The sequence below is a fragment of the Neodiprion pinetum genome, chromosome 3 (genome assembly GCF_021155775.2).
Source record: "Neodiprion pinetum isolate iyNeoPine1 chromosome 3, iyNeoPine1.2, whole genome shotgun sequence".
Lineage (NCBI taxonomy): Eukaryota > Metazoa > Arthropoda > Insecta > Hymenoptera > Diprionidae > Neodiprion > Neodiprion pinetum.
The window spans coordinates 15540349-15612437 of NC_060234.1; the positions used below are offsets into that span (position 1 = coordinate 15540349).

General features: G+C 39.4%; 5 protein-coding genes across 5 annotated transcripts; 1 reads left to right on the forward strand and 4 right to left on the reverse strand.

Moving 5' to 3' along the window:
- The first annotated feature begins 9456 nt into the window (after positions 1-9456).
- LOC138190607 (uncharacterized) lies at positions 9457-11738 on the forward strand. The gene is made up of 3 exons (XM_069134360.1): positions 9457-9566; positions 9866-10923; positions 10981-11738. Exons 1-3 carry the CDS (start codon positions 9457-9459, stop codon positions 11736-11738), a joined length of 1926 nt encoding a protein of 641 aa, XP_068990461.1.
- Positions 11739-38863: 27125 nt separating this feature from the next.
- Positions 38864-39835, reverse strand: LOC124214356 (ATP-dependent DNA helicase PIF1-like). Its single transcript, XM_046616622.1, has 2 exons — positions 39751-39835; positions 38864-39663 (listed from the first exon to the last, which is right to left on the reverse strand). Exons 1-2 carry the CDS (start codon positions 39833-39835, stop codon positions 38864-38866), a joined length of 885 nt encoding a protein of 294 aa, XP_046472578.1.
- A 202-nt stretch (positions 39836-40037) lies between these two features.
- On the reverse strand, positions 40038-41243 carry LOC124214357 (uncharacterized). The gene has a single exon (XM_046616623.1). The coding sequence runs from the start codon at positions 41241-41243 to the stop codon at positions 40038-40040; it is 1206 nt and encodes a 401-aa protein (XP_046472579.1).
- Positions 41244-57820: 16577 nt separating this feature from the next.
- LOC138190608 (uncharacterized) lies at positions 57821-59518 on the reverse strand. The gene has a single exon (XM_069134361.1). It carries the CDS (start codon positions 59516-59518, stop codon positions 57821-57823), a length of 1698 nt encoding a protein of 565 aa, XP_068990462.1.
- Positions 59519-65209: 5691 nt separating this feature from the next.
- LOC124214359 (myb-like protein X) lies at positions 65210-66196 on the reverse strand. Its single transcript, XM_046616626.1, has one exon. It carries the CDS (start codon positions 66194-66196, stop codon positions 65210-65212), a length of 987 nt encoding a protein of 328 aa, XP_046472582.1.
- Positions 66197-72089: the final 5893 nt, after the last annotated feature.

The following is a 72089-nucleotide window of genomic DNA, read 5'->3' on the forward strand; positions in this document are numbered from 1 at the left end:
TTTGAGTTGACGGTGTCATCTGGCTAGCTAGTTGCACGATAACTTCAAACCAAATTCAATTTTACACTCTTTATAGGGTCCTACGCTAAGACTGAAAGCTTGTGAATCTCCATTTAGCGCAATTATTTCTGCATTTCATATTAGCATTGTCTGGAGCAAAAAAAATCTCATTTTGAGATTGGAAATGGAACCTGAAACACAGAGTTATTCAGTAGCACAAATTAAAAACCAAGAATTTTATAATGGTTTCTGCAACAAAGGGACTCTTTTCAAATATCCTTGTTAGAAGGTGACGTTCGGAGGACTAAGAACAAGATATTGTATCGGATTACATTATTTGGAAAAAAGTCTTCATAAACTTCGTTCAAAATTGAATGTTTATTTATTTTGATGGAACATGGGACACAATCTTGAATCCGGCAAATCAAGATCCTCGTAATAATGTTCTGACATAACTCTAAAACATGATTGTCCTTGAAGCTAATTGTGACATTGAGGCGCATTTTGAGAAACTTGATTTTCAACTTGTGTCACAGGATGTGATTTACGTTCCTGAGTTTTACGCTTCCTATTAGATTTTCTTTATTTCGAACCGCACTGACATGAAATACAGAAATCATTTTAATAAATCTAATATAACTTGAATTTTCAATTTGAGTATTAGGTTCCCTTCATTTATTTAATCGAACATCACTGAAAATTTGCGAAATAAATTCTGACAATCATTCGGAAATTTTGAATAGTAGTAGCAATAATTTATTGATCGGAAAAAATACATTGACTATCGACTATTTGTGAATTTTGTTGAACTATTTTCAAGAAAAAAAAGATTCACAGTACCGTTACACAAAGTGAGATATTTACATTTCTTAAACGCTCGGTTTAATGTCTCATTTTCGAAAGTGATAAAATTCAATATGACCGCCCGAAATCACAATAAAGTGAGAAAGTTGCTTGGTTGCTTAAAAGTGGCGATGATCTTTGTACGTCTAATGAATTTGAAGGGCAGGTAACAGTGAATATCAGAGATGTAATTATTTGGCTGTATCACTTGTGGATAGAAAAAAATTCCATTGTTATTTCTAATGTACGAAATAATAAAAATGATTGAATAAAGTGTTCGCACCTACCTGCTGCGTTTCTTTCAAGCACCCAACATTTGAACAGATTTCTCATTTTAGTGGAATGAAGCCAATTTTCAAAGAGCATTAGCATCAACTTTCCGAGTCACTACCTCGACTGTTTGAGATTCTATCCTCAAAAATTCGTATGAACTACATCGCCGCCAGAAACAGAGTTTTGTTGAAGATATAAATTTGAAAAACTGGTAAATTCGAAAAATTAACGACGGAGCCAGGAATCGAACCTGGTATCTAGCGATGCTTTACCGGAGCCTTACTCCACTAGACCACCTAGCCGCCCTGACTCTGATGTCGTTAATTCCTCTCATCACCAGTAAGTTCAAATTTGTTTTCTTGTGCTGTTGTATGTGTGAATATAAAGTGTTCTTCCTCTTCGAGCACAACTGTAAGAATGTCTGTTAGTGTGTTTACATTTTGGAATCTTACGCTTCTGATGCGAAGCCCGTAAGACAGTCAATGACCGTCTAATAATTGAAATGCGGATATGCATTATCAATATTAACATTATTCACGAGGCCTTTTCATTGTTGAAGATATAAATTTGAAAAACTGGTAAATTCGAAAAATTAACGAAGGAGCGATTCAAATTTTTCGAATTTACCAGTTTTTCAAATTCATATCTTCAACAATCATAAGGCCTCGTGATTAGAGTTAATATTGATAATGCATATCCGCATTTCAATTATTAGACGGTCATTGACTGTCTTACGGGCTTCGCATCAGAAGCGTAAGATTCCAAAATGTAAACACACTTACAGACATTCTTACAGTTGTGCTCGAAGAGGAAGAACACTTTATATTTACAGAAACAGAGTTTAACAGCTGAAACTCGGAGTGGCCAGCCTGCCTGAGCAGCCGATAAAACTTGCGCATGCGCATTGTATGTATAGTTTCAAGAGATTGTCCCAGTATAAATTAATAAATTTTATTTGAAATTATTTTTATTGAATAGGAGGAGGGAAAATAAATTCATTATTCATGTTTTATTTCGACATATATATATATTATGATTTTGCATTAAATTGAAAAAAAAAAATTGAAAACAAAAAATTTTACGTCAATTAAATTTTTTGAGAATAAATATCATTATTAAAAAAATCCTATACATTTTTTGATTATTTGCTCATTTATTGATCAAAATAAAAATATTATTCATTGAAAAAATGCAATTTAATGTGCTTTTTGTATTATCCTATGGAACATTTATGCAATGTATTAGAACTTATTGAGAAATTCGAAGAAAACATACAGATAGATAAATGAATAATTATACAAGTTCATATTTTCAATTTCCAAAAATTAGTTATCCAATAATTGAAAAAAAATAATTAATTTGAATGAATTATTTTTTTTTATTATCGAATTAATTAATTAACTCACCTCCATTTATATCCAATTATATCAATGTATAATTTATATATATATATTTATAAATTATAATTAAAATCATTTTTATTAAATAGGAGGATGATGAATAAATTCATTATTTATGTTTTATTTTGATATATATATATATATATATATATATATATATATATATATATATTAATTTTTGATTAACTTTCGAAAAAGGAAAATTTAAAAAAAAAAATATTTTACATCAATTAAATTTTTTTAAAACTAAATATGATTATAAAAGAAATCTCATATATTATTTAATTATTTGCTCACATAATAATCAAAATAAAAATAATGTTCATTAAAAAAATGCCATATAATGTGCTTTATGTATTGTAATTTCGAACATTTATACAATGGATTAGAACTTATTGAAAAGTTTAAAGAAAACATACAGATAGATAATCAATTATTCATTTATTTCATATTTTCAATTTTTAAAAATCAGATATCCATCAATTTAAGAAAAATCATTCATTCGACTGAATTATTTTTTTTATTGATAAATTATTTGATTTAATTACCAACATTTGTATTCAATTATATTGACGTATAATTTATATATATTTTTTGAAATTATAGTTGAAATTATTCTTATAGAATACGAGGATGATGAATGAATTTATTATTTATGTTTTATTTTGATGTATATATGTATATATATATATATTATGATTTTTAATCAACTTTTAAAAAAAGAAAAATTAAAAGAAAAAAAAATATTTTACATCGATTAAATTTTTTGAGAATAAATATAATTATTCAAAAAATACTATATATTTTTAAATTATTTGCTCACATAATATTCAAAATAGATATATCATTCATTAAAAAATGCCATTTGATGTGCTTTATGTATTGTAATTTGGAACATTAATACAATGAACTGGAACTCATTGGAACGTTTGAAGAAAACATACAGGTAGATAAAAAATTAATCATTTAATTTCATATTTTAAATTTTTGAAAATCAATTATCCATCACTCTGAGAAAAATCATTAATTCAATTGAAATTTTTTTTTTCAATTAGAAATCGTTCAAATTCATCAACTCCATTTATATCCAATTATATTATTGTATAATTCATATATATCTATTCATGAATTATAATGCAAATTATTTTTATTGGATAGGACGATGATAAATAAATTCATTATTTATGTTTTATTTTCACATACGTATATATATATATTGTGACGTGGATTTATCCCGCTCCTCGGTCACTCGGAGAAAATGACCGAGAACTTACCGCGTGCACAATAATTTGGCGTCCAGGACGTACCCTGGATCTGAAACAATATCGCAAAGTTTTGTTGGGCGCCTGGCGTGATTAACACGCCTCGAAATCATTATTGCGTTATTCCTCGGGCATATGCTCGATAGCTCAGTACCGCGGAGAGGGGAGGGGTAATTTTTGGAGAGAGTGAGAGAGACACTCGAAATATACATGCTATTTAACAAAAGTAAAATAAAATTTTATATTTCACAATAGCGGTGATACAGAACAAAAAAATATAATCCAAAAATCGCTCATCGCGAGTCTAAAACTAAACAGAAAATTACACGTAACCTACTCTATTTCTTACTCTAATGAGCTCGCGGCTCCCTAACTAAAACGTCACTCAACTATCACAAAATCCTCATACGCAATTCTAAATTTGCAAATTCGCCATTTGTTCTCCATGGCGATTATTGCTCGAAACGAAACTAAAACTAATTATTCGACGGTGCGCCGTCGGGCTACCGAAAAGACGGCGTCCTCAATCTCACTCGAGATCTCACCCGACTCGGAGCTTCGACGCTACCGCGAGCTGCCCTAAATCTAAACGAATCCGCAAACGTTACTATATTTTAAACGCAACTAAAACTCAATGCTCAAACTTCTCGTCTCAACTGCTGCTCAACGCAACGGCAATTTTGACTATACATCACCTCAACTCGACTAAACACTATCTTAACTAAACGTAAACTTAACTAAGCGCAAGCACCACTACATTTAACTTCAACTAAACACAAGCTCAAGGTCATGCAACTCAATCTACATTATCTTGAATAACGGGTACGGAACTCAATGCAGGCGCAAATAAACGTAACCTCAACTATACGCAATCGCAACGCATCCGAAATCAAATCTTTTTGAAATCCTCCAAAACGTTACCCGCTAATCCGAGCACTCCAATTCGGCACTTCCCGACCTACTCGAGATGTGACACCAAAAAAAAACGATAACGCGGCTCGACCCGGTACAGCGAAATTCGGCTATACTTGATTTCACTAACGAGAAAGACTCAACTAAAACCCGTGACTCTACTCAACTTTCTCAGGAACTCAAAATTTACTCTACTCTAACACGCGGACTCAGGCTACGGTCATCAAGCAAAAGAATCGGCAAAAGAATTTCGAGTACTTCTCTACAACGCAAATCCAAAACGGCTATCCGTTACTCGGCAAGCCTTTTCGCAATTATGCTCGAAATTCAATCGGGGGGATAGAAGCAGCGCTTACCTTCTACATCGTTGCAACCCCCTTTCCATTCCCCTCGCGATTTTTGGGCGACTCCATGACTTCGCGAAACTCCCCAAAACTAATCACGACCGCCAGAACTAGAGTGGTTTCAAAAACCTACTACCTGCCGCAACACGGATCTCGATACGCCATCCCACGCGTGACGTCATACCCACAAGAATACGCAATAATCGATCCTTCATCGATTTCGTCGATCGCGCAACTCGACGCGCACCTTCAATAGCATCGCTGCGCAGAACTTAAGGGGTTAGGTGGGTTTCAAAATTTCAAAAAATCGAATTTTTTTTTTTGCGTATCTTATAATTGAATATGTTGAGGATATTCCTCAAAAATTTTAAAACTATCCGAGTCATATTCTAAGAGATATAGCCTTTGGATGTTTCACCCATCAGGCTATAACCAATCGTGATGCAGGTATATGGAGGTTGTCTGCTGCAAATCAAGAAAAAAAATTAACGTGTGATGAAAATAATGTCGAAGATACGACAGATGTTACCGTGTTAGGTGATGGCACGTGGAAAAAACGTGGGTTTGCATCATTATACGGTGTAAGTACGATTATTTACATATTATTTGAATGTAAATCTTCAATCGCGTTTTTCTCGAAACTACATTTTTGAAATCGGTAGTCACGATTTCTCGAAAACTTATGAACCGATCTCTTTCAAATTTTGCACACTTCTTCAAAATAACATTATCTCGTGCTTGAACGGAGGAATTTTTTTTTTTCTATTCCAAGTAATTTTTCAAGGCCATGAAGGGTGCAAATTTTACTCAAAATAAAGGTTTTTTGTTTTCAACGCCGCCAAAAATGTAATTTTTGTTTTTTTTTTTCCTTCGTCCAAGCACGAGTTTTAAACATCTAAAGGTGTTAGTGTGAGGGACGGGTACTCAACTTTACACACACACTCCGTTTTATTATGAAAGTAATAATGAACTTTTATTTAAACGAAAGAACAACTTGGACTCGTATAACTCTTATTTTACAATGATCACTGCTCGAGTGTGTTAGCGTGGTCGCTGGAGCTGTGGTGTGAAGCGTGTCTCTCTCCAACATGGCGGCGCTCACTCGAGCATGGCGGCGCTCACTCATCCGAGCGCGGCATCAGAGACTGCTTCCTTGGTTTCCGTCAGGACACACTCGACAGGGGGGCCGGAGGCGTGTTACTTGGCGGGACCGGCTGGGGCGCCACACATCTACCAACAGAAAATTTTTGGTTTTTGCATTTCAGATGAATCTGTCATGAGTTATCCTGACTACGCCGAGAGAACTTTTTTTTGAGGGGTTATAGCAGACGACGTGTCCACGCCATAATTTTCAATATTTTTCAATGAAAATTTCACAAACTACTTATAAAATATGTATCTTTTATGTGTTAAATTGATGGAATGAAATATTCTGTTGATTGAATAAAAAAAAATTCATAAAAATGTACCTATTTTGAGCTTTTGAAACCCACCTAACCCCTTAAAGCTAGGTCGCAATCTCATCCTCCGCGCAGCTCCATGACGTCTTGGCGGCGAGCGTGGTTCTCCCTCGTCGCTAATCGGTCCGTCGCAAGTTCGCTGGTCAATTGTTGGCGGGCTAAAGGGGGAGAGGCTGCGGCGCGCCGGCCGCCAGCGGGAATCGCGTCCACCTTGGATTCCCGCGATGCGGGGATCTGCGCCGGCTCCCCCTCCGCAGCCTCGACATCCTTCCTTCGCAATTGTCGCTTGTCCGCCACTTCGCAATTTCCTCGAATTCGGTGTCGACTTCTTGCCTAATGCCGTTGTAGCTCGAAAAGTAAAAAAAAAAAAAAACCTGAAATATCTTACGCTATTCGCTAAGGTGTCCCCTCTCGTAGTTTCGGATGCGTGACTCTAGTCCTGGCGCTCTTTTGCAAAAACTTTGCGACTCAATTTCGGGAATTCCTAAATTTTGGTACCGCCCAGGGTTCAAGGAGCCCCTTGTAACGGGCATCAAAAATGCCACGTTACAATATATATATATACATATTTATATTATAATTTTTAATTAACTTTTAAAAAAAGAAAAATTTGAAAAAAAAATATTTCACTTTGATTGAATTTTTAAAAAATGAATATAATCATTGAAGAAGTTGTTACTTGGGGGTGAGGGTGTACTGAGCGGTGGTAGTTGATGATTAATTGAATAATCAAGCTCCCACGTAACGACAATGAATAATTATTAAAACTAAGAACAGACCTACCTTTCGATAAGCCGGTTATTTGTAGAATCGTGTTGCTATAGTCCTGTACAGGTCTGTGAGGTTTATTTAAATTGTTGAGGCAATTTTATAATAATAAAAATGGGAAAAAGGTCGTTCAACATAAATGGTTTGATATAATTTAACTGGTAAAAGATGAAGTATATTCTGTTTCGATTTGGTGATCTAAATGTCTGGTAACAATCAATGGTGATAATGACATAAGAGCCAAAAGTAACAATTTATAAAGTGTTCGAGTTTATACAAATCGTGTGTTATTCTATTCTAAAGGATATTATTATTTGGTACCAGGAACATCTACTCTGAACGATGGTTATAACTAGCTGGTCGTGATTGTTCGATATTGTATCTCTTTTTTTATATTATTTTAAATCAATTATATATCCTATTATTAAGTCTTGTTGATTAATTCTTGGAATACAATAAGTATGATTTAATTGGGGGTAGTGAAGCTAGCCACCAATTCTAGGCTTGCTTTTGGATGAATATTACTGAAGTAAATTTGGATTATAAAAGTGAAACAAGAATTCGTTCAATTTCGAAGATCAACACTCGGATTGACTGAGCTTCAGGTGAATCGGTCGACGAGATTGAGAGCCGTCGGATCGTGTAGGTCTGCGTCGGTAGAATTCTGGACCAGGGCCTCACCTCAAGTTTGGAAGAGTTGATCAATCGAACGATGTTGAACGTCGGTCACTTAGTCTTTGTAGATTTGGAACGATATCTTATTATCGAAAGCTTGAAAGTGTCTATTTTCTGATTTTGATGTATGTTAAAAATGATTGCAACGATTTATTTATTAAAAATGATAGTGTAATTATTATTATTATCACTTAAAATTACCTGATTCGGTTGAATCAGGGCCGAACTCAATTTAATTATGGAAAATGGAATGGCATAAAAATGTCTATTCTCGAAATGATGAGATTTCGTAAAGCACAGAAAAGATGGAAACGTAGAAGATAGTGAGTCTCTTGCAGCTAACAGAATAACTGAATGCTCGAATTTGTCGAATTAGCGCGAGACTTTAGGTCGGTCACAACTAAGATTTTCCAAACGCTACTCTTGCTTGAGAAGGGCTAATACGGGTTGACGTCCACGCACTTCGCGACTTGACAGACGAAAGACGCGGCTTCTTGGGCCCGAGGGTCCAAGGAGCTGCAGTTGTAATAAGTTACAACGGTAATCAGCCAATGAGGTGCGAGGGCGACCTCCCGGCGCCCAAATCCACATGGTCAGCGTTACTTCTCGCTCTTCGACGGTGTTCCGACGATTCTCAATCTCGTCGGTGACAGATTGAAAATATGAACAAAAGATATTTGCATGCAATGTTCACACATTCATTTATACATTCCAATAAGTAATCTATTTTAATTTGGTGGTTCTAAAGGTAGTGGTTTATCCTAGTTATTGATTATAGTTTTAACTTAAAAAGAGGGATATTTCCAGGCTGAGCGCTACTGATGCTAATTCAGCAGTCTCCTATCTCAGTTCTTGGTACCAGCTAAATAAAAGAAAGTTGAACCTTATACTAGGGATCATTGTTGGTCTCTACGTGACTTTTGCCAGGAGGGGTGGAACTCGCTGTTATTAGAATATGAGATTTTGATGAAATGATATCTGTGCATTGAAGTAATCAAAGAAATAAAATAAAATGGAATTTGAAAAAGGTACGCCAAGGCAGTACGTCGGGGCGCAACAAAGTCCTATATATTTTTTAATTATTTGCTCATATATGAATCAAAATGAGAATATTATTTATTGGAAAAATTGCTATATTGTGATTTGGAACATTTATACAATGGATGAGAATTCATTGAAATATTTGAAAAAAACACACAGATAGATGAATAATCAATTATTTAATTTCATGTTTTTAATTTTCAAAAATTAATCCTCCATTAATTAGAGAAAAATTATTCATTTATAATAATTATTTTTTCTCATCATTGAATTATTCAATTCAATTACCTAAATTAATGTTTAATTCTGATGATGTATAATTTATGTATATATTCACGAATTATAATCAAAATTATTTTCATTGAACACGAGGATAATCAATACATTTATTATTCATGTTTTATTTTGATATGTGTATATATAGAGCCCGGGGCTAAAAGTTCCGGGGGTAAGTTGTTCCGACAGCTGTAGCTCGAAGATGCAAAGAGATATCGATATTTTTCAAGCGCGCCTCGATTCGTCACCAGATCACGCCACTGTGTCAGCCGTTCCAGTAGCGTTCGCGCCGGCCGTCAGTGTGGTTACAAAGTAGGACCAGTCGCGCGCCAAGTAAGTAAATATTTTCGTATTTTTATTTTTTGGTCTATTTCGATTATTCAACGTTGTTGTCTTTGATTGTTTCGTCTTTATGGATCGATACAGATTCAAAAACATTATGTAACAGCGCATTTTCGCCTATTTTCATGTATAAACACAAAATGGTATCAAGATGCCATGTGTGTCGAACGGGGCTAGTTGTTACCGTGATTTGGGGCACGTTGTTACTTTAACAACTTGCCCCATCGCAAATGTACAGCTAGTCTATATCGATTCCTAATTTGTTTTAGGATGCGAACATACAAACGAAAGACGGAGAGGGGTACCACTTCCCTAGAACTTATGCAAAAAGCAGCTGAAACTGTTATTAAGGAAGGCTGTAAGGTAAAAACAGTTGCTAAGGAATTCCAAATATGTCATATGACTTTGTCAAGATTTGTGAGAAAACTAAAAGCTGGAGAAAAGGCCACAGTGGGATATAAGCCAGTGAGGTTGGTTTTTGATGAGCAGCAAGAAAAAAGTTTATCAGACTATCTTTTGAAGTGCTCCTCGATCTTCTTTGGTCTTCAACCGCAAGAAGTAAGAAAATTAGCCTACGAATGTGCGCTGAAATTTGACGTAAAGAACATTCCATCGACTTGGCACAAAAATGGCATGTCTGGTCCTGATTGGCTAAGTGCTTTTTCAAAGAGGAACCCTAAACTGTCAATAAGGGCTCCCGAAGCAACAAGTTTGAGCCGAGCTACTTCATTCAATAAGACGAACATTGATAACTTCTTTCATAAGCTCGGTGATACTGTGCTCAAATATAACTTGCCACCATCCAGAATTTGGAACTTAGATAAAACAGGTGTAACAACGGTTCAAAACCCAAAGAAAATAATCGCTCAAAAAGGCATCAAGCAAGTAGGAGCCGTAGTATCGGCTGAACGCGGCACATTAGTTACCGTTGAAATGGCAGTCAGTGCATCGGGAAACACTATTCCACCGATGTTTGTCTTCCCACGACTCAAATTTAAAGACATATTTATCCGAGACGGTCCACCCGAATCTATTGGAGCGGGCAATAGCTCTGGATGGATGACAGCAACAGAGTTTATGATATATATGGATCACTTTGTAAAACATGTGAAGCCAACTCTATCAGAGCCAGTCCTGTTGTTGCTGGACAATCATTGTTCTCATATTGACATAAACGTTGTTGAAAAAGCAAAAGCTAACGGGGTCATAATGCTTTCGTTCCCCCCTCATTGCACGCATCGCCTTCAACCTTTAGATGTCGGTGTCTATGGGCCGTTTAAAAGTTATTGTGCGACAGCTCAAGATAATTGGATGCGCAATAATCCTGGTAAAACCATGTCCATCTACGAGCTTCCAGGGATCGTTAAACATGCTTGACTTCTAGCAGCAACTCCCAACAACATAGTTAATGCTTTCAAGAAGACTGGAATATGTCCACTCAACAAGAATATATTCAAGGATGAAGACTTTGCGCAATGTTACGTAACTGATCGCCCTTTAATTGAAAGTCGAGAACTACCTAATTCAACGCATCGGACCGTCGAGGAAAACGAACCTCAGCCAGGGCCCTCCAACGTTCATAACGCAGGACAATCGTCTCTAACTGAAGTCGTTGAACATCCCATTGTTGACCTTCACGGAAAGAAAACGGTTGATAATACAGTAATCTTTTCACCTGAAGCAGTCCGACCACTGCCAAAGGCACCACCAAGACAGGGGAATTCCAAGCGTCGTATTAGAAAATCAGCTGTTTTGACTGACACGCCGGAGAAAAATGCTTTAGCCGAAGAGCAGTCGAAAAAAAGAAAAAAAGAGAATGAAAATTCACAGAATAAAATCAACGGAAAAGGAAAAGGAAAGGGTGAAGGTTTAGAAAAACGTAAGGTTCAAGGAAAGGGTAAGGCCCAAGCTAAGCGAAAGGTTCTTCAAAAAAATACTGAGAGTGATAATGAGGAAGACAGCTTGGAATATTATTGTATTGTTTGTTGTGATGCATATTCCAAATCACAGTCCGGAGAAACGTGGATCCAGTGTCTGCTGTGCAAAAACTGGGCTCATTCAAAATGTATTAAAAACATGAGCAAGGCATCATATGTTTGCCCAAACTGTGATTCTGATGAGTCGTGTGATGATTTTTTGTAATTTTGTATGTTTGTCAAAGGCTGATTATTTAAAATAAGTTAAGGATTGATAAAGATTTGTCACTCATCTCATTAATATAAGCATGTGGAAGATAAGGCTGATAAATATAGCTTATTTTTGTTGATCTGGTTCGTAATACAGAGTTTTTATGACTGTTGACTTAGTAATAAACAAAGACAATTATCTACCTATTGAACTGTACTGTTTTTTTTTTTTTTTTTTTTTTTTAATATATTTATAAGTATCACTACCTGAACAAGTACAACTTATAAATAAAATTCATGTGTTTAAATCATCAAAAATTGAAACATTCATTCGAAATTGAATTATTACTTCCTAGTAACAACTTACCCCAATGCAGTAACAACTAGCCCCACGAAGGGGTTAGAAGTTCCTTTCCAACTCACCATAAATAAATAACTTTATATGAAAAACCTATGATAATATATCATATATAAGCTTAAAACCACAAAATACAATACATTTAACGATAAGTTAGTCAACAGTCAAAAGAATTGCAAACACTTTTGCCAGTCATTTTTTATGTTTACCCAAAATCGGAACTTTTAGCCCCGGGCTCCCCTACGTATGATATAATTTTTAATTAACTATCAAAAAAAGGAAAATTTGAAACAAGAAAATATCTCAGAATAATTAAAATTTGGAAAAATATATATAATTAATCAAAAAATCCAATATATTTTTTAATTATTTGCTCAGATATTAATCAAAATAAGAATAATATTTATTGAAAAAATGCCATTTCATGTGCTTTATTTAATGTAATTTGGAACATTTATACAGTGGATTAGAACTCATTGAAAAGTTCAAAGAAGACATGCAGATAGATGAATAATTGATTATTTAATTTCATATTTTTAATTTGTAGAAAATAATTATCCATTAATTTGAGAAAGATAATGAATTCAAATGAATTATTCTTCATTACCATTAAATCATTTCATTCAATTACCTCTATTTATATTCAATTATATTATTGTATAATTTATATATATATATATATTCATAAATTATAAATAAAATTATTTTCATCAAATAGGAGGATGATAAATAAATTTTATGATTTGTGTTTTATCTTAAAACATGTATATATATATATATATAGGAAAAGATGATGATAACAATAGTAAAAAAAAGATTATAATAACAATAATATACGCATGAAGTTGGCGGTGGGGTGAGATCCCGAAAACAAAACAAAAAGCATCTAGCAAACCCTTTGACAGCTGTCATCGGCTGTTTATGACAGTCTTTGACAAATATCTTTATAGGTATCGGTTTCTGACGCGCAGAAAATGAACATGCAAACGAAAATTATCAAGATGATTCCCGACGGGAATTGTCTTTTTCGCGCGTTAGCGTATTGTGTATACGGCACTCAAGATCGACACGCAGAGGTGAGACTGAGTATCGTTTCAAATGTAGTGGATAATTGGTCTACATTTGCGGGTTTTATTACAGGTAATGAGTCAAACGGTGCTGTGATTAGGTCACCTGGTGATTACAAATCACATATGAATAAAAATGGAATATACGGGGAAGAAGCAGAATTAGCTGCAGCTGCGGACATTTTTGAGATATGTTTAATCGTGTATCGCGAAAAACAAATTCATCCAAACCGGATCGGATCACAAAATGAACCACAATTCTCGCTACTCTTCACCAGCGACGGAGACAGTGGACACTTTGATGTCTTGCAGAACCAAAATAAAATTCAGATAGTGAGTAATAAGTATGAGAAGTAACAATCAAATAATAGTAAATCTAAATATATCACCAAACAGTCAAAAGGACAGCCAGGATTTACGATGACAATCGAGAAAGGAAGAGTTTCAAGCAGCAGACAAGGCGATGAAGATGGTGGATGGTCGGAAGTATCACAAAAGAAAGAGGAAAATAAAACTGTAAGTGCGAAGAACCAAATGAGATACAGATTAATATCCATCAAATATTCATATAACCAGGTGAGAGGACGACCAGGATTGATGTTGAACACAAGAGAAAGAGGTGTTTTGCGGAGTGAACAGCAACGCAAATATAGAGAAAAAAATAATATAAAGAAGGTGATTTCGGAGAATAACGGGCAGAGCGATAGCGAAAATAATTCAGCAAGTCAAAGAGATAGATCGATATCAATAGAGAAGGAACACCAATTTTCAACCAACGAATGGAAGCTTAGAGTGATGAAAAAAAGAAAAGTAAGCACAGAAGGAATTGAAGTGGACAGCAAGTGCAGACCTGTCATCAAATCAACATGAAGGAATTCGCCTGTCTACTAAACAATGCGTAAGGAAATAGTGAGGCGCAAAGCGCCGAAAAACGAGGTGCGTAGCGCCGAGATGGGGCTGGCGCGCGAAGCGCGCAGGGGCGAAGCCCCTAGTATATATATATATATATATATTTATGAATCATAATTAAAATTATTTTGATTGGATAGGAGGATGATAAATAAATTTATGATTTATGTTTTATTTTGATATATACATATATATATATACACATGTATATACATTATAATTTGTAATTAACTTTTAAACGAAGAAAAATTTAAAAAACAAACTATTCTACATTTATTGAATTTTTTAAAAATAAATATCATTATTCAAAAAATTCTTCATATCTTTTGATTATTTGCTCACATATTGATTAAAAAAAAAAAAATATTCATTGAAAAAATGCCATTTAACGTGCTTATGTATTGTCATTTGAAACATTCATACAATGGATTAGAAGTTATTGAAAAGTTCATAGAAAACATACAGATAGATAAATAATTAATTATTTAATTTCATATTTTAAATCTTTAGAAATTAATTATTCATTAATTCAAGAAACATACTTAATTCAAATGAATTAATTTTCATCATCATTGAATCATTTAATTCAATCACCTCTATTTATATTAAATAATATTATTGTATAATTTATATGTAAATATATTTATAAATTATGAATGAAATTATTTTCATCAAATAGGAGGATGATGAATAAATTTATTTTTTGTGTTTTATCTTGATATATATATATATGTCGGCGCAAGAAGCCGGCAGCCTCACCGCTTGACGCTCCTAACTGTCGTACCGCTTTTGTTTTGATTTAGACCATACGAGTATTGTTATTAAGTTCCGATCTTCGTAATGTAGCAGGGGTGGGTGAGGTACCTAACTCGAATCCTAAAGCTTACCTTGGGGAAGTCGAGAGACGAGAGAGCAGTGATAGTCAGAGGCTCGAGCGTGAAAGACCGAGAGCGTCTCGAAATCCCCACACACCTACCCGCTGCTACATTAGAGTTAGTTTTTGAAGAAGAATAAAAGCAGAGAGAAAAATTAGAAATTATGAGTGACTCTCCCGATCACCTCTATCCCCCATTAATAACTCCGACATATATATGAATATATTATAATTTTTGATTACCTTTAAAAAAAAGAAAAACTTAAAAAAAAAAAAAATATTTCACATTAATTAAATTTTTTGAACATCAATATAATTATTGAAAAAATCCTATTGATTTTTTAATTATTCGCTCACATGTTGATCAAAGTAAAAATATATCATCTTGAAAAAATGCTATTTGATGTGCTCTATGTATTGTAATTTGGAACATTTACACAATGGATCAGAACTTATTGGAAAGTTTGAAGAAAACATACAGATAGGTGAATTATTATTTATTTAATTTCATATTTTTGATTTTTAAAAATTGATTATTCATCAATTTGAGAAAAATAATTTATTCAAAATATTTATTTTTGTTTATTAATAAATCATTTCATTCAACTACCTTCAGTTAAATTTAATTTCATTATTGTCTAATTTATATATATATATATTTACAAATTATAATTGAAATTATTTTTAATAAATATGAGGCTGATGAATAAATTAATGATTTATGTTTTATTCTGATATGTATATATATACATATATATATTCTATAATTTTTAAATAACTTGTAAACAAAGAAAAATTAAAAAAAAAAATAGTCTACATTTATTAAATTTTTGAAAACAAATTTAATTATGAAAAAATTCTATATATTTTTCAATTATTTGCTCACATATTAATCAAAATAAAAATAATATTCATTGAAAAAATGCCATTGAATGTGCTTTGTGTACTGTAATTTGGAACTTTTATACAATGGATTAGATATATATGTTGTGACGTGGATTTTTCTGCACCTCGGTTACTCGGAGCAAATAACCGGGAACTTACCGCGTGCACAATAACTTGGCGTCCACGATGTACCCTGGATCTAAAACAATATCGCGAAATTTGTTGGGCGCCTGGCGTGGTCAACACGCCTCGAAATCGTTAATACGACACACACCGCGACTATATGCTCGGTAGCTCAGTACCGCGGAGAGGGGAGGGGTAAAGTTTGGGTCGAGAGAATTGCAACACAGGTACGCCAACACGTGATGTGGCTTAATTACTATAAAATCCTAATGATATATTTCTCATCAGCGATACAACAAAAACAAAAGAAATAAAAGTAAATAGTACAAAAAAAAATAAAATAAAAAGAATGATAATGCGACCACGCAAGTCGTCTTTCGCGATCCCAAACACAATGTAGCTAGTATCTAAACTAAATAAGAAAGGTAGAAGTACTCCAAATAAAAATAAAAATAGAAAAATAATAACAACAAAAAAAAGGTGAATAAATCTAAGAGACCTCTACGGCCTACGTGCGCTAGTCGCCGTCTTAACAATATCCTACTTCCTAAAAACCAAAAACAAAATCGGGCTCGACGCGCTGCCCGCGAACGTCCTCTATACAATGGCGCTGATCGCCAACTTAATACTAACTGATAATACAAACAAAAAAAAAGAAGAAAGAAACAAAAAGAATATCAAATAACTAAAAAGAATATTAAATAACTAAAGTGATGCGAGGCTCGTCGCGACACCCGCGATCCTCCTCTAAAAACGCATACGCTTATCCGCACGCACCCGAGCTTCACTTCCTCGGCGACGGCGGGTCGCAGTCGCGAATTCGAATGCTCCCCGTGATTGCTCGCGACCTGTACGATAATCGAAGCTGTGCCGGATGACGTGAATTGACCCCGTGTAACGGACTTCGGTCACACTCAAGCTCGAGACAATAACGTCTCGAGTCAACCCGTGGCTCGACTTGATTTTCTGGATCCCCCGAAATTAACGTTACTCTCTTACGCGCAACTCAGGCTACGGTCACCAAGCAAAAGAATCGGCAAACGAATTTCGAGTACTTTTCGACACGCAAACTAACAAAAGAAAACGGCTACCCTTTTTCGGATCAGCCTTGATTCAATTACCCTCGAAATTCGATCGCGAGAATGTTAACAACGCTTACCGCTCCACATCCACGCGACGAAGGGTCCAACTCCCTCGTGACGATGGCTGTCCATCATTCCTCGCGATCACCACTTCTATACTATAACGCAAACCCAAAGAAAAGCCTGACCTAACGCAACTTCGCCACGTGACTACTGTCTTAGTTGGTCGCCAGAACTCGAGTGATCTCGGATGGTCGCAACGCCGATCTCGTCGCGCTAATTTTTTTTTGTGACGTCATCACCCTAAGAATGCGCAACAATCGATCGGTCATCGATTTTTGGGGATTGCGCAACTTGCCGCGCACCTGTCGTCTCTACGCGGCGCAGAACTTAAGGCTAGATCGCGATGTCGTCTCCCGCGCAGCTCTACGTAGTCTTGGGGTTGGGCGGGGTGGTGCTCCCTCGTCGCTCGCTGGTGCCTCGCGGTTGCCTTGGTTGGGCGTAAGCGGGGTGAGCGGGGAGGCTGCGGCGCGCCGGCCGCCAGCGGGAATCGCGTCCGCCTTGGATTCCCTCGCTGCAGGGATCTGCGTTGCCTCCCCCTCCGCAGCCTCGGTGTCCTTCCCGCAAGATCGTCGTGATTTCGCCTTGCCTCGAAAGATGTTCGGTATTGGAGTTGGTCACTGGAGGGTAGCCGGTGCACTCGAAAAAAAAATTAAAAACAAAAGCCTGAAATATCTGGGTCGCAATGCTCTATTTCGTCCCTTTCGAAGCTCGGGTGCGTGACTCCAGTTCTGGCGCTCTCTGAAATTATTCCGCGACTCGATTTTCTAGACCCTTATCCCGGGATCTCGCCCAGGGTTCAGGGAGTCTTTTGTAACGGGCAGGCCTAACCGAACTGCCACGTTACAACTCCCCCCCCCCTAGACGGATCGTGGGGTGCCAGAGCGCCAGCGCTGCATCCCGCGAGCCGAACTTCGCGAGGTGACCGCAAGCTCGAAGTACTCACACGCTACTGTGCGGTACTCACCGAGAATCCCTTCCCAAGAGGACGATAAAACAACAAAAAAAAACAAAAAAAAGATTTTCTCCCGTGTCCTCTGGGATCCTTCGCGAGCTCCACTGATCCCCTTCCTCACGCCATGGTTGTCTCGGGGAGCTTTCTACTTCGACACTGGATCTGAAACTATTCTCAAAACCCGCCACCTGGGATCTATGAAAGAAAGCGGACGCCATTCATGTTCGGGGCTAAGAATTTATTATAATAAGAAAAAAAAAGAAGAAAGAAAAATTACAAGAAAAAAAGAAAGAGAAAGAGAAGAAAGAAGAAAAAAAAATCTTGGCGGTTGTTGGCTTAGCCGCGCCGCCCCGGCCGGCCTCGATCGCGGCCCCGGCCGGTGGCGGACGCGAGGATCCGCTGACGGAGGGCTTCGATTTCGCTACTCGCAATCGCAATCGGGGGGGGGAGTGCTGGGGCTTCCCTCGCGACAGAGGGGTTCGATGGGGTGACGTCCCTCGCGACAGGGGGGGTCGGCGGGGTGGCTCCCCACGCAAATCCGGGGGGTGGTGGCACCCACCTCGCGAGCAAGGAGGGGATCGCGGCCATCTCCCTCGCTACGGGGGTCGCTGGAACTTCCGCCGGTGGCCAGCAAGGGGGTCCCCTACCGGACCTGCTGGGCTGGTCGTGGCAGTCGGGGCAGGTGGGCTTAATATACCCTGGCCACCCACACCTGCGGCAGAAGACCCCCAACTCCTTGGCGCAGTCCCGGTAGTTGTGGAACTGCCACCAGCAGTTCCAGCACCCCCCTGTTGGCAGCCACTGCCGCCAGGTCTCCGGTGCCGGCCGCTCTGGGTGCCATCCGATAGAGGCGGGTGGTCGCGGGGTCCGTTCCCACGCCAACAGATCTCGGATGGCCCTCACCTCGTCCTCTTGCCTCGCTACCGCTCCGCCAACTAAGGGGAAGAGTTAGTTAGGATCGTAGTTATCGTCTGTTACCCCTTTCCTCTCCCCGAGAAGCCTAATTCCCCCTCACGGTTCCTCCCCGTTTCTATGCGTACTTGCCTCAGACTCCACGTACCGCTTCAAATCCTTTATGTGGTGTCTACCACGACCCCCTCCGTCGCTATCCTCTAATTCGTAGACGACGGGCGAAATTACCTGCGCAACGCGAAATGGACCGGCAAACTTGGGGGCTAGCTTCGCAGCGACCTGTTGGGTGGCCGAGGACAGAACTCGGTTTCGCTTCCATACCCATTCCCCTACTTCGAAACGGATATCCCGATGCCCTTGGTTATAATAGCGTGCCTGTCGCTCGTGGGCCTCCTCGAGATGTTTCGTCACTAGGTCACGCAGCTCACCTAATTTCGCCATTCGGTCCCCCCATACTTCGGGACGGGGAACGGGGATTTCCGCGGGACCTTCCGCGAGTCGTCGCAACTGCATCCGTGGTTTGGGATCGCGACCCAAGTTTAAAAACGCGGGACTGACTCTCAGTGAGCTATGCACAGCGGTATTATACGCAAATCGAAATTCGTGAAGATGCACGTCCCAGTCCCGGTGATCTGCCTCGATGTAGGCCACGATCATGGTTTTTAATACGCGATTCACCCTCTCCACGGGGTTTGCTTGCGCGTGGTACGGCGGTACTTTCGCGTGGGTAATATGGTACGTAGCGCACAGTTCGTCGACGGCCTTATTCGCGAATTCCGTGCCGTTATCCGTCAGGAGCACCTCCGGGGTACCCCATCGGGACAGCACGAGATCTTCTAGCGCGGCAAGGATGTTTTTCGCGTTTGATTTTCGCAACGGCGCTACCTCCACCCACCGGGTAAACAGATCTTCAAAAACCAACAAATACTCGAACCCGGCGCGACTTCGGGGAAAGGGACCCATGACGTCCGCCGCAACCACAGTCCATGGCGTGTCGACGACCCGTCGACCCATAAGGCCCGCTGGTGGCACCTGCTGTACCTTACACTCCTGGCAACGCTCGCACGCTCGGACCATCAAAACTATATCGCGATACATTCCGGGCCAGTAGTAGTCGGCCCTCGCTCGCGCGTAGGTCTTCTCGACGCCAAGATGCCCTGCCTGGGGGTCCTCGTGGACTTCCGCAAAAATCCGCGATCGCTGCTCCCTCGGGAGCACCAATTTCCACGGCGCCAAGTCCGCTAGTATTGGCTCGACTAAGGGGTCCGCCCGGAGATGGTAGAGACGCCCCTCGACCACCGACCAAGTTCGGAACTTGTGAGGGTAGTCCAGGACGTCCTTAACGCGATGTTGGTACCAGGGATCGACTACGACTTCCCAGACGGCCTTACGCTCCGTCCCTGGCTTGCCGTCACCAGCCACGTCGAGGGCGGCTAGCTGTTCCGTCCCCTCGTTTTCGCCCTCGTACATTCGCGATAGCGCATCGGGCACATGGTGCATCGCCCCCTTTCGATGTTTGATCTCGCAATCGTACTCGAGTAAGTCGAGCGCCCACCTAGCCAACCGACCCGTCGGATTTCGCAATTCCCGCAACCACTTTAAACTCGCGTGGTCGGTTATTACCGTGAAGTGATATCCTTCTAGGTATGCTCTAAACTTTTTAACGGCCCAAATCACCGCGAGACATTCCTGCTCGGTTGTGGAATACTTCCGTTCCGCATCCGACATTGTCCGACTCGCGTACGCGATCACACGCTCAATACCGCCAATGGTCTGTGTCAAGACTGCGCCAATGCCAAAGCTACTCGCATCGGTCTGTACTGCGAACTCGTGCTCAAAATCGGGACACGTTAAAACTGGAGCCGACGTTAACGCGGCTTTTATGCGTTTGAACGCCGCTTCCTGCTCGCTACCCCAGTCCCATCTCTTATCCTTACGCAATAGCCGGGTAAGGGGTTCCGCCACGCTCGCGAACTCGGGGATGAATTTTCGATACCACGACGCCATACCCAAAAATCGCCTCAATTGCCGCAGGTTTCTCGGCGCGGGATATTCGAGAATCGGTTCCACCTTGTCGGCATCGACCTGTAGGCCGTCCTGGTTCACCTTGAACCCTAGATACCGAACTTCGCTACGACAAAACTCACACTTTTCCGGGTTGATGGTAAGCCCGGCCAACACTATCCGTTCGATAACGCGGGATAGCCATTTTAAGTGCGAACGAAAATCGGTGGTCACTACAATAATGTCGTCGAGATACGCGAAGGCATGCGGCTCCATCTCGGGAGTAATTAATTTGTCTATTAACCGTTGAAAGGTGGCCGGGGCTCCGGTAAGCCCGTATGGCATCCGCACAAACTGAAATAATCCGCGACCGGGGACCGTAAACGCCGTTATTTCGCGACTCTCGGGTGTCAAGGGAATCTGGTGGTAAGCTTGACTCAAGTCTATAGTCGAGATGTACTTGGCCGACCGCAATTTATCCAAGATACCGTTCATAAACGGGATCGGATACGCATCTTTTTTCGAAACGCTATTGACTTTTCTAAAATCCAAACAAAACCGGTATTTCCCGTTTGGCTTCTTGACCATCACGATTGGCGTCGACCACGAACTTTGGGAGGGTTCGATCACTCCATCCGCGAGCATACGGTCTACCTCCTCGTTAATAGCTTCCTGCACTTTCGGGGATACGAGGTAGTACCGCTGTTTAATCGGGGCGCTTCCCTGCACGTCTATTTTGTGCTCCGCGAGATGAGTGAGACCCAAGTCTCCCGAGACTTTCGGTAATTCCTTCGCTAAGAATTCCCGTAGTTCGCGATTCTCGGTATCCCCTAGCTCTACGATACCGCTGCAACTTGACACCTCGGTATCGGGGATCGGGTGACCCTCCTCAAATTTTCCCTCGTATTCCGGAATAGTCGCGATTCTCCATGATTCGCGCGCGCCGTCAATCGAAAAGCCAAATTTGCGCACGAAATCCATTCCCAGAACGCAATCTCCAACTAAGGTGGGGATAATCCGCAACGAAAACTTATGCGCGACACCCAGCAACGTTATCGGCAGCTCTACTTCCCCGGTTATTGATTCTACCGATCCATTCGCCAATACGACACTCGAACAGCTGGGTGATTTTACCGGTCGCCCGTACTCTAGCGCAATTTGGTGTCCGATCGTACCGAGAAATGTTCGCGATGAGCCGGTGTCTAACAACGCCCTGACCCATGTGCCCCCGATACACACCCGCAAAAACCAGCGTTGACCGAACTCCATGGTCTGCATCGGAAAACACGTCGCGATTTCCCCTTCGACGCCACGCAATGCCGTGGTGTCTTCCACTCGGGGCGCCGCGCCGACACTTAGCGAGGCTGCCCTCCCTGGTTTCCCGAACACCGCGGACAATTCGTCGAATAGACGCCGTCGTACCCGCAATGGTAGCAAAAGGTTCGCAAGGGGTCCGGACAGCGACTGAATCGGTGACCGGGACGATGACAATTCATGCATAGCTTTTTGTCCCACACCTTGTCGCCACGAAATTGTTCGGCCCGGGACACGCTAGGGGCCGGCTGGTTAACCGAGGGGGTCGCTCCCCTCCTTGGTCCTCGCGGGGGTAACTTTGGCGAGGTCGGCCTCGTTGAAGCCGGGCTTCCGCCACTTGGCTGTGCGCCGCTAGACTTACCCCTCTGGGTCGCCACCGCCATAGCCTTCAGCAATTTCTCCTCGAGCCCTTTCACCTGGGCCGCGAGTAGCTTCTCGATCGTCTGCGCTACGGTTGGCTCAATCCCTGCTTCTGTAATTGCGGCTAATCCATGTTCGCCTCGAGTCGCCGCGGTTTTGGTCCGGCACGCTAATTCGCTAATAAAGGACTCTTTCGGCGTGGGCGGGGGGCGGTATTCGCGAGATAATGCGAGGTTTCTTTCCCGCTCCGTGGCGAGATAGATCAATTCGCCCCACGTCCGAATTTCCCTTCGACGGAGGACTTCGCGAATTTCGGGACGCATGTTCTTAAAAGCCAGGTCTAATTGCTGTTCCATAGTGTACGGACGCGGCATCCGTCTCAACAACCCTCGAACACAGGAAAGATATTCTGTAACTGACTCTACTGGTCCCTGAGTTCGTGACCTAGCCTGGTCCTCTACGCGACTTCCGACTGTCCCGTCCCCGAACCACAAACGTAATGCCGCGCGAAACTCATCGTACGTGACCCAGCTGTCCCGTTCGCAACGCAACCATTCCAAGGCTACGCCCGAGAAGATCATCGTGAGCGAACTCAACACTTCGTTCTCGCTCAATTCCGACAAACTACGCCACTCTTCCAACCGCGTCAAGAAATCCTCGACACTCGGCTCGCCAATCCCAGAGAACTTGAGGTTCCACCCTCGCAGGGCCCTCGGGATGTCACGTATTGTTTCCCGGGTACGCGATTCGATATTTGAATCCCGGGTACAGGTCGGCCGGGCAGCGGTCGCCATACCGCGAGGAATTGTTGCGGGATCGACCGGTAACGACCGGAATTCGACCCCCGAAGCTGGTGGCCCCGCGACTAGCCGGGTAGAATCCACGATGGGTTCCTCGAGCCCGTGTCGGTGCCCCTGGATCGGGGAGGCCTCCCCCCAGTGCCCCTGGGCTCCGCTAGTCATTGAAAACGGAATCGAATGGAAGGGTATTCGCGTCGGAACCTGGTACGCGGTCGGTCGCGAGGTGCTACCATACACCGCCGAGGTGGTGATAGCCGCCGAGGCGACGGCTACGCTCACCACCGTACTCGTCGTCGCTACCGTGGTTAGCCGGGTCGCGATGGTAATATTCACGGGCTCTAACAGCCGCGAATCGCTAGCCCTTCGGGGCTGTTCCCGCATCGGTTCCGTGATGGTCGCTAATTCGGCCAATCCCGCGAAGACATCCTCGTCCTCTGGTTCCCAGGTGACCGATAAATCCCCGCGCTCACGCAAGAGGTGTCGTACGTACCGGTCACGACGCACCAGTAGGTCACCGGTGGAATTTACCCTCGCGGTCACTAATGCCAACTCGAGCTCATCGCTCGTCATCTCGTACAACCATGCGCCAACGGTTACTTCCGCCATGTTGAATTTACCCGCGAAATTGAAGAGCAGGAATAAAGGTAAAAGCACGCAAAAGAAAAGAGAAGCGATGAAAGTGAAAGCACGCACAACCACTATTCGCACCGAAAGACAAAAGCCGTAGGTAGAGTCTGAGCGCAAGCAATGATACCCAGTATGGATACTTCCGCAAAACTTGTTGAATTAATTCGCTATTTTCCACCAGCACCAACAGAACGTGAGAGAGATGTTTCCTCGTATTGGTGTAATCACCTCTATTACCTTAGCGATATCAAAATTGCGAATAAAAGCGACAACAAAAGAAATACCGTAAACAAAATAAAACAGAACAACAACAAAAAAAAAGACAAAAGACGGGCTGGAAGAAAAAAAAATATGTTGTCGCATCAGCAACAAAACCAAAAAAAAAAATTTTTCCAACCGCGATGCTGAACTCCGTCTTTGAAACACACAAAAAAAAAAACAAAAACAAAAAAAAATATTTCGAAATCGCAGAAAACAAAAGAAAACAAAAGAAAACCAAAAAGGGAGCAGAAATCCAAAAGCGATAACAAAAGAAAATAAAATGACACAAGCAAGAGATTGGCGGTAAAAGCAGGCGATCTTATCCCTAGTATTAGAAATATACGGTGTGAATATACACGGGGTACTTTTTCGCCACCCGGTATATTCGTCAAATCGTAGCCTGAGTCGTAAGTCGCAAGTTTCGGTGTTATTCGCCACCCTTTGTATCCAATTTTATTCTTATCCTTTGTATTCAAAATTGTCTCGCTGTACTGCAAACGTCAACACGCTTAACCGAAGTGTCACGCGACCTCTCTCGCCCGTAATCTCCGACCGCTGTTTTCGTTACGCGAGCGCTATCCGTTACTAATTCGAAATTTCCAAAGCGCGCAACGCTACTTTCTTTCTCGGAAATTTACAGCGGAAATTTCGCGAAGGCCCCACGTTGGGCGCCAATTTGTGACGTGGATTTTTCTGCACCTCGGTTACTCGGAGCAAATAACCGGGAACTTACCGCGTGCACAATAACTTGGCGTCCACGATGTACCCTGGATCTAAAACAATATCGCGAAATTTGTTGGGCGCCTGGCGTGGTCAACACGCCTCGAAATCGTTAATACGACACACACCGCGACTATATGCTCGGTAGCTCAGTACCGCGGAGAGGGGAGGGGTAAAGTTTGGGTCGAGAGAATTGCAACACAGGTACGCCAACACGTGATGTGGCTTAATTACTATAAAATCCTAATGATATATTTCTCATCAGCGATACAACAAAAACAAAAGAAATAAAAGTAAATAGTACAAAAAAAAATAAAATAAAAAGAATGATAATGCGACCACGCAAGTCGTCTTTCGCGATCCCAAACACAATGTAGCTAGTATCTAAACTAAATAAGAAAGGTAGAAGTACTCCAAATAAAAATAAAAATAGAAAAATAATAACAACAAAAAAAAGGTGAATAAATCTAAGAGACCTCTACGGCCTACGTGCGCTAGTCGCCGTCTTAACAATATCCTACTTCCTAAAAACCAAAAACAAAATCGGGCTCGACGCGCTGCCCGCGAACGTCCTCTATACAATGGCGCTGATCGCCAACTTAATACTAACTGATAATACAAACAAAAAAAAAGAAGAAAGAAACAAAAAGAATATCAAATAACTAAAAAGAATATTAAATAACTAAAGTGATGCGAGGCTCGTCGCGACACCCGCGATCCTCCTCTAAAAACGCATACGCTTATCCGCACGCACCCGAGCTTCACTTCCTCGGCGACGGCGGGTCGCAGTCGCGAATTCGAATGCTCCCCGTGATTGCTCGCGACCTGTACGATAATCGAAGCTGTGCCGGATGACGTGAATTGACCCCGTGTAACGGACTTCGGTCACACTCAAGCTCGAGACAATAACGTCTCGAGTCAACCCGTGGCTCGACTTGATTTTCTGGATCCCCCGAAATTAACGTTACTCTCTTACGCGCAACTCAGGCTACGGTCACCAAGCAAAAGAATCGGCAAACGAATTTCGAGTACTTTTCGACACGCAAACTAACAAAAGAAAACGGCTACCCTTTTTCGGATCAGCCTTGATTCAATTACCCTCGAAATTCGATCGCGAGAATGTTAACAACGCTTACCGCTCCACATCCACGCGACGAAGGGTCCAACTCCCTCGTGACGATGGCTGTCCATCATTCCTCGCGATCACCACTTCTATACTATAACGCAAACCCAAAGAAAAGCCTGACCTAACGCAACTTCGCCACGTGACTACTGTCTTAGTTGGTCGCCAGAACTCGAGTGATCTCGGATGGTCGCAACGCCGATCTCGTCGCGCTAATTTTTTTTTGTGACGTCATCACCCTAAGAATGCGCAACAATCGATCGGTCATCGATTTTTGGGGATTGCGCAACTTGCCGCGCACCTGTCGTCTCTACGCGGCGCAGAACTTAAGGCTAGATCGCGATGTCGTCTCCCGCGCAGCTCTACGTAGTCTTGGGGTTGCGCGGGGTGGTGCTCCCTCGTCGCTCGCTGGTGCCTCGCGGTTGCCTTGGTTGGGCGTAAGCGGGGTGAGCGGGGAGGCTGCGGCGCGCCGGCCGCCAGCGGGAATCGCGTCCGCCTTGGATTCCCTCGCTGCAGGGATCTGCGTTGCCTCCCCCTCCGCAGCCTCGGTGTCCTTCCCGCAAGATCGTCGTGATTTCGCCTTGCCTCGAAAGATGTTCGGTATTGGAGTTGGTCACTGGAGGGTAGCCGGTGCACTCGAAAAAAAAATTAAAAACAAAAGCCTGAAATATCTGGGTCGCAATGCTCTATTTCGTCCCTTTCGAAGCTCGGGTGCGTGACTCCAGTTCTGGCGCTCTCTGAAATTATTCCGCGACTCGATTTTCTAGACCCTTATCCCGGGATCTCGCCCAGGGTTCAGGGAGTCTTTTGTAACGGGCAGGCCTAACCGAACTGCCACGTTACAATGTATATACATATCGAAAAAAAACATACATAAATAAATCTATCTATCATCCTCCCGGTGACTGAAAATAATTTTAATTATGATTTATGAATATGTATATAAATTTTACAATCATATAATCGAATATGAATGAAGGTAATGAAATCAAATAATTAATTGAAAAAAAACAAGTAATTTAAATAAATTATTTTTCTTGAATTAATGCATAATTAATTTTTAAAAATCAAAAATATGAAATTGAATAATCAATTATCATATATATATATATATATATATTTGTATATATTTGTATATAAATTGAAAACATACAGACAGATGAACATTTAATCGTTCAATTTCATATTTTTAATTTTTGAAAATTATTTATATATTCATTTGAGAAAAATAATTTATTTGAATGAATTATTTTTTTCCATCATTGACTTATTTAATTTAATTACCTCTATTATTATTCAATTATATTGATGTATAATTTATGTAGATGTTTATAAATTATCATTAAATTTATTTTTATCGAATGGGAGTATGATCAATGTATTTATTATTCATGTTCTATTTTGATATATATAAATATATATGTACATATATATATATATATATATATATATATATATATATATATATATATTATAATTTTCAATGAACTTCCAAAAAAGGGAAAATTCAAAAAAAAAAAAAAATATTTCACAATAATCAAATTTTTTGAAAATAAAAATAATTATCAAAAAAATTCTATGCATATTTTAATTATTTGCTCACATATTATTCAAAATGAAAATGGAATTCGTTGAAAAAATGCCATTTAACGTGCTTCACGTACTGTAATTTGGAACATTGATAAAATGGATTGGAACTCATAGGAAAGTTCGAAGGAAACATACAGATGGATAGAAAATTAGTCATTTGATTTCACATTTTTAATTTCAAAAAATTAATTATTTATTATTTTATGAAAAATAATTTATCTAAATTATTTTTTTTTTTTTCATTATTGAATCATTTAATTTAATTACCTCCATTTATATTCAATTATATTGACGTATAATTTATATGTATGTTTATAAATTTCAATTAAAATATATTTTTATTGTAGAGGAGAATGTTAAATCAATTTATCATTTATGTTTTATTTCGATATATATATATATATATATACATGTATAATATATATATATATATATATCATAATTTTTAATTAACTTTGAGGAAGAGAAAATTGAAGAAAAAAAAATATCTTACATAAATTGAATTTGTTAAAAATAAATATAATTATTGAGAAAATCCTATTTATTTTTCAATTATTTGCTCACAATGGAATTGAAATAAAAATATTATTCATTGAACAAATGCCATTCGATGTGCTTTATGTATTGTAAATTGGCACATTTATACGATGGATTGGAACCTATCAAATAGTTCGAAGAAAACATATAGATAGATGAATATTCAATTATTGTATATCATATTTCTGATTTTGAAAAATTATTGATTCATTAATTTGAGGAATATAATTCATTTGAATTTATTATTTTTTTTTGTTAACAAATTATTTGATTAATTCACCTCTATTTATATTTAATTATATTGATGTATAATTTATATATATATATTTATAAATTATAATGAAAATTATTTCTATTAAATAGGAGGATAATGAAGAAATTCATTATTTATGTTTCATTTCGATATATATATGTATATATGTATATTTTATATATATATATGTCGGAGTTATTGATGGGGGATAGAGGTGATCGGGAGAGTCACTCATAATTTTTAATTTTTCTCTCTGCTTTTATTCTTCTTCAAACACTAACACTAATGTAGCAGCGGGTAGGTGTGTGGGGATTTCGAGACGCTCTCGGTCCTTCACGCTCGAGCCTCTGACTATCACTGCTCTCTCGTCTCTCGACTTCCCCAAGGTAAACTTTAGGATTCGAGTTAGGTACCTTACCCACCCCTGCTACATTACGAAGATCGGAACTTAATAACAATACTCGTGTGGTCTAAAAAAAAAAAAGCGGTACGACAGTTACGAGCGTCAAGCGGTGAGGCTGCCGGCTTCTTGCGCCGACACGGCCGTCCTGACTGTCACACGACCTCGTGTGGTATCAGTTCAACTCATTTTCCATCTGGAAACTTGTAGGATTAGTTCAACTGCTCGGTCTCCCTGACCATAACGAACGTAAAAGTAATTCTAATGGACTACACATATTATTTTTTTTTTTTTTTTTTTTTTTATTTTCAAGGCATACTTCGCCATCCCTGTAGCTAACAATCGCCTCTGCGATTCGATCAACCATGTGATCAATATACAACTCGCTATCTATGTAGCTACCAATCGCCCATGCGATTCGATCAACCATATGATCAATATACAACTCGCTATCTATGTAGCTACCAATCGCCCATGCGATTCGATCAACCATATGATCATGTCTCCCATCGCTCGCCGTTGCGTCACGCCGTCTCCGTCCACATTAGTGGGGTAGGGTTTTTATGACTTGTGACTAATAAGCAAAGCGAATGGGTATCAACTATTTGTGTATCTTAGCTTGATCACTTCCGCCGACATCGGCACTTTCTGACTGTGTTTCCACACTTTGTTCTTCTGAACATGGATTAAGCTCATTAGGAACGTCGCAGTCGGGCATAAGTCGCAAGCGCTCATGTGCGTACTTGTAGGTTCTGTTACTGTCTAAGGTTTTTAAACAATATCTGTCACCGGCTAACACATCGGTGATTTTGAAGGGTCCTTTGAATTTTGGGTCTAGCTTTGTTTGATTTCGTTTATGATTTTCGAGTAGCACAAAATCGCCAACAGCAAACCTTGAAACTTTCGCCTTGGTATTATCAAATCTCTCTTTTTCTTTTTGAGCATTCCATTCGATAGACCTCGCTGCCTGCTCTCTAATCTCAGAAAAGCGAACTTCCTCAGTATCGTCACTCAGGGTCATTAACCCAAGCGGTCTGGCAACTCTACCTATCATCAGTTCTAAAGGACTAGCTTTAGTAACGCGGGATGTTGTACAATTCAGGGCTAGTTGGACGTCATCTAATGCTTGCTGCCAAGTTCTCTCTTTGCTAGTCTCGACGCATGTAAGCATGTCATTTATGGTGCTCATGAAGCGTTCGACTTGCCCGTTGGCGCGACAAGTGCCCGTTGCTATCAGGTGAAGGGCTATGTTATGAGAGTTGCAGAAATCCTTAAAATCTTTACTCGCGAAACATCTGCCCTGATCCACAATCACCCGAGTCGGGGCGCCGAACAGTGCAACCGCGGATTTAAGGGCTTTGATAGCACTAGCAGCATCGATACGCACGGTATGAAAAAGGAGAGCAAATTTTGTGAAAGCATCGATGACCACAAAAGCGTATTCTTTGACGGTGTTTTTCCCACTTAGTTTTTCCGTCGCGTCTATGTGTACGGTGTGCCACGCAATGGCGGCTTTCGGAATTGGGTGAAGTTCTGCTTGTACCTTGCCCGAGTGAGATTTGGATACTCTACAAGTGATACAATTTTCGACAAATTTTCGGACGTATTTAGTCATATTCGGGAACCAGTAATGTTGAAAAACTTTGTCCAGAGACTTTTGCCAACCCAAGTGCATGAGGGACTCGTGGACATGATTTATCACTGACCATTGTAATGCTCTAGGTACTATTGGTAAAAATTTGCTGCGACCATTTCGCTGGACTTTACGGTAAAGCACGCCCTCTCTAATTTCGTAAGTCTTAGCCGTATTTGGATCGAGTTCTTCATTTTCTAGTTTAGAGATGAGGTCACAGATACTATCAGCACGCTGTTGTTCAGCTAAGAGCCAATTGTGAGAGATTTCGTTAAAATTAATCTGTTTTTGTGGTATTTTATCAAAAACTGTTTGTACTGGTAAGGGGTTGCGCGAGAAGAAATCGACGTGTGACATACGCTTACCCTCGCGATGAATGACATCAAAAGTGAATGTTTGGAGGAATGCCCACCATCTGTGTGCACGTGGAGTTAAATCCATCTTCGTACGTGACGCTTTAACGGAATTACAATCGGTGACGACGGTAAACTCTCTTCCGTGTAGGAAGTGACGAAAATGTTTGATGCCGTTTACCGCAGCCAGAGTTTCGAGTTCATAAGAGTGATAATGAGATTCTGCACTCGTCGTTCTTTTACTATAATACGCGACAACGCGAGGTTTGCCTTCAACTTTTTGCATTAGAATCGCACCATAACCATCCGAACTCGCGTCCGTGTGCAACTCAATGGGAAAGTTTGGATCAAATATCATTAGTACCGGAGCTTTAGTCAAGTGTGAGATTATTTTTTGTCGGATTTCTTCGTATCGTGGCTTCCACTCGACTTTGCCTTTACCTGACGTTGGCCGATAGAGTGTGCTGGTCAATTGAGAAAAACGCGGTATGAATTGACGAAAATAGGAGGCAAGACCGATAAACTGCCTTAGTTGAGTAACCGTTTCAGGTGGTGGTAACTGAGTAAGGGCCGTGATTTTGCCGGGGTTTGGCCTTATTTCCCCCGAGGTCACTACATAACCGAGATATTTAACTTTCATTTTCAGAAACGAACATTTCAATAACTTGAGGAGGAATCCAGCCTTAGTAAGTGCTTCTAAAACTGTGCGTAATCGCTGCATACCTTCTGATACTGTTCTTGAAGGGATGATAATATCGTCTAAATAGCAGATCGCGAAAGTATTAGCTAAGTCACCGAGGGCCTTGTTCATCGCGCGTTAAAAAACCGACGGCGCATTTCGTAATCCGAATGGCATAAACAAGTATTCGAATTGGCCATCCGGGGTAACGAAAGATGTGCGCTCTACGGAATCTTGGTGTATAGGGATTTGATGAAATCCGGAGGCCATGTCTAGGGTTGTAAAATAGTTCGCACCTGTTAACCTCTGTATTTGGTCGGCTATAAGTGGCAGTGGGTATCTATCAGGTACCGTATTACTATTCAGTTCGCGAAAGTCAACGCATAATCGGTCCGACCCGTCTTTCTTGCTGACCAAAAGTACCGGGCTAGCGAAAGGCGAACAACTCGGTCTGATGATGCCCGCTGTCAAAAGTTCTTTAACCTTGTCGCGGACGACTTGTCGCTCGTCAGGAGCAAGCCGGTAAGGTCGCCTCTGTACAGTACGATTAGGGTCTATCAGTCGAATTCTCAATTCGCCCGTAGTCACCTTAGCTGTAGGTGTACCCCCTATAAATGATTGGTGGAGTTCTTTCAAAATATCCAGAAGTTCGAGTTTTTCTTTGTTCAGGATATCGGTATCGACGTGTTGTAAGCCCGCAATGTTTGAAACTACTTGGCAAGTATTAGCAATTTTTTTTCGTTTCAGAAGAAATGCATCGGATGAAATTTCGACTGCAAAACCCAATGCGAGCAAGTCCCGACCAATCAAAATATTACTGGATAAATAGAAATCTGGTAGTACGTGGAATGTCAGCTCGACCGCGTACCCGTCGATAACAACCTCAGAAGTCAATTGATACGTACTGTTTATATTCGTTTTTCCGATTCCTAGTAAGGTTACCAGAGCTTGCTTTCGCCTCCCTGAGAACTTATTTGATACCGTTTCCGCGATTAGAGAGCACTCAGCACCGGAATCAAAAAAAAATGGAAACGACTCACCGGATTGTGTCAGCTGGGCAGATACGGGTTTGATATGGCATGTTTCGACACGACGTAGCGTCTGGGATGAGCTACCGCTTGCGCTGAGATTAGTACAGCGTGGGGCGATGTGCCCAACTTCGCCGCATTTGAAGCAAGTGACCGTAGACTTCCTCCTTGGCGCGTATCCCTTCGTGTCGTTGACTTCCTGCGACCTCCCCGGATGTGGGCTTTGATTTTTTTTGTTGCGACACTCCCTGACCCTGTGTCCAATCTTCCCACACGCGAAGCACTTCAGGGGTGTATTCATCCTAGGTCGCTTGGCTTCGGTAGGCCCATTTACCGGAATTTTTTCAGGTACGTCGGCATCCCTCCGTTTCCTATATGCAAATGCCATGAGCTCCTGTTGCATCTTCTGACGCGTTCCCAACTCACTAGTGAAAGCTAGCCGTTGTAATTGTGGCTCGATTTTCATACAATGAGCCATTACGATGGACACTGCGATTTCCTCAACAGGCATCGACTGCCAACGGGACATTAGCGTCGTCATAATCCTACCCGCATAAGCTGCTAAACACTCCCCTTCTTTTGGGCGGCTCTTACTGATACGGACGAGCGTAGCGGTCGGCGTTTTCACCGTATCATAACGTGCGAGAAAAATTTCTCTTAATTGTGACCAGGTTATACCGGGATAACTCATTTGCGAAATCCAGGCGGCCGCGGATCCTTTTAATGCCCGACTCATCGCCATAACGAGTGCGCTGCCTTGTAATGGTTGTTCCTCCATACACAGGTCAGCCGTTATACACCAAGCTCGAGCGTCAGTACCCTCCGAATCTGGGTTGAATTCGGGTAGTATAATCTTGGAATGTGGTGGCGGTGCGGGAGTCCTCAAAGTTCTTATTAACTCTAGCATATTACGGTTTTGCATTTCCAAAAGTGCCTTCCAATGTTGTTCGTCTCTCTCTTCATTTCTCTCTACCTGGTTGCGTCCGATTAGAGGTGGCTGTGGGGATCCCACTTCTGATGTCGGAGTTATTGATGGGGGATAGAGGTGATCGGGAGAGTCACTCATAATTTCTAATTTTTCTCTCTGCTTTTATTCTTCTTCAAACACTAACACTAATGTAGCAGCGGGTAGGTGTGTCGGGATTTCGAGACGCTCTCGGTCCTTCACGCTCGAGCCTCTGACTATCACTGCTCTCTCGTCTCTCGACTTCCCCAAGGTAAACTTTAGGATTCGAGTTAGGTACCTTACCCACCCCTGCTACATTACGAAGATCGGAACTTAATAACAATACTCGTGTGGTCTAAATCAAAACAAAAGCGGTACGACAGTTACGAGCGTCAAGCGGTGAGGCTGCCGGCTTCTTGCGCCGACATATATATACATGTATAATGTAAGTTTTAAATAACTTTTGAACTAACGAAAATTTGAGAAAAAAAAAAAATATTTCAGATTAATTAAATTTTTTTTAAGTAAATACATTGATTAAAAAAATTCTATATGATTTTGAATTATCTGCTTACATAATAATCAAAATAAAAATATGATTCATTGAAAAAATGTCATTGAATGTACTTTATGTATTGTAATTCGGAACATTTATACGATGGATTAGAACTCATTGAAAAGTCAAAAAAAAACATACAGATAGATGAATAATTAATTATTTCATTTCATATTTTTTATTTTCAAAAATTAATTATCCATTAATTTGAGAAAAATGATTTATTAGAATTAGTTTTTTTTTTATTCAATTATTTGATTTAATCATCTCGATTTATATTTAATTATATCAATGTATAATTTATATATACTAGGGGCTTCGCCCCTGCGCGCTTCGCGCGCCAATCCCATCTGGGCGCTACGCGCCTCGGGCACTCGGCGCTGCGCGCCTCACTATTTCTTTACGCATTGTCTAGTCGGTTGTTTCCGATCAACCCGACATTGTTATTGTCTCCCTATGCAGGTCTGCTCAGATTATTTTCGTAAACGAATCCACTCACATGTACAAAACTCCCGATGTCATGCAACCCCAATTGCATTCGGCGACTTATTTTACTATAGTTATTATTTTCAGATTTTTTTACGTATATCTACGTATAGAGATATGGAGTCTACTGCGTCTGGTTTATAAGTACAAATAATTGATATCAATCCTTTGTTTTTCCAAATAAATTTATTTAACATTTTTCACTTTAAATTTAGTTCCAAGTTGACTTCGAATCTCATTGATTGATGAAAAATTTCGATCTTCGCTTTCGCTCGTCTGAGCTCAGAGTAGATTCAATTGTTTATTTGCGAGTTTCCCCAGAAACTCCTTTCGCCCAAGTCAGTTCCCGTTCTCGTGAGGAAGAATCGAACATTTCTTTAGAGCTCTTTAGAACTATTCATGAGGTTTATGAGGATTGGTTGATAAAACAAACCTTTTTTTCTTCATCAGCTCCCATCTTGGTTATTAATGCAGAAGCTACGGCTGATCAAGTTCTTAAAGATTTTTGTACTTTCTTGACATGCGTAGGTTAACCTATACTGACTTTATGAAGGAATAAACCTAATTAAGTGAAAGACAAAAAAAAAAAAATGGGTGCGTGTACTTATGTACGCGCGTGAGAAGTTATACTTCTTTGGCATCATTAAAAAATACACAACATGTCAAAATCTTCTGTCACACAATGATAAAGAAAAGAAGTATGTAATAAAAAACAATAAAACAAATAACGGATGTCTTACATTATATTTAAATAATCTATTAAATTTTTGTCACGAACTTTTTATTAAATGTTCTATTAAATTTATTTCTTTATTTTGTAAATATTAAAAAACCAATAATAAATATTCAACATTGATAATTTAATAATATTTAGTATTAATTATATTAAATAATGATATTTTAATTTATATCAATAAATAATACGTACGGATAACTAACCTCAATTATATTGGAGCACTTGAAAAAGTATTTTAGCACAATTTTTTCACTAATATTCACAAATAGTAAATAATATTAATCCAAATATTCAATTTAAATCACAACTGAATATATTTTATTGCCACATATATAATTCGCACTTGTATGAAAATAAAACACGTGTTGTGACTGTAAAAACTAAAACCATGTGGATAAATATTTAGCTTTTTTTCGAGACTTAATGAATTCGGTTGAGTGGGCAACTTCATCCTGTTAATTTTGTGTTACAGTGATGCGCGCGCATCCTGAAATTTCACTCTCATCAGTTTTTCATAACGCGCCTAAAGAAGTATAACTTCAAAAAGTAAAATAGATTTTCTATATTGGAATAACACAAAGATTACATGAAACTGTGTTTCAAAAATTGCTTTTCTGCAATCATTATTTTGTACAGCTGGTCTCCATTTTGTAGGTTCGATGCAGGGTGACGCCTTATTAGTCGAAATCGGGTTTCGGTCAGTTTGATTTACTGCGTTGTACCTAACGCTTAGTCGGAATCGGGTTTCGGTCAACTTGATCTTCTGCGTTGTACCTAACAATCGCCCCGAGCGTTGCTCTGTAATTTAGAGAGAATGATTTTAAGATAGGCTTGATTTTTTACGGAATTAGAATTGAATTATTTTTCATTAATTAACAAACTTTTCAAAGAGCTTACATTCGTTGTCATCAAGGCGGAGCAAGATGCGGGCACAGTTCCTTGAACCGTTAAGATCCCATTGCGCGGACCGATGTTGAGCCGTGAATACGTACTTTCTTTGGTCCGCGCAATGGGATCTTAACGGTCCAAGAAGCTTCGCCCATCTTGCTTTGCCTGAATGGTAACGAATGTAAGTTCTTTGAAAAGTTTCTTAATTAATGAGAAATAATTCAATTCTATTTCGAAAGACCCGTAAAAGGATAAGCCTATCTTAAAAATCATTCTCTCTTAATTATAGAGCAACGCTTGGGGCGATTATTGGGTACAACGCAGAAAATCAAGTTGACCGAAACCCGATTCCGACTAAGCGTTAGGTACAACGCAGAAAATCAAACTGACCGAAACCCGATTTCGACTAATAAAGCGTCGCCCCGCCTCGAAACTACAAAATGGAGACCAGTTGCACAAAATAATAATTGCAGGAAAGCAAATTTTGAAACACAATCTCTTCTTCTTTTACGGGTCTTTCAAAATAGAATTGAATTATTTCTCAATAGTTAATAAACTTTTTAAAAAGGTTACATTTGTTGCTATCAAGGCGGAGCAAGATGGGCGCAGCTCCTTGGACCGTTGATATTCCATTGTGCGGACTGATGTTGAGCCGTGAATACGGAGCCCTGGTCACGTACCTCCTTCGGGCTCTCAGTCAGTTACCATTTTTCTTTGAACGATGTAGGGTTGTTGGACACATTATCGACCAATATTTGGAAGGGCTCTTGAGGGAATTGAAGAGTTGTGCAATTGTGGGGTTGATTAGTCGAGGAGTTGAGGAGTTGGGGAGTATAGGATAGGCCCCGGCCGGCGTGCGTACCGGCCGGAGAACAACAACAAACTGATGTCTTCAATATTCGAAGTTGTTTGTTTTGTATTGGTCTTTTGTTTTTCCATGAGTTTTGTTTCTTTCTAGAAACTTCTTCTCTTGAATCGAGTTTTGTGTCGGATAGGCTTCACATATAGATATATAGAGTCTACTGTGTCTGGTTTATAATGTACAAATAATTGATATCAATCCTTTTTTCTTTTCAAATAAACTTATTTTACATTTTTTACTTTAAATTGAATTCGAAGTTGACCTCTTTCGTTTTTGGGACTTCGGGATGTTTTTGCTGCTGAATGATGAATTTTTTATCATTTTCTTTACATTTCCTTGTATAATTTTCATTTACCATACGTAGACGGACCACTCTTCGTCGTCCGTCTCAAGCAACAGCTCCTCCTCTGCTGCTTCTGCTGCTGTGCACAGCAGATCATCTAATCCGTCATCTTGTTTTGGTAAAATAGGCGTTAAATTATTTGCTTAGGGATTCATACGTGTTTGACTGTATTTTCAAATGTCGATATTTTTTTCTTTTTTTGAGAAATGATTGTATATAAGTAATTATTTTTCCATTTCTTATGGCTAGCTGTAGAATTCACTGGTAATGATTCTCAAAAAGCGTCCAGCTCTTGGTTTGCCCAGTTGAATTTGGATTTACATACTATTATATTATATCGATATGCTTCACTTGGTATTTTCTCGCTCGACTGCTGCAAAACCTCGTCGCTGTCCTGTTTCGAGAATGTTCATTAATTTTATCATACTGCTTACTTTGCTATTTATTCATTCATATTTCCAATGATATACTTACTTTGTTCGGCATGTTTGATTTAATTTATCTGTTTACAAAACAAAATATCACTAAACTGGGCAGCGCTCACCTTTTCTTATTTTTTCGCTTCTTTTTGTTAGCTACGGTGTTTCATTTGAACTGTCAAATGTCGGAATATAATTATTTGTAATTAATTTTGTTGTTGCATGTATAGATATAATAGATATGTACTTATATATTTCTTTTATTTATCTAGAAATTAAATATGGTATGAATATCGTAGAAATATTTGCAATTTTACATCAATAAATTTGTACTTTTATCATTTTTTTATTTCTGATAATTTACATTTTTTTCTCACCTTCAACTCAGTCAATACATCCTTATATCTTTTTTCTAATCTTACTATTTGTTTCCTAATTTCATAGGCTAACTTTTATTTTCTCACAAGTTTCTATTTCATTGCATGCGTTTCGGCTTTTTCAGCAAATGACCGACACGTGTGAATTTACATCTGAATAATCACAAAATAGGAAAATACTTAGTGAAAGTAATTTATGTATTTGAACATCCAATTACAAATCACGATTGTTTAAATTTCCATACGTTGTGCTTTATTTCCTCTTTATCGTTTTATGCTGCTACCTATTTTTGCATCTTCTTGCTCCTCTAGGCTTTTCTTTCTCTTTTCTCTGTTGTCCATTTTTTCAGAAATTTTTATATTCTTGCTGGTTTTCCTTTCATTGCTGATTCTGTATTCCTTTCATTTGTATTCTCTCCTCCTTTTTCTTTCACTTTCGCTTCTTTTCTCCTCTATACAGTACTTTTTTTTCCTTCTTCGTATGAGGTCACGGTGGAGTCAGTAGAGGGGGTCAACCCCTCGGCCTCTCGAACTCCTATCACCTCCTGTGCATTTTTCTTTTAAGTTCATCCATGTTTATTTGTTCATTTGTGGCCTTGATGTATATACATTATGCAGTATTTATTCAATAATTTTCTTGTACACAATGTTCTTTATTGCATTTTCATTTTTTTCCAGTTGAATTTTTGAACCTTTCTTCGACTTGCATCGTGACAATGCAACGTAGAGTTGACCATGTCCAAAGATTGGTCGGTCAATGAATATTCCCACGTGGTCAAAACTTTGTCCTTGTGATTTATTTATAGTTATTGCAAATGCCAACCTGACTGGAAACTGTCCCCTATGGAGGATAAATGGCATATCTGTGTCTCCCCGCGTATCTAATTTAATTCTTAGTATTTCTACTATTTGCCCTTTTCGCTCTCCGATTAGAAGTTCACCAATCAAAATTCTAGAGTGAATTTCTCTTACAACTAACCGTGTTCCATTGCATAATCCATCTGATATTGAAAAATTTCGCAACGACATCACAATTGCTCCGACTTTCAGCTGTAGATTGTGTGGTGGTAAACCTGATGGCGTTAATCCATTTAAATACTCTATCGGATATCGCAGAGTAGCTTCTTCGTCAAGTGCTGCATCCGCAGTATCAATTTCTTGTAATGTTGCGTAATCTATGCTTCTTGATTCGAATATATTGCCATCCATTCTGCGTAGTATCTCTGTATTTAACTGATTAACTTTGACATTCAATGGAGCTAAGATGGCTCTGTTTGTTAAATCATCAAGTGGCAAATTTTTTGGATATAAATCGTCTATTAAATTGTTGCTTTGTATTTCTTTCTCTGGTACGAACAACTCCACTTCTCCATCACCTATATTATGTAACCACTCTGAAAACTTTGCGGCATCCTCCTTTGCTTGCATATTTTTTTTGAAGCCTCAGTTTTCGAATATACTCCAAAGTGTAGAGTATTTAAGTGTTTCCTCTATCATTTGTTGTTTACCTCCTCGTCTCACAATTGGTAAAACTTGTCTGAAGTCTCCACCTAGTATTATAGTCTTCCCACCAAACGGTGATGCATCTTCCATTGTATCTTTTAACGTTCTGTCGATCAATTTTGAAGCATTTTTCGGTATCATCGAACATTCATCCCATATAAATACATCTACATATACTTTGTATTTTTTTTTTTCATCGTTGCATTTGTGAAAATTGTTCCTTCCTTTTGCAGTGTCAATGGTAATGCAAATGTTTTGTGCGCAGTTGTTCCATACGGTAGTAAGATGGCTGCTATACCTGTCCAAGCAACACATGCAACATTTTTTTTTCAGATTTCAACATGTAGTACAACGCGTTGTATAAAAATTTTTTTCCTGTTCCTCCTGATCCATCGATGTAAAAGCATTTTTCTTGTTTTCTATCAGTACTTTTGTCTTTCATAATATTATCAAAAATTTGTGTATAAATTATTTTCTGATCGTTGTTTAATTGCTCCACCAGTTCATTGCCTTTCTTTGCGAAGGTTTCTATATTTTCCACTGTTATTTCTTCTGCTTCATTTTCGAAAATTATCTCCGGTATTGGTAAGTAAAAATCTGCACATGATCTTGCCTCAGCTCTGAGAAGATGCTCAATTGTACATAGTGCTCTATTTTCATGCTGATCCACGAAGTCTTCAGATGGTGCTTTCTTGTAAATATTCCATAAATCTATCGCGTTCGATGGCATTTTACCGATTAAATACCACACAAAAAAATGACGTAACCGTTTCGGCATAAGTATTGAAACAGCTTCGTCGAATATTTTGAAAGCTTCGTCATTTGTCGCAGTTAAACCCATATCCACTGCAGCATCTCTAAATGTATTCCATTCCTTCTCGTTTACAGTGCGTAAATCTATAAAACTCCCTGCATTTGTCGCATGTCCAAGAATTAGTTTGAGGTGAAATCTTTCTGAATCCCTTGGTAAAACATTTGTCATTCTACTAACTACTTTACATGCATATTTTCTTTTTTTCCACGATTTTGTTGCTTCTTGAAACGAAAAGTAATCTGGCGTGTTCGTGTAAGTTATATTTCTTGCCATTTCATCTAGGCTGTTCAATTCAAACCATGCAATAAGATGGGTTCTCGACTTTTTTTCATTTGTAGCGGCTTCGACTTCTCTACCTTCCTCAAACGTTGCGTATTGCTGCCCCGGTAGGTGTACAGGTAAGCGTGTGACTGCATGACTTCGTCCATGCATTGGCAGTTCTAGTATACGCCAAGCTGCTTCCATCGGTCCTACGTAACGCGAATCTAAATAATCCTGTATTTTGTTGATTATTGGCTGACCATCACTCTCGCTGTTTGAATCAGTTATCTGTACTCTTGCACGATCATGTCCCTTGTGGATGTACTTAAATACATACTTAATAGCCATGATTGACGCACAATATTCTACGTGCATGTGGCAATCGTACTTTGCAAGTAGGTATGGATTGTGAGACACAACCATGCTGTTGTCTACTTGGATATTTCTTCCTTCCACGCGATTGCGGTAATAGTTTATGTCTGTATTTTTTCGTCTGCGATACTTTGGAAAACCGCCACCGCTTATATCAGTGTTTTCCACTAAGTCTTTCGGAAATTTCTTTGAGCATGACTTCGTTACCGAATTTCAGCATGGTATTTTGGATGTGTGAGGGCCGTATAGCATGTGTGATGTGACAGATTGATATAGTTGTTAATGTATCCGTTTGTCTGGTATTTCTGCAGATATAAAACTGTCAATTGCTTCTGGAGTCAAAAGTTTGTCATTGATATTTAAGATAAATAGTATGTGAGCATGCGGTAAGCCTCTTTTCTGAAATTCAACTGTGTATACGTATCCTTCAATCTTTCCAAATACTGAACCGCTTTCGATTTCCTTTAGTGCCTGTTGTAGCCGCATGTTGAATATTCGACAAGCTATTGTTGGAATGTCGTTTACAGTGGTACCTGTAGGAAAATCTTTTAATACCGTACATATTTCCGGCCACTCAGGATTGCATGCCATTGTGATGAATAAATCCGGTCGTCCAACTTTCCTTGTTATTGCCATTGCATCTTGGTACTGCTGTTGCATATGTCGCATGCTGCCGGAATATGATGATGGTAAAATCATTTGGTTCCCAAGTCTTGTTCGATCCGAAGTATTCGCTTCGCTATTTGATATGTGATCAGTCATTCCCTTGTAACATTCTACACGCGATTGCTTCTGATTATTTCTCAAAAACAATAAACGCTGCGATTCGATTGTGAGATATGCGTGAATCACATAGTGTTGTGTCATTCGTCCGCTCCGCAACAACCGATTCTGTGCTTCGCCTCGATGTAAGGCCAATTGATGTCCATAGTATTAAACAGGAGAGATTTTCTTGTTTGTTCCTACGTGTTTCATATCATAGCTCCATCCTAAATCACCGCTCGGAAATAGTAATGGAAAAGTCATTGGATCAACGTGATGGGAATATTTCGGCACATGTCCAACTGCACGGTCTTGTTTTGGAAATACTTGTACTTCTATATTTTCAGATACTGCCCCGTCATCTGAAACGATCAGAGCTGCTAGCTCACCACAAGTTGGCGCATTGTACCGCCGTCTATCGTCTTCCTTGAGTGCTATAAAGTTTAATCTCACCAGGCTTTCTCCCTTAACAAATCGCTCGTACGTTGTTTTAAAATTTGCTGCATAAAGATTGATATCTATTATCAGTCTACTAATAATTTCTAACAGATCTGCTCTTCTTGCGACATTTTCTCTCAGCGCTAGCTGAGTTTGTACGTCGTAGATGTAAATTTGTCCATATCTCGGTCGGTTATTGTTTGCGGTCTCTAAACTTGTATATATTTTGTAACTCACATCCCCGATTATTTTCATCACATATGGTCCTGAATTCCCCAGATCTGCCACGGTACAATTAAATGATGCAAACGCAAACGCGTCATTATATGATCGTATATGTTGTCCGCAGTGTCTTGATACTTCGTCATTCCCTTCTCGCAGACGTTGAAGTACATCCGGATATTCCGTTAATGGTGGTAATGTTATTTTTCCTCCATGACAGCAATTATTTGCCACCCTTCCTGTTTCATATTTCAACCTTTCTGCATTGCAATGTTTACATTTTACGTTCATTTCACCCATGTGTAGTTGTTCTACAGTTTTAAAAGTGCCTTTTTCAATATCTCCGTTGTAACGATGCTCAGCAATGATTGATTCACTGTTCATTGCTTCCACTCGTTCTCTGTTTCTGTCTAATTCCAACCTGTCTCTGCTATCTTCTATTGTTTGGCTGAATACAGACAGTTCCTTCTTCATCGATTTCAACGTATCACTGTTACTTAATATTTCATCACAAACATGAATTTCCGTTACGTTATTCTTGCTTATAAGTCGTCGACACACTTTTTCTTTTTTTTATCAATCTAAGCTTCCATTCGTTGGTTGAAAATTGGTGTTCCTTCTCTATTGATATCGATCTATCTCCTTGACTTGCTGAATTATTTTTGCTACCGCTCTGCCCGTTATTCTCCAAAATCACCTTCTTTATATTATTTTTTTCTCTATATTTGTGTTGCTGTTCACTCCGTAAAACACCTCTTTCTTTTGTGGTTAACATAGATCCTGGTCGTCCTCTTGCCTGGTTATAGGAATATTTTTTTATTATTATTCTCCGGCTTAGTTGGTTATTCGCACTTACAATTTTATTTTCCATTTTCTCTTGTGATTCGTCCGACCATCCACCGTCTCCATCGCCTTGTCTGCTGGTTGAAACTCCTCCTTTCTGTTCGTTGGTTGGAAAGCCAGTATGATATTTTTTGTTCGCTTCCCTATATTTTCGCTGCTGTTCCCGTCGTCTAATTTTTCGCTCTTCTATGTCCATCATATTGGTTGGTCATCCTCTTGATTTATTTTCCAAATCAATCATCACAATCGATTCTTCTAATTCTTTAACACCCTTCGTTGAATTATTTTTACTACAAAAATAGCTTGTCGAATATTCAACATGCGGCTACAACAGGCACTAAAGGAAATCGAAAGCGGTCCAGTATTTGGAAAGATTGAAGGATACGTATACACAGTTGAATTTCAGAAGAGAGGCTTACCGCATGCTCACATACTATTTATCTTAAATATCAATGACAAACTTTTGACTCCAGAAGCAATTGACAGTTTTATATCTGCAGAAATACCAGAAAAACGAATACATTAACAACTATATCAATCTGTCACATCACACATGCTACACGGCCCTTACACATCCAAAATACCATGCTGGAATTAGACAATGCGTAAGGAAATAGTGAGGCGCGAAGCGCCGAACAACGAGGCGCATAGCGCCGAGATGGGGTTGGCGCGCGAAGCGCGCAGGGGCGAAGCCCCTAGTATTCAAAATAAAAATATTATTCATTGAAAAATGCCATTCAATGTGCTTTATGTATTGTAATTTGGAACATTCATACAACGGATCAGAACTTATTGAAAAATATAAAGAAAACATACAGATAGATGAATAATTAATTATTTGATTTCATATTTTCGATTTTCAAAGATTAATCATTCATTAATATTGTAGTTGTGGGAGAGTTTTGGGAATACTTGGAACAGAGCGTGGGAGGTAACGAATGACTGAGACAATATTTGAGACTATACTAGTAGTGCTGTATTTATGGTACAAGGCTCTGGTGTCGACTGACTGACCACGTCGTCGACGCTCGCTCGCGCTCGGTACTTGCACACATACACACATCAGGTTCAATCACACATACACAATACAATGTTAACACGCCCTCTAGATTGAGACTGTATTACAAACAAAAAAAAAAATTTTTTTGAAACCGAAATATAATTTTGTTACACTATTCATTCATCACTTTTAGAAAATTCATTTTATTAGATTTTTACTTTCACTAATCCTGCATCTTGTACAAATTTATTTAATTTATTACAATCATTTGATTTTGTTAATGAATCAGCTATCATGTCTTTGCCTGAAATATGTTTCACACTTACATGGTTCATTTCAATTCTTTCTTTTATAAAATTGTATTTCACCATAATATGTTTTGTTGCATGACTAAAATTAGCATCATTACTACAGTCTACAGCGCCTTTATTATCACATGATATATCAATTGGTACATGTCTTTGTATTGCAAATTCGAATAGCAAATCTTTCAACCATAATGCATCGCTTACACCTCTAGCAATTGATTGAATTTCTGCCTCGGTTGATGATTTTGAAATCGTATGTTGTTTTACAGGTCGCCAACTTATTGCACCCCCTTGAAGTATAAAAATATAGCCTGTGGCAGATACACAATTAATTTTATCAGAAGCGTAACTAGCATGACAATATCCTTTTACTAATACATTTGAATCTCTTTCATAAGTAATTCCCAAATCTGATGTTTTCTTTAAATAACGTGAAATATATTTTAATGCTTCCCAATGTGCCAGAGTATACTTGGTATTATATCTACTTAACAATCCAACAGAGAAACTTAGGTCTGGTCTTGTCGCTTGTGCTAAAAACATTAATGATCCTATTGCATTTTGGTAGGGTATTAATTTCAATTTATCATCTTGTGATGGACTTTGAGGGTTGCTAGGAATAAAAACAGTTCCCACTGCCATAGGTATTGTAGATTCATTACATTCTTCCATGGCATATTTTTCTAGAATTTTAAAAATATAATTACGTTGATGAATCTGAATTTTTCCATCACTTCTAATAATTTGAATACCTAAACATTCCTTAGCATCTCCAAAATCCTTCATTTGAAATTTTACTGACATTCTATTGAGAAATTCTTGCATGTGATCTAATAAATTATAAAATACAAGCATATCATCTACAAATACTGCTACAATGAAAATAATATTTGATTTTATTATATAATAAACGCATGGGTCTTGTCGACACTGTTGCAAGGACATTTCTATAAGACTTTTATGTAATTTCTCATACCATACTCGACTACCTTGTTTCAGTCCATATAAGGCTTTTTTTAATCTACATACTTTATTCTTTGTTTGTGGCGCAATAAATCCTTTTGGCTGCTGTATATAAATTTCATGTTTGAGATCACCATAAAGGAAAGCTGTACTCACGTCTAAATGTCGTATATGCAGATCTAATTTACAAGCTAATGCGATCAAAACTCGAATTGTTGTATATCTTACTACCGGTGAAAAAACCAAATCAAAATCTACCCCTGGTTTTTGCTAAAACCCTTGTGCTACTAATCGTGCTTTATATACAACATCCAAAGTATTAGGATTTTTACACTTGAAAACCCATTTTGATCCGACAATATTCGCATTAGGTGGAGGATCTACTAACTCCCAAGTATCGTGTGATAGTATTGATAAGTATTCTTTTTCCATGGCTTTACGCCACTCAAACGAATCTGGAGCATTTACAGCTTCTTCATACGAACCGGGATATCTGTCAATATAGGTTGAGTAGTGTTAAAGCTTCTTACATAATCTTTGTATTTATTTGTTTTGCCCTTATTGGCTCGAGAGGATCTTCGCAATTCTCGAGTCAAATTGAAAGAAGCACCATCTTCTTGATCAGACTCGATCGGATCATTATTTTGGTCACTATTATTATTAATTTGTAAATTATTGTCATCAACTTTCATTATATCCGATTGAGACTGATCCTGAGTTTCAAAATTTTCTATGGCTATTTCGGGTACTTTTCGAGTTTCAGATAATGTTTTGTTCGAATTTTCAGGTACTGTAGTGTTTTCATAATCTATTGGTAAATTTACGATGTTATTATTTGGATCATCTGTATTTTCATTAAAAGTTACATTTCTACTGGTGAAAGATTTATTTTGTGAAATATTCCAGAAAATATATGTATTTTTGTCTTTACCATAACCTAAAAAGATACATTTAATGGCTTTTTCTTGAAATTTTTTTCTTAGTTGATCAGGTACATGGGAATATGCTTTGCAGCCAAAAATTTTGAGATGCGATAAAACAGGTTTTGTTTGATACCATGCCTCATAAGAAGTTTTATTATTTAAAATTCGCTTAGGAGATCGATTGGACAAATATGCTGCTGTCGCTATTGCATAAGACCAGAAATGTTTGTCCAAACCTGAATCAGACAGCATGCAACGAGCTTTTTCTAAGAGAATTTTATTTGTTCTCTCGGCGCGCCCGTTAGACTGCGGATTATAGGGAACGGTAGTTTGATGTTCAATCCCGAATTTTTGCAAAATTTTTTTTAAATTGACATTTACATACTCTTTCCCATTATCGCTTCTCAATGACTACTTTTTGTCCTGTTTGATTTTGCGTAGAGTTGATAAAATTTTCAAAACAAGTAACTACTTCAGTCTTATTTTTTAAGAGATAAACAAAATTCATTCGAGAGTAGTCATCCACGAAAGTAAGAAAATATTTATGACCCTCGGTTGATAATCTATCACCTTGACAAACGTCAGTGTGTACGAGCTCTAAAATTCTACTTGCTCGTGAATCAGATGCATGATAGGGTTTTCTGACTAACTTGCCATAAATACATGGATCACAGGTTGTAGGTAATTTAGATTTTATTATTTTAATACCGTCAACTGATTGATTAAGCTGATATAGCTGTTGGTAATTTAAATGTGCTAATCTGCGATGCCAAGTATACCCACTGAATATTTGTGAAGATGTTACAAGAGCTACAGGTTTTTCAATAGCTGGTATTTTCTTTAGACTTAAACAATTTAGCATTTTATAAATTCCATTTTTGACTAAAATCGCTTCAAGTATTTTAATATCATTTTTATAGACAACACACATATTATTTTCAATACCTACGCGAGCACCATTTTTATCTAAACAACTAATTGAAATGAAATTCGCAGCTAAATTTTGTACATATAAAACATTTGGTAAATGAACTTTAGAAAATACTGATTTCGACTTTACTATACTATACATCGCCCTCTCCCTCTACTTTCATACGAGCCTTGTCGGCTGATATAACCTCAGTTATTTTGGAGGGACGCAAGTTATATACAGACGCTTTGTTGTTGGTCATGTGTTTCGATGCCGCTGAGTCCATGATCCACTCACGGGTTAGGTTGTCTCCGCTCGCGACGAAACTGACGAAACTGTACATATTCGCTACTTGCTCTGTCTGCTTCTCTTGAAAGTCTACTTCGTCGTCGTTGTCCTCCCGCTGAGATGATACACATACCTTACTGTGCGAGTGTTGTTGTGATGATGGTTTACTGCGACAATCAGCAGCTAGGTGCCCATCTCGATGGCAATGATAACATAACTAACGTTTGAGCCAAGCCTTGTTGTTGTTGTTGTTGTAGGGTTTGGTGCGCCGGTCACCTTTAAACGGTACTCTTGAATACAGACCATGCGCGTCCCCACCACAGCTATTGGATTCCTTGTGTTTGACTTCTTCCAATATTTGAGTCTTGAGTAAATCCGCTGTTATTACCTGTCCAGAGTTGCCGAGCGCCGTTATCATTGGCTTATAGTAATCGGGCAATCCCGCCAACAACGATGCTCCGACCCAATCATACGGTACAAGCATGCCAATGGCGCGAAGCTTATTGGCTGCCGTTATTTCTGTTGAACATAATCTTCCTCGGAGTCACAATCTTCTAGACGAGTATTGCAAAATTCAATAAGCCAATTTACTTTTCTGAGGAGTCCGGTATCCTGAAATGCCTTTTTCAATTTTTCCCATATCGTTTTTGCGTCATCAATTTCTTCGTTGAAATGATGTCGAACACACGGATGTGTGGCAAGAACTATGCGCAATGCGACTTCACTTTTCTTGGTTACATCGGTTTCGAGAACAGTAGGTAGCACAGCTTCTATCACATTCCAGAGTCCAGAAATTTTTAAATATGCTCGCATATCACATATCCAATCTCGGTAATTATCACGACCAGTGAGCTTCGTTGTTGACTGGTGAAGTAAGTGATGCGAATGCAAGGTGGTAGCCATTTTGTTTACCGGTCGACTCGTTCAAACGCCTTGATGACTTGGCCGAGCTTACGGGAACTATGTGTGCGTGAGATATCACTTTCGGCGCCCAAAAAACACGACTCTTTACAACAAGAATTTTTTTAATTCCTGGGCCCATAACCTATTGTAGCTGTGGGAGAGTTTTGAGAATACTTGGAACACAGCGTGGAAGGTAACGAATGACTTGGAGACAATATTTGAGACTATACTACTAGTGTTGTATTCATGGTACAAGGCTCTGGTGTCGATTGACTGACTATGTCGTCGACGCTCGCTCGCGCTCGGTACTTGCATACATACACACATCAGGCTCAATCACACATACACAATATGATGTTAACAATTAATTTAAGAAAAATAATTTATTTGGATTGATTTTTTTTTTTATTATCAAATTATTTCATTCAATAACCTACATTTGTATTCAATTATATTATTGTATAATCTATATATGTATATATATTTATAAATTATAATTAAAATTATTTATTTTTTTTCAATAATCAATTATTTGATTCATCCACCTTTATTTATATTCAATTATAATAATCTATAATTGATATATAAATTCATAAATTATAATTAAAATTATTTTCAGTAAATAGGAGGATGATAAATAAATTTATTATTTATGTTTTATTTTGATATATATATATATATATATATATATATATATATATATATATATATATATTGTAACCAATATTTTTATGAGGTTGAGGGTAAAACGATAGAACGATAATTGGTTACCCTACGGCGCAGTCACTAACCTGAAGAATTAGATAGAGAGAGAGGTAATAAGAGAGAAAGATACGATTGTTGGGCGCCAGACGCACATGCGTCAAGAATAGATAATTAGAGAAAAAGACAAAGGTAAAGGTAAAGGTAATAGGTAAAGATAAGGCCAGGTTCTACGACGGTTTTGCACAGTTTGCTCAGATAGACAAGATAATGGTAGAGGGGTGGAGTCAAATCCAATAAATAAAATAAGAAACAGGTGAAGCAGGAATAATATCAAATATATTAAGCGAGAAGCGATAAGTTTAATGACAAGCAAGTAGCTGAAGAGATTGGGATACAATTACGATAAATGCGATAATTAACAATATTTACAGCCAGAGAAAGGTTGAGCGAAAGGGTTAACAGATAACGGAACGTTTTTCGAATAAGCGGGAAATATGCGCAAGCTCGCGATACTAAAGGTAATGATGAACACGGTTTTAAGACAGATAGGCAGAACCGAAAAGATATACTGTACTTGAATTAAGCGGTAAGCAAATAAATCATAAAATATGAGAAGCGATTATGAACACATGCGAAATACAATAATTGTAATAGTTATCACATTACCAGAATGATCAGAAATAGGCAGACAGGGAATTATGAATTACAAGGTAAATTCAAGCGACAGGTCAAGTAGAAAATTATCATAAGATATAGAGAATAACAGATAATACGTAGCCTCTAGTTTGCGGTAAGTGCGAGAGAAAGAGAGATAATATTCGGTACGATAAAAGGCAATTCAAGATAAGACAAACAATATTCAAGATAATTAATATGCAACGTACGGCAAACCAAATAGACTACGGACAGCTACGATCAGCGATATTAGCGAAGAAAATAATGAAAAAGATGTTATGCGATACGGCACAATACTCCGATGTCAAATGAACGACGAGCGGGACCGCGCAGCGATGTAAGATCGCTCCCGCGGTACACTCGCTAAGATACGATAATCAACGGTAATAGGTAAAGAGACAGATAGAAACTAATCAGAGAAAATATAACAAAATAGCAATGCTCAGTAGCTAAGATAAAAATTGATCCTTCAACGGAACGCGCTGCTAGACAGCGATATTAGACATTCAAATATTCCAGAAGAGAAAGATAATAAGATAAAGCAATAGTCACTACAATGCGTAAGTAATAGTCAATCAGTCGCGAAGTTACTTGCAATAAGACAGAGAAAGGGACAAGATAAGAGATAAGAGAGAATAAGGTACGAGCCCAGGTGGCTCAAGCAGACCAACTGCAAGATAAAGAGAAAAGATACGAGCCCAATTGGCTCAAGCAGACCAACTGCAAGGTAAAGAGAGAAAGAGATAAAGGTAAAGGTACGATACATTGCAAGTAATCTCGTGGCTTCACAAAATAGAAGAGGAACCTAACTTACGTGAAAAAAGATATAGCAGGTATTAGCGAATGCGGTATAATAGCGAGAACTAAGTACAGTGATAGCAGTAATGGCACTAAATATGACGATAGCACGTCGTTGCGATTCAGGAACTGAACGTAGAGTGACGAGGTGAGCGATGATCCTGATTTTCGTCGAGCTGCTGTCACGTGATTCTTCCTCAAATTTGCGGTATTCTAATTGGACCAGCAGGTCGCGTAGGTCTGGTCCACGGGTGGGCGGCGATAATCCCTCGCCGCTTGTTTTTCTTTTCCCTCGACGACGGGTATCGAGGTATTGGGACGTCGGAAGGTGGTTAGAGATGTTTTCCTTCAGCTATGCGGTATCGTTGGTGAGGGGGGGGGGGGGGGTCGTACTGCTCATGTGTTGCGATATTGAGGTGTGCGGCAATAGTACGTCACCGGTCCTTCGGACTTGCGACCGACTGTAACTCACTCCTTGCTTTACTGGTACTCCCCGTTGTAGCTATTTCGTCGGCGCTGCATCCCGGCCCTCGCTCATTGAAGCCCTCATGCCGGAACGATCTGGTGGTGATAGCCCTCTGCCCGGATCCCCACACTAGATCCACCAGATCCACGTGGTCAGCATATCATTAGCCTATTCCACGCCGCAGTCCTTCGATAGGACGGTTCGTGAAGAGAAAACCGTCCTCTATTGGATAGTCAACGACTTAGTAGATGTTAGGGTCGGTTCAGCTCCAGGCTGATAAGTATCGTTGACGGGAGGCTTTGTTGAGTTTTTGACGCACAGCCCTGTACGCCGTCTAACGATGCATCCGAGCGATAGAAGCATTCATTCGTGGTTCGGCTCCTGGCCGATAAGTCTTAAATAGTCGGAGGTACTGTTTGTGCATCACGCACGACCCTGTTCGACAACTAGATAGGCATCCATCGGGAGTGGTTTCAGCGGTATTCGTTCGTCTGTAGTCGGTGGTGGTCGATGTTGAGCTGGTACGTGACCCCTGTCAGGCAGAGTCCTGGTATCTTGACGCGAAGGTCTCGCGGATGGTTCTCGTAGAGCATTACAGAATTAGAAAATAGCATACCATTAGCTTAGTAGAGAGAATTCAACTTAAAGATAATTAGTCGTTCATTTTTAGAGTATTGGCCTCAAACGTGCTTTCGTTATTTTTAGCGATATCTGCACCTAGGGGAATGCGATAATTAAACAAAGTGACGGGGTACGAAATACCACGTCACAATATATATATATATATGTTGTAACGTGGTGTTTCAGAGTCACAAGGGCACACAACCGTTATTATTTTTTAGTTTACGCGTCCTCAGCAGGGTACTTCAACCGAACTCGATACAAAATAGGCAATGACTACTTTTAACTAATTCTTTTTTGTAAATTCTTCATTTCGCGCTTCGGCGCAAGCTAATAAGGTACTTGGACGACAACGATCCCGACCAACGAGGGACCACTAGCTACCGTTTCCAGCTCTCAACGACTTCGCCTACCGACGGTCTAATCAGACTATACTGGCTACCTTGGTGCACCTTTATATACACCTGGGGTAGCATCCACCCGAACCTTCCGTATCGCCTTGACTGCTGGTGAACAGGGAGGATGAAAATCCTCCCGGCGGCCGAGGGCACCGTTTCTCGGAGAGGAACCAGCCGCCTGCTCTATCGGATGCTGTAAGGATGGCGTGAAGGGCAGACCGTAGCCTGCCATCTTCCGACTTACCGGCCTGGTGCCGGACCGACCCCAAACCACTACGTCCAGGTTGATAAAGCCATCGTTCCGAGGATCGACGCTGCCTTCCTATCGGCAAGGACTAATTGTGTGGGTCGTGGTCCACGGTTTGGCCAACCGTCTGACTGCACGACCTCAGGTACAGGAAGCAAGCTACTGCCTGTACAAAAGCCGGTGGAGGTGAACAATAAGGCGTCACTCTCCATCCGGTTACTTTGGCCGAGAGGCACCCTGTGTATGCCTCTGTCAAAGAAGTCCCCGATGATAGGCAGCCTGGACCGTAAACCGAAGCAGCTACAAAATCGTACGAGTTGGTGTAAACGACGAAATCGCGAGCAGCACATTACGCAACATCTAGCGGTAATTTTGGAAAACGTATGACCACGCCGTAACCAATATTTGCCACAGAGGGATGGCCTATTTGCGGTGGGGTTCAACCAATCAATCAAAGAAGGAGAATCACCTAAAGACAACCGCGAGATCGGCGAGCCGAACTACGACCTCCTTCTATTCTACGCTTGACCTGCTGAGCGACAGCTTTGTTTTCCGCATCCTCCCGATTATTCTCTCGACTTAAGCTACCGATCCTTCTTTCTCTCATTCTACCGCTATTGTATCTACCGTTCTTCCATATCCTCTATCGTTGCACTGTCGTTAACTTCTGCCTGTGAATTCAAGTCCTTTCCTTTCTTTCTACTTTCGTTTTATTATTCAAAGTTTGATTTAAATTAGAGTCAGTTTGTGTGCCTGAAGTCACCAGCCAAGGTAAGGCTTCTGCCTTTGAATTGTATCGTTACGAAGTTGCTCATAATTTCTATTCTTTCTTATGGTATTTATTGACTTTGTGTGAATCATGGTCCACGGCTTAAAGTTGCAGTAGGCCGCCGTGTGGCTGCATGATTTCGGTCATTAATATTATATTTATTGTTTCTTGGTTGCATCGTGTGATGCCAGTTTTGTGTGAATCATGGTCCACGGCCTAGAGTTGCAGTAAGCCGCCGTGTGACTGCATGATTTCGGTAATTTATTATTTTCGTATCTGAGCGACCTCATAACTGCCGAATAATTATTTCTTATGTATTTATGATTTTTCTGATTATTTGTGAGTTACCATCAGCTTGCTTCTGTTCTTTCTATCGTATTTTGAGCCCTATTGGCTTTATATTTCATTTCATACTCTTTTGTAATAGTAGTGTGCTTCATATTTCATTTCTGTTATTGCTTATTATATTTTCGTTTATTTTTGTGCCTATTGTATCATATATCGAGTTCCTTGGAGTACAACCGAGCGTAGAATCAGCCCCTAGATATTACTGCACTTTTTCTTTATTGCTAATGGCAATTTTATATTATTTTTGCCTGTTATTCCTTTCTCTGTATTTTGTTAAATTAAGTTCTGCGAATTATTCTTTTGTACTGCGATGTATTAAGTGTATTTCTTTATTTCGCAAACTCTCCGAAATTCTCACTCTCTCATAATTTTGTATTTTGTATTTTCTCAAAAGTTATGTTTAGGAATTCATTATTTAATTCCTCAAGTCCGTAATAATTATGAATTATTGATTTTACCGTTTATGAATAATTCTACCGAAAGCTATCTAGTCGGTCGTTTGCCGACTTTGTAAATTGTTAATGAATGTCAATCTCTCGTACTGGTTATAATTTATGGTAAATTCGTCGTTTTATCTACCGAACTATCGTTACGTTGTTTTCTACCGATCGCAGTAAAGTTCTCTCGTTTCTAATTGACAGAATAATAATTTTCGTAGCGTCATTTGCAACTTGGGTAAGATCACGTCGCCCAGTGACGTGTAGTTTTAAGTAAATTCTTGCATTATATCGCATCTCGCGACCTACGTTCATTTTTCTCTGTTAACTACCGCCTCTCGTTTTAAAGCTACCGTTTACTGCTATTCTACCGAAATTATTGGGAACAACGATTGTTCATTTTAATAACTACCGCTGTGGATACCATTTCATTTGCCTATCTCAACCATGTAAACTTCTCGACAATATATGATCGATTGACCTGTTCATTTTCCTTTTGACGTGAGTTTATTCTTTATTTTGTTATTTTCTCTAATTCTGGAATTACTGCTAGCTGCCTTGAATACCGCCACTCTACCGGGATGTACGCGTACGTACCTGAGCCTAGCCATCCATACAACGGGTTCTCTATTATTTTTTTTTTTCACGTTTTTGTGTTATTTGTATTGATTTGTAGTATTGTTTGAAAATTGACGCCAACGCGTCTGGCGCCCAACCTAATTGATTTTGTTATAGTTTGATATTGTGAATAAGTAGAGAATCGCGCCAAAGTGTCAACGGTAAGTCCTCATCCAAGGGTAACAGAATTTAGCGTCACAATGTATATATATATATGTCGGCGCAAGAAGCCGGCAGCCTCACCGCTTGACGCTCGTAACTGTCGTACTGCTTTTGTTTTGATTTAGACCACACGAGTATTGTTATTAAGTTCCGATCTTTGTAATGTAGAAGGGGTGGGTAAGGTACCTAACTTGAATCCTAAAGTTTACCTTGCGGAAGTCGAGAGACGAGAGAGCAGTGATGGTCAGAGGCTCGAGCGTGAAGGACCGAGAGCGTCTCGAAATCCCCACACATCTACCCGCTGCTACATTGGTGTTAGTTTTTTTTTGAAGAATAAAAGAAGAGAGAAAAATCTGAAATTATAAGTGACTCTCCCGATCACCTCCATCCCCCATCAATAACTCCGATATATACATATATATATATAATTATGATATTTATATATATATAAATATATATATATATATATATATATATATATATTTATATATATATATATATCATACTTTTCAATTAACATCCAAAGAAAAGAAAATTAAAAAAAAAATATATTTTACGGTAATCAAATTTTTTAAAAATAAAAATAATCATTGAAAAAATTCCTATGTATTTTTTAATTATTTGCTCACATATTAATCAAAATAAAAATAATATTTAATAAAAAAATGCCATTCAATGTGCTTTGTGTGATGTAATTTGGAACATTTATACGATGGATTAGAACTTATCGGAAAGTTTGAAGAAAACACACGAATAGATGAATAATTAATCATTTAATTTCATATTTTTGATTTTTAAAAATTCATTATCCATTAATTTAAGAAAAATAATTTATTTAGATTTATTATTTTCTTTTATAATTGAATTATTTTATTTATTTCCCTCCATTTATATTTAATTATATCGATGTATAATTTATATATATATATATATATTCATAAATTATAATTAGAAATATTTTTATCAAATAGGAGTGTTACGTGGGGGTATGAGTGTACTGAACGGTGGTAGTTAATGATTAATTGAATAATCAAGCTCCAACGTAACGACAATGAATAAAAATTAAAACTAAGAAAACACCTACCTTTTGATAAGCCGGTAATTTGTAGAATCGTGTTGCTGTAGTCCTGTACAGGTCTGTGAGGTTTGTTGGAATTGTTGAGGCAGTTTTATAATAATGAAAATGGGAAAAAGGTCGTTCAAAATAAATGGTTTCATATGATTTAACTCGTAAAAAATGAAGTATATTCTGTATGATTTGATGATTGAAATGTCTGATAACAATGAATGGTGATAATGACATAAAAGCCGAAAGTAACAATTTATCAAGCGTTTGAGTTCATATAACGATCCACGCCGACGGACGAATTTATATTCAAATGCAGAGAAGCTGCAGAATCACTAAATTTGACCGTTTGTGGGTTTTGGCAAATTATGTGTCATTCTATTTTGAAGGATGTTATTATTTGGTACCAGGAACATCTACTCTGAACGATGGTTACAACTAGCTGGTCGTGATTATTCGATATTGTATCTCTCTTTTCAGATTATCTTAAATCAGTTATATATCCTGTTGTTAATTCTTGTCTGTTAAATCTTGGAAACAATAAGTATGATTTAATTGGGGGTAGTGAAGCTAGCCACCAATTCTAGACTTGCTTTCAAATGAATATTACAGAAGTGAACTTTGATTGTAAAGGTGAAACAAGAATTCGTTCAATTTCGAAGATTAACACTCGGATTGACTCAGCTTTAGGTGAATCGGTCGACGAGATTGAGAGCCGTCGGATCGTGTCGGTCTGCGTCAGTGGAATTCTGGACCAGGGCCTCACCTCAAGTTCGAAAGAGTTGATGTATCGAACAATGTTGAAAGTCGGTCACTTAGTCTTTGTAGATTTAGAATGATATCCTACTATCGAAAGCTATAGTTGAAAGTGTCAATTTGCTGATTTTGATATACGTTTAAGATGATTCCAAACATTATTCATTTGAAATGATAGTGTAGTTATTAGGCTGATTCAAAAAAAAACGGCTCATTTTTTTTTTTTAAAATCCTCACATAAAAACTTCCGAGAAGGTGTGAAAAGACGCCTGTAAAAAGCAGAGCCCTCAATATTATTATTAAGCGGTCGCGCATCGGGAATTTCTATTTCCCGTTTAAATAACACAGGCATAAATTTTTTTAAATTTCGCAATTTCGTATTTTTGCAACGGCTTATTGAATTAGCGGACCAAAGCATATTTTTGTAGGAAATTTGACGCTCTACAAAAAAAGTCCTTACAAAGTTTTCGATAGTCACACTCCTTCAAAAGTTATTCGAGGTCAAAGTTGAACTTACAAAAAAATTCAATGTTTTTTTTTTTCGATGATACTATGAATCTTTTCTCATTATTTTGTTATAATAGAATAATAGCATTTCCACGTACAAAATGACACACATGTACTATTTTGAAGCGGTACGGTCATGTCGTTGCATGTAACTAAGGGTTCGCGTGGAATAATCACTATAATTAGTAGCGTTAATTAATTGTAGTCGTCTAAAAAAAAAGGAAAAGGGGGGGGGGGGGTATTCATTCTAATATTGAGGTTGGCGGGAGAATAACTCTCTGTGATTAGTGAGACTGGTCAGCCGAACCTTCATATTAGTAGGATCTATAATATAGTTGTCTACTTTTAACGACTGCAACTGCACCAGTGCGTGAGATTTTACCCCGTGTGGCCATAAAATTTAGTTATTATTTGAGGCTACGGTTCGCGGGAGATTAACTCTCTGTGACCAATGAGACTGATCAGCCGACTGGCGTGATTTTTGGTTCACGGGATTTATCTCACGCCCTGGACCAGCGGCGTCGCATATCGTTTGAAGCTTATTCGCAGGTAGGTGTTTCTTCTATCCCGTCGAGACGGTGTTGCCTGCGTACCCCCCGCATAAAGGTGGAGTGGCTGTTGTCGGCGTCCCATTCTTACTACTTCTTGTGCTACGGTGATGGTCTGCTGGGTTATATTCCAGCAACCTTCAATATCGATGTGTTGGACAACGTGGTTAGTCCTTAGCATCCCGCAAATATCTTCATCGTAGATCCCCTGATTCTCTCTGATCTCTAGGTTCTCAAGTAGTTCCAGCGTTTTTAGGCAGCTTCCTCCAATGGTTGGATACATATTATTCAGCTTTAGGACCCTTACATGTTTCAATTGTGCAAGGGGTTCTAAGGACAATTGTCCGCGTATGTTTGTGCACATGCTGATGTGCAGGGAACTTAGTTTGGCCAATCCTTCCCCAATGTATCTGATGAAGTCAGCATCTACCCATCCACATGCTGTTACTGATAGCTCATGCAGTGACTGGAGAGCTGATGCTAGGTGTTGCTCCGCTACTAAAAGGTCTAACTCGATAATATCTCCTCTTTCTTCTCCCTCTGCTAGCTCTGGGTCTTCCCGAGGCGCGTCACTGAGTCCATCGCCGTGGATCCTAAGTGACCTTAATGTATCCTTAGTCTGGCTGTTCTCGGTAAGCGCCATAAATAGTTCTGCGCGTCTTAACTGTAGGCAATTTATAATCACCAGTATTTCTAAATGGTCTTGTAGTTGAATATACTTTGCGATTCCTTCAGCCTTGGCCATATCACAATCCTTCATGTGGAGTTCTTTAATCGATGTTTTGTGTCCTAGTCCCTTTCCAGTTATCTCGTTGTTTTGAAGTATTAGTTTTTTCAAGTTTACATTTTTCAGGATTATATTTTCTATCTCCCAGTCAATAGGTCCCACACATTTTCCAATCTCTAGTTCCCTGAGGCCGTAGAGATGATCACTCACAGATCTTAATGCTCCTCCTCTAATGCTAACTGTCGTTAACTTTAGAATTTCCAGTTTCCGACCCTCCTTCGCTGCCATCGTGATTGCTGTGGATTTTATTTCCGTGATGCCCTCCAGGTCTAAGGATGTTAAGTATTCCCCGCCTCTCTTAATAATCCACACTAGTCCGTCTGAATTGGATATGTGGTTCCACCCATCCTTCCACTCCCAGCTAGTCGGGGTTACAGTTTTAGTGTATGTATGGGAGTTTCTACTTCCAATTCTCCACTGTTTACAAACTCGTTCCATCCTTGCGCGTTCCTTGTACGGCAAATAACGTGCAATTTCGCAGATACATTTAATTGACAGTTGTTTTGCCTCCTTCGGCACGAATCCAGGTAAAGGGTCCTCTACCATACTAAGTGGCCTGCGCCTTTTACATGATGGTAGTGTTCGTAGTTCCTCCCATGGATCCGAAAACTTGATGGTAAGTTTTCTTTTCTTCAGCGTCACCGCTCCCACACCTTTCATGGCCTCCACCGCCTCCTCTGATGTCCTAAAGTCCACGAATGCCGTGTTCTGATAGCCCCTTCCTTTTCGTATGATTATCGATCTCGGTTGGTAGTTTTCGAATATTTTCGCTAGGTCCCGCCTTTTGGTGTAGGTGGCTAGCCCGATTATGAATAATCTCTTCGATGGAGTTTGGTCTGGTTGGCTGGTGCTGGCCATGGTTCCTGTTGATAATTTTGCAAATAGCAACAATATGATTCATAACGAAGAGGGTTGCCGTTTCCAGTGGTCATTGTGTTTTATTCATTAAGTGGGATAATGGGGGAGTATAATTTGGTCCTAGTTCACTTGCGCTTCCTGTTGAGGTAGGTCGCGATGTGTCTCAACCATAGAGGGAGAGCAAATCTCAGTTAATATGGTGTTTTCGTTAATGGTTTTTCGTGCTAGGTCTCGTCGGTTTTTGGAGTCTTGATTAGTTTTTAGCCTTAAGCATGATCTAGTGAGATTCACCATCTCTTTCCTATAGTAAATTCCTACTATGGTTAGTACAATTCCTGCTTGCGCTACATATGAGCCGTAAACTAAGTTGTCATGTTACTTTGATATTTGTTCTTGTTGCTCCATAGCTTCTAGATCCTTTTCAATTTCCAAAAGTGGTTTTCCTTGTTTAGGCCTGCTATTGAAGACGGGTTTTTTGTCTAAGTACTCGAGTAATTTAGTGCTGCTATGTATTACGGGTGATATATTTCTTATGGAGAGAGAGAGAGATTCGGTTGGTACAAATATTATTGTTTTGATAAGTATGTGTCCATTCCCGGTAGTGTTATACTATCTGCTTTAGCCATGCACCCTCCTCTTAACCATAGTATTCCAGTTGGTGATATAGTAATCAAATTGTCTGCAGTGCTTCTACAAATAATTTGGAGAATTTGGGATTCTGCTAATGAATATAGCTGGACTCCTATTGAGTTTAATCGTACCCAGAAAGGTTCAAAATTTCGGTTTAAATATGTTACAGCTACGTAAATTTTTCTCATTAGGCTTTAGAAGCAATGCGATCTCTTACTTTTCAGATGTAGTAGCTTCTATCAAGGGTAGTTGGGAGAAGCATAAATAGCAATAAGGTGTTTTACTGCATTCGCGTATGTACGTGTCCTCTATAAGGAAGTATGTTCCGTGATTATAACTCAGTCCAATATATTTAGCGCGTGGTTTTATTTGTGCTGACATACTTTCATTCTCAAATATCTGTGGCGCGGGCCATGGTAGCATTTGGTAGAGGTGGTAGGGTTCTTTGTTTACCAGGGTTATTCTTACTAAAATTATTGTCTTTCCTTGATGGTAATCAATCTCTGTAATTGCTATCCTAGTCAACTCTCGAGACGATAGTTGACGGTGTGATATCGGAAGTTCGTGTTTTCCATCTACAGTTGCTATTTCTATAGATATCCTTTACAGCTGTTCTAATTAAGCATGGACTTATGTAAATTTCCTTCTTTCGCCATTTCAATTGCAGCTATTGCCATTTCTACATTTTTGATGCAGCTAGTGAGGGAAGCATCCACCCGTAATACATATTCCCATAGTTCTGAAGTATTTCTTGCGATGTTTACAATTTTTCCTAGATGTCTTACTGATGTAATCATTTCGTTTATTATACCGCTATTTATTAAACGTTTCGAGTTTGTTCGCGGGCTGAATTTCGTCAGAATTTCATACGTACTATGTGAAGTAACATGAAGATTTCGCGCAAGCTCGAATGTTATATTCATTTTAAGAATTTCCTGTCTCTTGGATAGAGCTGCAGGATTCGGTCTCTGGACTCGGAAGGAAGGTGGAGAATGATGACTTGTCGATTATTTGATGAACTCCTGGAAGAGCTTGAACAGTTTGACCGTTTCAACTTGGTTTTCGAGATAGCCTCAGAAGTTGTTTCCTCACCCTCATGTGCAATGGCACGAGTGGAATAAACCCATCGTCACAGGCCGTGTAAACGGTTGAGGGTCAAACTTGATCTGTGTGTGTGAAGCACGCACAGATCGATCGCTATGAGAGGTTGACTCGTGATGCGAAATACTTGTTTTCGGAAAGGAAGTATTTAAATAATAAGTGAATGATTTGTTTCCGTGAGGCGGGATGAGAGACAGGATGTGAAGTTTTGAATTTATTTTCCTTGTGATCTTTAAGAAATTTATGGTAATTTAGGAAGGGATAGTTCTTCCTTATCTACTTTAATAATAATTAGGTTTTCCTACGGCAAGACTGAATATTATTTGCGTGATAGCATGGTGGTCAGAAGGAAGGTATTCGACAATGCTGGATCTTCGTTGACAAGTCGGTTTCGATATTGATAATGATTCGTTTAGTTAGTACCAAGACAGAATATTATTTACGTGATAGCATAGTAGTCGGAAGGACTTGGATAATAGTTCGGCTTACCTATGGCAAGACTGAATATTATTAGCGTGGTAGTCAAATGAAAGGGAATTCTACGCAAACATACCGTAACCTGTATTAAGACATCCAGTCGCAATGACAGAGACTCTCTACAGGTTCAAGTGCCCTACCTATGGGTCAGAGGATTGTGAGACGATCACCGTATCTGAGCTATGAGGTCAGACGCAATGCTGTTCTTCACTCAGACACGCCTCCCTAGTACCTAAGGAGTTTTTATTGAAAACAAATAAAATGGTAATACGTTGAATGCCCTCCTTTGATGGGGAGTGGTGTTTGAGGATTCCTGGAAGGACAACTCCACGTCTCCTGATCGTGGGTCCGTCGATATCTGGCTCCTCGTATACGTGGGATGCTCCGTCAATATAAGCACGGATGGGTCCTCGCGTTGAATGATTCGTCGATCTACCTTAGCGTATGGCTCAATGGATGATAGATAGCTAGATAGCATTTGCGCTCGTCTTTTATACTTTCTTACATTCTATTTTCGCAGTTTTCGGGGATAGAGATTGGTCGTGTCCCCTGAAGAAGGGGCACGGTAAATCGTGCGATTTGGTTGGATTACCGGTATGTGGTGGGGTTATCGAGTGGGTAGTGAGATTTGGGCTTGTCACCACCAAGCACAATATTTGGGGGCACGCGTTGAACTTCAGGCGTCGGTACGCTAGCCAGGCGTCCCGTCTTAATTTATTATATCTAGGTGTTTTTCTGAGTCAGCGTAGATTTCATCTAATTGGCTAGCCACAATATGCGTCTGGTTCTTCAGTAGTTTGGTCAACTTGTTCTGGTTACGATGTAGTTTATCGATTTCCGAATTAAAGTATTCTAGATCTTTTATAGTTAATACTCCAAATAAATAACGACTGGCCGACCCAATTATTCCTAATGGCGGTGTTTTCCGTCGCTTTATAGGGCGACGTAACTGGTCCGAATCTGTCGTTGTGATTCACTCTGTTAGTTCGCCTAAACTGTCCCGTAATGTCCATAACTCATCGTATTTTCTCCCTATTAAAGATTGTTTCACAACGTTCTTGTATTCGTTCATGATTGTCGATGAATTCGTCTTAATGCCCGCATAATATAGCGTTCTCAGATTAGGTACTTTATTTATTAAACCCCTGAAAAAGTCCACGTCAATGGAGGGTAGAAGTCTCCATTCTGCTTCTTCCAGTCTGATGTTATGTAACTTTTCATAGTATATTCCGGGATTGTTGGTAAGTGACGTGACCATGTAGTCCTGCGAGTTCGTTTCCCTCAATGTCCAGAATCCGATAATTGATAAGATGAATTTCCACAACGTATCTGTGGCGGACACCCGCCACCGGCAAGCCGGCGAAAAATCATTAAAATATTTCCTTTCCTCCATTTCTGTCTTCCAACAACTATTGCCCTTTACAGTTAACTTTCGCGTGTCCAGGCCTCGCCGCGCTAGCCGAGGGCCGAGAGTTTGACCGCGCCGGGAATTTCCTGACATGTGGCATTTATGGCGCAACACGACCCTTGGCCTCGACTCGTGGGCGAGCCTGCATTTTCGCCTCATCTGTAACCAGTCTTCGCCGTGCTCTTTGCGCATACGCATCTACCAACTAGCTTCGTCTTTTTCCCTGTTTTCATATTTCTAATATACCATCCCATTCTTGTAACTCGATTTCTCTCATAATAAACAGTTTGTTAATACCATATCACTATCAACCACAATCTCTGGCGTCATCCGTTTCCTAACCTCCCGATAGCACCACAGTATCCATGGTATCCTTCCTCTCTATTTCCTCAAAAATCAACGTTCATTACTCCCAGTTCATATTAGTAGTCCTGTTAGTCAGTCCACGTTCCGTTCTGTCAGTAAGCCAATTCCAGTTTGCCTACATGTTTAACGAATCTTTCACCGTTGTTACCTTCTAATACTACATTATCATTTTCCAAGACTTTAACAATTCTATGTGGACCCTGGTATCGCTTGCTAAATTTTCCCTTTCTGGCTTCTATTTGTACGCGTACCATGTCTCCTGCCTTGCCTTTGAACGGATGTACTGTCCGATCGTAATACATTTTCGACCTCTCCTTCGCCTGCACTAAGTTGGTCGCAGCCAAGGCCTGCATTTCGCTTAATCTAATCATTAGGTCTTCAAGATACGAGTTATACGTTAAACGGTTTTCATCAATATCAAACGAAGTTGGACAGCGCGCTGTTCTTCCGAAAACTAGCTTATACGGTGTGAAGTTTGTGGCTTCAGGAACTGCCGTATTGTATGAAAACATAGCAAATTGAACCAGTCCATCCCAATCGTCAAACTCATCAATATAATGTTTAATGTATTCTGTTAGAACTATATGACTACGTTCTAAAGCGCCATTTGATTGCGGTCGATAACTGGAAGTGGTAATATGTTTTATTTTGAAAAGTTTAGCTAATTCTTGTAATAGCTTATTTACGAAACTTGTTCCTCGATCTGTTAGAATGGTTTTAGGCGATCCAAATTGCAAAATCAGATATTTTACCATTGCGTGAGCCACAGTTTCAGCTCTTATATCAGGAATAGGCACAGCAATACAAAATTTCGTCAAATTATCCTGCATAGTTAAAATATGTTTATTGCCACTAGGGGTCTGCGGAAGTGGACCTACTGTGTCTAGCAAAATTTTCTGAAACGGCTCAGATGGAGTGTCCGTTATTAGCATTCGCACTCTAGTCTTTACGCGAACTAGCTTTTGTTCTTGACAGCTTTCGCATCTTCGAATGAAATTATTGATATCCTCTCTTATTCGTGGCCAATAAAATCTTTCGCGGATTCTTCGATATGTTTTGGTCACGCCTTTGTGTCCTCCCATTAGTCCACTATGCATTTCCGAAATTATGTCCAGTCGTATTTCTGATGGTGGTATCTCGGTTATACCTGAACAGATGGTAATGCGTATGTCTTCATCCTCAAAAATCTCTATTATTAAATTCGAGATATCTATTGATAGTTCGTCAGTCATATCCCCTAATTCTGAAATTCTGAATGTTTTTAATTTCAAATCTAATAAAGTCGTTTTCAAATTTCCCAAGGCTACCTTGACGTTATGTAATTCAATTTTGTCAGTGTTTTCGTTTAACTACGAGGCTAAATATGCTATATTTTCCCGTTTTTGTGATAATGACTTGGCCTAATTTTGGTTTTGCGTCATGACGATCGTCTGCATTTAGTAATGCTAAATCGTTTAATAATCTGCTGACTGGTGTAGAAAATTCTGAATCTATTGACATGAAATGAACATAATTATCTTTTCTGTATGTTAAATTTTCTCGACTGAATGAAATTCTATTCCGTGAATGGTAACCCGTTTTTGGAAATTTTAATGGCGATACTGTATCTAAATCTGGTGGTACACCTTCCGTGATTTCAATTCGGGTTGGTAAATCTCGGACTTCTAGTTGCGGCTGTAAACGCCTTGGCGTTTTGCTGACCTTGCTTTTTACTGAAACGTCCCCCGCCTCATTGATCTGGGTGTGATTATAGGTGTTGGTAATGCCGATTTCTGCAAAGGTCGACTAACTACTGACTCATTCAAATTAGTTTGATCGGTATTAATCTGTCCAGCCTCGCTATCATTTCCTTGATTTCTCTTAACTTTTTCTAAAAATCTTTCAATTTTATTATTTAGTTCATCGTCATCCGTCTCATCATTTTCGTCGAGTGCCTCACGAATGGTTTCGTCCAATTCTTCACCCTCTGATATATGGCCTGGTATCTCTATTTCATCTGTATCCGAGTTACTGGAGTTGTCTAGAAGACACCTCTCGTGCAAGGTCTTGTCAAAGCGTTCAAACGAATCTTGTAACTCCTTCGGATTCAGATTACTTCTTTCGCGCAAAGATTTATTAAAAAGGTCAAATGATTTCCTTAGTTCTTCAGGATCTATAGATAACTTAGCTTTATGACTCGCTTCTGCTTGCAAAAATACATCATCATCCGATTCGCTATCTTTATCATGCGGTGATTTTAATTTCACAGTTATATTTTCAGGCTCAGAATCAGATTCATTGTCGTCGTCAGTTCGTGCGTCAGTCTGTATGTCTGATTGTTCAGGTTGTTGTGTTCCCTGGGATGTGGTGGGTTGTTCAAGACCTAAATTCGACAATACGCTTCTTTGCCTCCGGTAGGCCGGCGGTTCGGAAGATTCATCGTCGTATGAGTCTTCAGAAAGAGCTTGCCTTTTTCCTGTTGTTGTCCTAGCTTTCGATCGAGTTCTTGTTGAGATCGCGTTTTTATCTGGCTCTACGGTAGTCTTTGTTTTTGGACGGAACGTTTCGTCAGCCGATTTTCTTGTTGGAACTGAGTCTGATCTAGGTAATGGTCGATTTATTTTTGGAGCAGGTAATTTTGAAATTTTTGAATCAATGGGTAATATCTTCCATTGGTTGCATTTAGTCCTGACCTTCAAGTTTGACGAAGGGTTCATAATAGTAAATATCGTTTGGAGTTTTTGATTTTCTATTAGTTTTAAATTTGTACAAGCAAAAATTTTGATTCCCGTTCCTCCAAAAATGAATCGTAACATGGTTCTTACTTTATTCCATGCTAATTTATCTAGACTACATCCAATTCTAGGAATTCTAACTGTTTAAACTGAGTCATCCTCTAAAATTTTCCGAAAATTGATCAGACTGAGGTACATGTCTTCATACTCTGATTTGTCCCAAAAGTTTAATTTTGTCATAATATAATAAATTTTCTAATTTGGTAGTTCTAATTTAGCTACTGAATGCATATCGGCTTGACTGCGAAGGTGTTCCGGTACCCCATATTTTTTCCTAAAATCGCTTGCTATACCGGAACTCATTTCAAGATCTACAGAAACAATATGCGCATAATTGTCAAGTTTATCGAAAACGCTTTCGTGTACTTCAATAATGTTTGGATTTTCAATATCAGCTGTTCGAGTTATTATCAAATAGTCTGAATATTTTGGAAATATGTCTACAGATTCAATTATTAGATTGTCACTATCGTTTCCACTATCAGATGACTCCGACGATTGGTTCATGCCGTCGGTAATAGGGACTGGATTGCGCGACAATTCATCTGCGTTAATGTTCAGTCGTCCAGCCTTGTGTTTGAATCCATATTACTAATCTCGTAACTTGAGCCTACATCGGATTAATCGCTGTCCCGCATCTTTAATCGAGTCGATCCAGCGTAATGGCTCATGATCACTAACCAGTCTGAATTTCCGGCCATAAAGGTGAGGTCGACAATGTAGTACGGCATATAGAGCTGCTAAACACTCTTTCTCAGTTGTGAAATAATTTTGTTCCGCTTTGCTCAGAGCACGAGACAGGTAGGCGACGGGCATGTCGTAACCGTCCATTTCCTGGCTCAAACGGCTCCGATTGCATCGTCGGATGCATCGGTAGTTGACGTGAATTGCTTCTTGAAATTTGGGTACTGCAAGATAGGATATTGGCATAGATACTTCCTTAAAATTTTGAAACTTTTCTTTTGATCTTTTCCTTAAATAAATGGTGATTCCTTCTTTAACAAGTCCGTAAGAGGCCTAGCCTTTCCCGCAAAATCTTTCATAAAACGCCTGTATTAACCGGCGAGTCCCAGAAATTGTCTGATGTTCTTGGGATTTTTAGGTTGTGGAAAGTGTCGAACCGCGGTAATTTTCTTCGGGTCCGGTCTAACTCCTGATCTGCAATAATATGGCCTAAATAAGCCACTTCTGTTTTTAGAAATTCACATTTGTGTGGTTGTAACGTTAATCTAGCGTCTTTTAATTTGTTAAATAACCGGCGGATTTTCTTGCCGTGTTCTTCTAAATTCTTTGCATAAACTACGATGTCGTCTAAATAAATGAAAACTTCGACACCTTGTAGTCCGCGTCATGTTTGATCGATTAATCTTTGAAATGTAGCGGGCGCGTTTTTAAGCCCTTCAGGCATTCTGAGATATTCGTAATGACCGTTTGGTGTTGTGAATGCGGTTTTTGCTTTATCTTGGGGGTCCATTTCAATTTGTTGGAAACCGCTGGCAAGATCGAAAGTTGAAAAATATCGCGCTTCACCGAGATGATCAAGAATGTCTGTAATTTTAGGTAATGGATACGCGTCCCCAATTGTCTTTTCATTCAATTTCCGAAAATCGATTACCATGCGCCATCGTTTTCTACCCGCAGAATCAGGTTTTTCGGGTACAATCCACACGGGTGAATTATGCGGTGAATTTGAAGGAACTATTATTCCGTTGTCAATTTTAATTTTGATTTGGTTTTCAATCTCGGTTTTGTGAATTGGAGGGAACCGGTATTGTCGTGTATTAATCGGTATATCATCCTCGGTTGGTATACGATGCTGAATGCCGGGTGTAGATTTTAATTTATCTCCAGGTAAATGAAATAATTCTGGAAATTCCTCAATGATATCTAATACGTGGTCGCGTTCCTCTAAATTCAAATGATCTAAATGCAATTTTGATTGAATTTCTGTAAATCGATCAGTCACTACAGGTTCTAAATTTAAGTCTTCTGAACTTGAATCGTGATATTCATGCTCCTCCGGAAAGTTGTGATATTCAAAAGGTATCACTTCCTGTGGTGGAATCTCTATCTCAATATCTCTATCCAAGGTATCAATTGCAAGAACATGGCATACGCCATCTTGTACCGAGACTACAGCCTCACCAATGTATGGGCCGTCTATGGTTTCTACGCGTGGCAAATATGCTTTTTTTGTGCCACAACTGATTAGGCCAATGCCAATGGCTTGCTTTGCGCGCACACGAATTTTAAAGAATCGTTTTTGCGGTTTTGTTTCGGTATCGGAATGTTCTTCGTATCCGATAAATCGTATCGGTCTAATCGGGTCAGTTTCCGTTACCAAGGTGTTATGTGTAAAAGAGATCTCAGCCTTACGCTCGCGCAAATAATCTTTACCTAATATACCGTCGCAATTTCGCAAAAAGGTTGAACGTACGACGTGAAATTTACTTGGTTCGTTTAGCAAAGTCAAATTTGTTATTTCCAAAGTTTTAACTTTGTCGTTTGTTATTCCCGTTATCGTAGAAATTTCGTATATACTAATTAAAACATCAGGATGTAAAACATTAGCTTTAATTAAACTAATATTTGCACCGGTGTCGATTAGAAAAATAGCTGAGCGTTCTTTTAATTTAGGAACTGTCATCCTGATCAGTGGCGACTCTCGATCTGGTCCGCACGTATCGACGCACCGGCCGGCGGTTCCGCGAAACGGACCGTCGGTTGACGCTCGGGTGTCGCGAACCTCGCCGTCGCGTCCGGACGACGAGTCACGTTTAAGTTTAAAGATTCAGCTGTTTCGGAGGTTCTACGCGGAGATGGTGACCGTGTCCTGACGTTCGAATTATCAAACCTTGCTTGGTTAAAACCAGACTGCTGATTCGGGTCGTATAAACGGGTGTTTGAATTTGGCGAATTCGATCCGCCCGTATTTAAATTTGCTCCCGGCGATCCCGATCTCTGTGGAAACGATGCAGGGTTTATTGTGGGCGGATATCCATAAGGTGGTAAATACGGATATGTCATCGGCGGATAATAATACGAGTGTTGTGGAAAATAAGGCGGATATAGATAACCACGCGGTTGCTGGTACTGAGACTGGGAGTGAACGGGCATGCCGTATGGGAACCTCTCGGTTCGTGTGATCGTCTATCGGTGACGTTTGCAGTCGGGTGTCTGTACATCGCCGCGTTCGGTGACAGGCTTCTCGCGCGTGTCTCCGCTTCGTCTGAGATGCCATAATTCGAATGCAATCGCGGCGCATTATTTTGGTTATAGTTCATTGGAGGGTTCGGTCGCGGAATTTGTACTCTCTGTGTTTCTCCGAAAGATATTATTCCTTGACGCATACGATTTTCTGTCTTTCGCGCTAACTTAAACGCTTCTCCCAATGTCTTTACACGTCCTTCAACATATCTTTCGATAGCTTCAGGTAGTCCTCGAATATAAGCATCCAACGTGTTCACTTGTAGTACTTTCAGTACCGCGTCGACGTCAGTTTTTCCGTACTCGTCTTCTAAAGCTACGCGAGCTGCATTGACCAAGATTTTTAATCGATCGTAGAAATCGCTCACGTTTTCATCACGTTTCATCCGTATATTCGCGATCTCTTGTTGATAATACGGATAAGTCTTTTCAGCTGCAAATCGACTTTTCAGATGTTTTGTTAATTCATTGACCGTATTGAAAGTTTCGCCATATGTACTGTCGCGAGCTGCTCCTTGCAATTTTCCTAGAATGCACTTTACGTATGCGCTTTCCGGATTCGGCGGAACATACACTGAACCTTTCTGCACGTCTTGTAAGAAATCTTTCAAACGAATGTTTTTCCCTTCAAAATATGGAATATTCAATGTGCTATGCTGCAACGCAAAGCACTCCGCTATTGACGTCATCATCGCGTTACTGGCGTCTAGGGCGGATACATTGGTTCGTTCCGCGCTCTGATTTCCCGTGTCGTTAGGCATTTCAAAATCGCAGAAGGTTGTTTATGCACACGAAATAATTCAGGCCAATTTTAGGCAAATATTGAGAACACAGTTGGTACACAAATGACCAGTGGAAAATTCGGCAATATACGATATCAGGATATTATGACATATACATACAAATACACAAGTAATAATTTGCAGAGTTTCATGCGCAATTTTAGTAGATTATATAATAATTATCTGGAAAGAAAGATACCTGTTTTTTTTTCATGCATTTGACCAGTTTTTCAATTTAAACACAAAAACAAAAAAATTTTTTTTTTTTTTTTTTTTTTTTACCCAAACAAATCTCACTTTCGCAACAATATCCCACCGCTGCTACCAATTCTTGTGTTACGTGGGGGTGAGAGTGTACTGAGTGGTGGTAGTTAACGATTAATTGAATAATCAAGCTCCCACGTAACGACAATGAATAAAAATTAAAACTTAGAAAAGACCTACCTTTCAATAAGCCCATAATTTGTAGGATCGTGTTGCTGTAGTCCTATACAGGTCTGTAAGGTTTGTTTTAATTGTTGAGGCAATTTTATAATAATGAAAATGGAAAAAAGTTCGTTCAAAATAAATGGTTTCATATGATTTAACTGGTAAAAGATGAAGTATATTCTGTATGATTTAGTGATTGAAATGTCTGATAACAATGAATGGTGATAATGACATAAAAGCCGAAAGTACAATTTATAAAGCGTTTGAGTTCATATAACGATCAACGCCGACGGACGAATTTATATTCAAATGCAGAGAAGCTGCAGAATCACTGAATTTGACCGTTTGCGGGTCTTGGCATATTATGTGTTATTCTATTTCAAAGGATATTATTATTTGGTACCAGGAAAATCTACTCTAAACGCTGGTCGTGATTATTCGATATTGTATCTCTCTTTTTAGATTATCTTGAATCAATTATATATCCTGTTGTTAACTCTTGTCTGTTGAATCTTGGAAACAATAAGTATGATTTGATTGGGGGTAGAGAAGCTAGCCACCAATTCTAGACTAGCTTTCAAATGAATATGACAGAAGTAAATTTTGATTATAAAGGCGAAACAAGAATTCGTTCAATTTCGAAGATTAACACTCGGATTGACTTAGCTTTAGGTGAATCGGTCGACGAGATTGAGAGCCGTCGGATCGTGTCGGTCTGCGTCAGTGGAATTCTGGACCAGGGCTTCACCTCAAGTTCGGAAGAGTTGATGAATCGAACGATGTTGAAAGTCGGTCACTTAGTCTTTGTGGATTTAGAATGATATCTTACTATCGAAAGCTATAGTTGAAAGTGTCAATTTGCTGATTTTGATATACGTTAAAGATGATTTCAAAGATTATTTATTAAAAATGATAGTGTAGTTATTATTATTAGCACTTGAAATTACCTGATTCGGTTGAATCAAGGCCGAACTCAATTTAATTATGGAAAATGGAATGGCATAAAAATGTCTATTCTCGAAATGATGAGATTCAGTAAGGCACAGAAAAAATGGAAACGTGGAAGATAGTGAGTCTTTTGCAGCTAACAGAATAACTGAATGCTCGAATTTGACGAATTAGCGCGAGACTTTAAGCCGGTCACAACTAAGATTTTCCGAACGCTACTATTGCTCAAGAAGGGCTAATACGGGTTGACGTCCACGCACTTCGCGACTTGACAGACGAAAGACGCGGCTTCTTGGGCCCGAGGGTCCAAGTTACAACGGTAATTAGCCAATGAGGTGCGAGGGCGACCTCCTGGTGCCCAAATCCACATGGTCAGCGTTACTTTATGCTCTTCGACGGTGTTCCGACGATTCTCAATCTCGTCGGTGACACATTAAAAATATGAACAA

Coding starts and splice junctions, on each gene's coding strand:
- LOC124214356 (XM_046616622.1), bottom strand. CDS start 39,835: ATGGAAGATGCATCACCGTTTGGTGGGAAGACTATAATACTAGGTGGA. Junction 39,664..39,750: donor ACCAATTGTGAGACGAGGAG/GTAAACAACAAA, acceptor AAAATATGCAAG/CAAAGGAGGATGCCGCAAAG.
- LOC138190608 (XM_069134361.1), bottom strand. CDS start 59,518: ATGGCCAGCACCAGCCAACCAGACCAAACTCCATCGAAGAGATTATTC.
- LOC124214357 (XM_046616623.1), bottom strand. CDS start 41,243: ATGGTTGTGTCTCACAATCCATACCTACTTGCAAAGTACGATTGCCAC.
- LOC124214359 (XM_046616626.1), bottom strand. CDS start 66,196: ATGAACCCTTCGTCAAACTTGAAGGTCAGGACTAAATGCAACCAATGG.
- LOC138190607 (XM_069134360.1), top strand. CDS start 9,457: ATGCAAAGAGATATCGATATTTTTCAAGCGCGCCTCGATTCGTCACCA. Junction 9,567..9,865: donor GCCGTCAGTGTGGTTACAAA/GTAGGACCAGTC, acceptor AATTTGTTTTAG/GATGCGAACATACAAACGAA. Junction 10,924..10,980: donor TTGGATGCGCAATAATCCTG/GTAAAACCATGT, acceptor CTTGACTTCTAG/CAGCAACTCCCAACAACATA.